Source organism: Bufo gargarizans, unplaced genomic scaffold (genome assembly GCF_014858855.1).
Source record: "Bufo gargarizans isolate SCDJY-AF-19 unplaced genomic scaffold, ASM1485885v1 fragScaff_scaffold_625_pilon, whole genome shotgun sequence".
NCBI lineage: Eukaryota > Metazoa > Chordata > Amphibia > Anura > Bufonidae > Bufo > Bufo gargarizans.
Genome location: NW_025334151.1, coordinates 115,341 through 179,332, shown reverse-complemented (window position 1 = coordinate 179,332; position 63,992 = coordinate 115,341). Strand labels below are relative to the sequence as shown.

The 63,992-nt window shown below is 45.2% G+C and overlaps 1 protein-coding gene and 4 long non-coding RNA genes across 11 annotated transcripts; all 5 read right to left on the bottom strand.

The window, feature by feature from the left end:
• Window positions 1-3,511: 3,511 nt before the first annotated feature.
• On the bottom strand, window positions 3,512-5,182 carry LOC122922689. 2 transcript variants are annotated; one of them, XR_006387177.1, is made up of 4 exons: window positions 4,579-5,182; window positions 4,097-4,464; window positions 3,750-4,024; window positions 3,512-3,642 (listed from the first exon to the last, which is right to left on the bottom strand). It is a non-coding gene; the product is annotated as an uncharacterized LOC122922689 (long non-coding RNA). The 2 variants fall into 2 exon arrangements; XR_006387178.1 differs by having other exon boundaries at window positions 3,750-4,012.
• A 3,174-nt stretch (window positions 5,183-8,356) lies between these two features.
• On the bottom strand, window positions 8,357-10,091 carry LOC122922691. The gene is made up of 3 exons (XR_006387180.1): window positions 9,528-10,091; window positions 8,698-9,415; window positions 8,357-8,581 (listed from the first exon to the last, which is right to left on the bottom strand). It is a non-coding gene; the product is annotated as an uncharacterized LOC122922691 (long non-coding RNA).
• Window positions 10,092-11,609: 1,518 nt separating this feature from the next.
• Window positions 11,610-15,632, bottom strand: LOC122922688. 6 transcript variants are annotated; one of them, XR_006387174.1, is made up of 7 exons: window positions 15,318-15,632; window positions 14,482-15,200; window positions 13,649-14,353; window positions 12,818-13,535; window positions 12,352-12,709; window positions 12,005-12,279; window positions 11,610-11,896 (listed from the first exon to the last, which is right to left on the bottom strand). It is a non-coding gene; the product is annotated as an uncharacterized LOC122922688 (long non-coding RNA). The 6 variants fall into 6 exon arrangements; XR_006387176.1 differs by having other exon boundaries at window positions 12,005-12,267; XR_006387173.1 differs by having other exon boundaries at window positions 12,005-12,709; window positions 13,649-13,923; window positions 13,996-14,353.
• Window positions 15,633-15,667: 35 nt separating this feature from the next.
• Window positions 15,668-19,496, bottom strand: LOC122922690. Its single transcript, XR_006387179.1, has 4 exons — window positions 17,782-19,496; window positions 16,961-17,675; window positions 16,143-16,861; window positions 15,668-16,035 (listed from the first exon to the last, which is right to left on the bottom strand). It is a non-coding gene; the product is annotated as an uncharacterized LOC122922690 (long non-coding RNA).
• Window positions 19,497-54,713: 35,217 nt separating this feature from the next.
• Window positions 54,714-58,100, bottom strand: LOC122922687. Its single transcript, XM_044273385.1, has 10 exons — window positions 57,960-58,100; window positions 57,617-57,821; window positions 57,404-57,532; window positions 56,790-56,923; window positions 56,284-56,441; window positions 55,977-56,159; window positions 55,808-55,885; window positions 55,374-55,700; window positions 55,176-55,282; window positions 54,714-55,052 (listed from the first exon to the last, which is right to left on the bottom strand). The coding sequence occupies exons 1-6, from the start codon at window positions 58,025-58,027 to the stop codon at window positions 56,134-56,136; spliced, it is 720 nt and encodes a 239-aa protein (XP_044129320.1). The 5' UTR covers window positions 58,028-58,100; the 3' UTR covers window positions 54,714-55,052; window positions 55,176-55,282; window positions 55,374-55,700; window positions 55,808-55,885; window positions 55,977-56,133.
• Window positions 58,101-63,992: the final 5,892 nt, after the last annotated feature.

Here is a 63,992-nt window from a genome sequence, read left to right as displayed (position 1 = left end):
CATCGCGGTCCCACACCGCTGCTGCAAAAATGTGTCTTGAAATAAAAAATTGTTACGTCGTAGGACAATAGAAAGTAAAGACAGAAAAAAATCCTTTTCTACCTCTGTGTATGTGCTGTCCCCTAATAGTCCTTGGGTGGCCTCCAGGCCCTTTTCATGAGTTATACTGGTGTATAAGCTACATACATCCAGAGTAGCTAGGATACAATCCTGTGACAGCTCAATCTCCCGTATTGTCTCTAAAAAATGTTGTGTATCCCTAAGATATGAAGGGGCCTTTTTTGTGAGAGGAGTCAACACTTTGTCAAGAAATATTGCAGGGGGAGAAAGGACTGAGTCCGTAGCTGCAACTATTGTGCGTCCCGGAGATTGTTCCAGGGATTTATGCACCTTGGGGAGTGTATAAAATACGGGTGTCACAGGATGTTGGTTGACTAAAAATTCGGCTAGCTTTTTATCAATGACATATTTTTTCAAGTTCTCATCAACCAAGGCCTGTAATTCCCGCTTAATTACCCAGACCGGATCCCCCTGCAATATTTCATAGACATTCTGATCAGACAATTGTCCCAAAATTTCTCTAACATAGTAATCCCTGTCTAATATGACAAGGGCTCCCCCTTTATCCGCGGGTTTGAAGATCAGGGAGTCATCATCTATCAAATGATTGACTACCTGTCTCTCCTCGGCGGATAAATTGTGATGTACATAATAATCTCCCTTTTTGTAATTTGCAATTAACATGGAAATATCACGCTGTACAAGCTGTATGTATGTTTCACTGGGGTGATATATTTTCGGAGGCATGTATTGGCTTTTCAGCCGCAAACCAAATTGTTGCAAGTTCAACATCGATGGTACACTCTCAGTTGAAACATTATCATGCAAAGTTACATTTGAAAAATGGCTTTTAAGCCGTATGCTACGGAAGAAGCGATTTAAATCCATGTCCAGTCCAAATGTGTCCAGACTAGCCGTCGGACTGAAGGATAGTCCCTTTTCAAGGAGTCTAATTTGTAGTGGAGAAAGATTCTTGGAGGATAGATTTAATAGTAAGGTGTGCTGGGTACCTGTGACCGAGTTAGACGTGGAGCTTCGGCGTCCCCGATGATGGCGTCGGCCTGCCCGCCTGGTGTTGGCCTTCTTGGGCATCTGCGTGCTCCTAAAAAACTTGTGCGTTGACCAGTTGTAGAGTTGCTTTCAGAATCGGAGGACGCTGTGCCTACTTTGCGGCCAGGTCGTCGTGGTTGAGATGTAGCAGTGCCGGATTTGTCCTGCCATCTGTATACTTGATTTCTTTGGTAATCCTCTATGTCCTGAATATACTTTGATCTTTTTGTGGTTTGTATTGAACTTTGTAGTTCGGTGCATTGCTTGTTAATTTTCTCTTTCAATATATCAAAGTCCTCCTTTTTTAGGCAGTCTTTTAAATGGGACTCGGTGGTGGAAATACTCTCTTGGCATTCCGCAATTGCTTTAGTCAGGTGTTCAATTGTTAATATTATAATGTCAAGTGAACATTTGTTTAAAATATTGGCAAAGCGGGTACAATATTCAATGCTCTCTCGAAAGAAAGTTGGTCGCAGGTTCACTCGCAGTCCCCGTGGAATACGCTTGGAATGGTGATACTCAGCTAGAGTCGTTGCGTGTAATTGGAAAGAGGTTCTCTTCAGATCACGGCTTCTCAGCTCACCTGGGGGTATTCTCAGGAACTCTGCCGATGAATCGATTCGTGCCACTATTGCGCGGGCTTCATCATCATCGTAGCTGTAGGTACTCATCTGTGCGCTCAAATGCACGTGCACGTACCAAAAAATCTGAAGTATTGATTGAAAACAAATGGACGGCACTGTGCTTCTTTTAGGATCCAGGTGCGCGGTCAGCAGGTCAAATCCCCATATAATTGTAATAGAAAGACCAGCACTTCGTAGTTTCTTTGCTGAAAGGTAACTTCTTTATTCGTCACCCATTTGTGACGCGCGTTTCGGCACCAGTGTGTGCCTTTATCAAATAACAGGTGATGGTAGCTTAATTCCACACATACAATACACCATTTAAATACATTTTAAATAACCCGCCCCCTAATCATGTGGGTGGTCATGTGATTCTAATTGAAGGCATCCGCCCCCAGTCACATGTCCAGTCTCATGATTGTGACATCATGTTGCTACGTAACCCAGTACAAACAAAGCTCAATCTACCAAAGGATAGAGTACGGCAGAGTATGTATCTAAACTTATATATTCCCAGGCAGTTGAGCAGTCAGTGATCCATTATAGAACCAGATACAGACATTTTCACAATGTATATATTAAATCATCATGCGTTCCACATATTGATTCAAATGAAGCTGTTCAATGAATATTCCTTGTTTAGGCCTTTAGGGGCAAGAGTCTCTCCCCCTGTGTGTCGGGGGAGAAATTATTTATTTATATTGTTGATTTAATTCTGTTATTTTTTATTTATTTTTTTCAACAGGTCCGGGCAGGGGACTGGTCTCTGTCTCCTGCCTGTCGTCCGGCCGTTTGAGGACGGCGTGAGAAGGAGGAGTTCCCTAGCTATGATATCCTGTAAGCGGGTGAGAGGTGCGCACGGGACCAGATTCGTGGTGCCCGTCCTCCTCCCTATGTCCTCCTCCGCTGCCGTTTCCCCCCTTACCCCCTGTACCTGTACGCTTCCGTTCCGCTGCTGGAATTGCGAGCTGAGACTGCCGGTGAGTTTGGACGCGCAACCAGAAGTGCGTCACTGTGCACTTCCGGTCCGCGACGGCCAGGTTACTCTTTTTCCACGAACTGTGGTACTATTCTTGCGGGGCGGGGGGGCGCAGTAGGAGCCCCCTGAACTATAAATTGTAAATTTTTTTTTTTTAGACTGTAGGATAGTTCTATATATCTATATACATAGGGAGCCTGGGTCCGGCCCCTTCCAGTCTTATATCGCTGATATCGATATAGGAAAACAGACAGCCCCTTTTAACAAAAGTACAGCAAGGCAATTCAACGAGATACCATTCCACATAGAGTGTCCAGCCAGTCCAAATGGGCTGCTTCGCCGTAAGTGCGTCTCCTCACTCCGTAGTCAAAAAATAGTTCAGTCCCTGGAGAAAGATCATTCATAGCCTCGAAGAGAATCACTGGGACTCTTCCTTAAGGCGTGCATTTTACCAGCGGCTTCAGGTTGGCTCTCTTCCACAAGTGGTTAATTAGCCTTCCGAACGTGGAAGATAAATTGGGGTTGCAGTCGCATGGAGCCTTCGTATCATTCACACACATTTTTTTTTCTTGGTGCCTAAAGAAGTAGATGTAGCACTTCCCGTCGGTGATGGAGCGCTGCACCTCCTATCCTTCTTTCCCATCCATCAAGACTCCATGATAGTCGCAGACAAACTCTCCTTTTTTAAAGACTTGAGTGGTCTTTAAGGCGAATCCCCCCTTTCGCTTGATCCTCGACGGCGACTAGCCCTTCCCAGTCCTGAGAGGCCACCTTTGCCTCAAAGTTCGGAAAGCGTCCTGTGCTTTCTTCACGACTGCGGAGGTTTCCAAGCCTTTAGAACATCCCAAGCTTTGGGGAGGTTGCTTGTCCAGCTCTGTCGCTCCATGTAGATGTCAACCATCTCTTCCGTGGGAAGGCTCCTGAAGTGTTCTAGGAGAAATCATTAAAAAAAAAAAAAAAAAAGGGATGTTAAAGCAGCCGTTAAAACATACATGCCAAATGACAATCTCATTTTAAGCGGCAGAAAATTTACTTACCGACGGCGTCACTTATACGCATCTGGTACTGTCTCCTTCGTCATCTGTCCTGACAGTACTAAGCATGGCGCTGACTGATGTCTTTACAAGTCGTCAGTGATGGAAGTGGGTGGTCCAGTCTCACTGGACACCATCTCAGCAGCCTCTTGAAGGATTCTTCCCTGACGTCCGCCACGACTTCTTCAGGATCTTCTACTTCACTTCGCTCTCCCTCCTGTTGCTCTTCTTCTGATATTTCGTCTGCTTCACTCCTTTGCCTCTTTCTTGATGAAGGTCTGTGAAGTTAAAGAGATATGCAGATTTTTTTTTGTGGGTACAGTGGGTGAACCTTCGTAGCATTCACACACATTTTTTTTTCTTCGTGCCTAAAGAAGTAGATGTAGCACTTCCCGTCGGTGATGGAGCGCTGCACCTATCCTTCTTTCCCATCCATCAAGACTCCATGATAGTCGCAGACAAACTCTCCTTTTTTAAAGACTTGAGTGGTCTTTAAGGCGAATCCCCCCTTTCGCTTGATCCTCGACAGCGACTAGCCCTTCCCAGTCCTGAGAGGCCACCTTTGCCTCAAAGTTCGGAAAGCGTCCGTGCTTTCTTCACGACTGCGGAGGTTTCCAAGCCGTTAGAACATCCCAAGCTTTGGGGAGGTTGCTTGTCCAGCTCTGTCGCTCCATGTAGATGTCAACCATCTCTTCCGTGGGAAGGCTCCTGAAGTGTTCTAGGAGAAATCATAAAAAAAAAAAAAAAAAAAAAAAAAAGGGATGTTAAAGCAGCCGTTAAAACATACATGCCAAATGACAATTTCATTTTAAGCGGCAGAAAATTAACTTACCGACGGCCTCACTTATACGCATCTGGTACTGTCTCCTTCGCCATCTGTCCTGACAGTACTAAGCATGGCGCTGACTGATGTCTTTACAAGTCGTCAGTGATGGAAGTGGGTGGTCCAGTCTCACTGGACACCATCTCAGCAGCCTCTTGAAGGATTCTTCCCTGACGTCCGCCACGACTTCTTCAGGATCTTCTACTTCACTTCGCTCTCCCTCCTGTTGCTCTTCTTCTGATATTTCGTCTGCTTCACTCCTTTGCCTCTTTCTTGATGAAGGTCTGTGAAGTTAAAGAGATATGCAGATTTTTTTTGTGGGTACAGTGGGTGAGCCTTCGTAGCATTCGCACACATTTTTTTTTCTTGGTGCCTAAAGAAGTAGATGTAGCACTTCCCGTCGGTGATGGAGCGCTGCACCTCCTATCCTTCTTTCCCATCCATCAAGACTCCATGATAGTCGCAGACAAACTCTCCTTTTTTAAAGACTTGAGTGGTCTTTAAGGCGAATCCCCCCTTTCGCTTGATCCTCGACGGCGACTAGCCCTTCCCAGTCCTGAGAGGCCACCTTTGCCTCAAAGTTCGGAAAGCGTCCGTGCTTTCTTCACGACTGCGGAGGTTTTCCAAGCCTTTAGAACATCCCAAGCTTTGGGGAGGTTGCTTGTCCAGCTCTGTCGCTCCATGTAGATGTCAACCATCTCTTCCGTGGGAAGGCTCCTGAAGTGTTCTAGGAGAAATCATAAAAAAAAAAAGGGATGTTAAAGCAGCCGTTAAAACATACATGCCAAATGACAATCTCATTTTAAGCGGCAGAAAATTAACTTACCGACGGCGTCACTTATACGCATCTGGTACTGTCTCCTTCGCCATCTGTCCTGACAGTACTAAGCATGGCGCTGACTGATGTCTTTACAAGTCGTCAGTGATGGAAGTGGGTGGTCCAGTCTCACTGGACACCATCTCAGCAGCCTCTTGAAGGATTCTTCCCTGACGTCCGCCACGACTTTTTCAGGATCTTCTACTTCACTTCGCTCTCCCTCCTGTTGCTCTTCTTCTGATATTTCGTCTGCTTCACTCCTTTGCCTCTTTCTTGATGAAGGTCTGTGAAGTTAAAGAGATATGCAGACTTTTTTTTTGTGGGTACAGTAGGGTGAGCCTTCGTAGCATTCACACACATTTTTTTTTCTTGGTGCCTAAAGAAGTAGATGTAGCACTTCCCGTCGGTGATGGAGCGCTGCACCTCCTATCCTTCTTTCCCATCCATCAAGACTCCATGATAGTCGCAGACAAACTCTCCTTTTTTAAAGACTTGAGTGGTCTTTAAGGCGAATTCCCCTTTCGCTTGGTCCTCGATGGCGACTAGCCCTTCCCAGTCCTGAGAGGCCACCATTGCCTCAAAGTTCGGAAAGCGTCCGTGCTTTCTTCACGACTGCGGAGGTTTCCAAGCCTTTAGAACATCCCAAGCTTTGGGGAGGTTGCTTGTCCAGCTCTGTCGCTCCATGTAGATGTCAACCATCTCTTCCGTGGGAAGGCTCCTGAAGTGTTCTAGGAGAAATCATAAAAAAAAAAAAAAAAAAAAGGGATGTTAAAGCAGCCGTTAAAACATACATGCCAAATGACAATCTCATTTTAAGCGGCAGAAAATTAACTTACCGACGGCCGTCACTTATACGCATCTGGTACTGTCTCCTTTGCCATCTGTCCTGACAGTACTAAGCATGGCGCTGACTGATGTCTTTACAAGTCGTCAGTGATGGAAGTGGGTGGTCCAGTCTCACTGGACACCATCTCAGCAGCCTCTTGAAGGATTCTTCCCTGACGTCCGCCACGACTTCTTCAGGATCTTCTACTTCACTTCGCTCTCCCTCCTGTTGCTCTTCTTCTGATATTTCGTCTGCTTCACTCCTTTGCCTCTTTCTTGATGAAGGTCTGTGAAGTTAAAGAGATATGCAGATTTTTTTTTGTGGGTACAGTGGGTGAGCCTTCGTAGCATTCACACACATTTTTTTTTCTTGGTGCCTAAAGAAGTAGATGTAGCACTTCCCGTCGGTGATGGAGCGCTGCACCTCCTATCCTTCTTTCCCATCCATCAAGACTCCATGATAGTCGCAGACAAACTCTCCTTTTTTAAAGACTTGAGTGGTCTTTAAGGCGAATCCCCCCTTTCGCTTGATCCTCGACGGCGACTAGCCCTTCCCAGTCCTGAGAGGCCACCTTTGCCTCAAAGTTCGGAAAGCGTCCGTGCTTTCTTCACGACTGCGGAGGTTTCCAAGCCTTTAGAACATCCCAAGCTTTGGGGAGGTTGCTTGTCCAGCTCTGTCGCTCCATGTAGATGTCAACCATCTCTTCCGTGGGAAGGCTCCTGAAGTGTTCTAGGAGAAATCATAAAAAAAAAAAGGGATGTTAAAGCAGCCGTTAAAACATACATGCCAAATGACAATCTCATTTTAAGCGGCAGAAAATTAACTTACCGACGGCGTCACTTATACGCATCTGGTACTGTCTCCTTCGCCATCTGTCCTGACAGTACTAAGCATGGCGCTGACTGATGTCTTTACAAGTCGTCAGTGATGGAAGTGGGTGGTCCAGTCTCACTGGACACCATCTCAGCAGCCTCTTGAAGGATTCTTCCCTGACGTCCGCCACGACTTTTTCAGGATCTTCTACTTCACTTCGCTCTCCCTCCTGTTGCTCTTCTTCTGATATTTCGTCTGCTTCACTCCTTTGCCTCTTTCTTGATGAAGGTCTGTGAAGTTAAAGAGATATGCAGACTTTTTTTTTGTGGGTACAGTAGGGTGAGCCTTCGTAGCATTCACACACATTTTTTTTTCTTGGTGCCTAAAGAAGTAGATGTAGCACTTCCCGTCGGTGATGGAGCGCTGCACCTCCTATCCTTCTTTCCCATCCATCAAGACTCCATGATAGTCGCAGACAAACTCTCCTTTTTTAAAGACTTGAGTGGTCTTTAAGGCGAATTCCCCTTTCGCTTGGTCCTCGATGGCGACTAGCCCTTCCCAGTCCTGAGAGGCCACCATTGCCTCAAAGTTCGGAAAGCGTCCGTGCTTTCTTCACGACTGCGGAGGTTTCCAAGCCTTTAGAACATCCCAAGCTTTGGGGAGGTTGCTTGTCCAGCTCTGTCGCTCCATGTAGATGTCAACCATCTCTTCCGTGGGAAGGCTCCTGAAGTGTTCTAGGAGAAATCATAAAAAAAAAAAAAAAAAGGGATGTTAAAGCAGCCGTTAAAACATACATGCCAAATGACAATCTCATTTTAAGCGGCAGAAAATTAACTTACCGACGGCGTCACTTATACGCATCTGGTACTGTCTCCTTCGCCATCTGTCCTGACAGTACTAAGCATGGCGCTGACTGATGTCTTTACAAGTCGTCAGTGATGGAAGTGGGTGGTCCAGTCTCACTGGACACCATCTCAGCAGCCTCTTGAAGGATTCTTCCCTGACGTCCGCCACGACTTCTTCAGGATCTTCTACTTCACTTCGCTCTCCCTCCTGTTGCTCTTCTTCTGATATTTCGTCTGCTTCACTCCTTTGCCTCTTTCTTGATGAAGGTCTGTGAAGTTAAAGAGATATGCAGATTTTTTTTTGTGGGTACAGTGGGTGAGCCTTCGTAGCATTCACACACATTTTTTTTTCTTGGTGCCTAAAGAAGTAGATGTAGCACTTCCCGTCGGTGATGGAGCGCTGCACCTCCTATCCTTCTTTCCCATCCATCAAGACTCCATGATAGTCGCAGACAAACTCTCCTTTTTAAAGACTTGAGTGGTCTTTAAGGCGAATCCCCCCTTTCGCTTGATCCTCGACGGCGACTAGCCCTTCCCAGTCCTGAGAGGCCACCTTTGCCTCAAAGTTCGGAAAGCGTCCGTGCTTTCTTCACGACTGCGGAGGTTTCCAAGCCTTTAGAACATCCCAAGCTTTGGGGAGGTTGCTTGTCCAGCTCTGTCGCTCCATGTAGATGTCAACCATCTCTTCCGTGGGAAGGCTCCTGAAGTGTTCTAGGAGAAATCATAAAAAAAAAAAAAAAAAAAAAAAAAAAAGGGATGTTAAAGCAGCCGTTAAAACATACATGCCAAATGACAATCTCATTTTAAGCGGCAGAAAATTAACTTACCGACGGCGTCACTTATACGCATCTGGTACTGTCTCCTTTGCCATCTGTCCTGACAGTACTAAGCATGGCGCTGATTGATGTCTTTACAAGTCGTCAGTGATGGAAGTGGGTGGTCCAGTCTCACTGGACACCATCTCAGCAGCCTCTTGAAGGATTCTTCCCTGACGTCCGCCACGACTTCTTCAGGATCTTCTACTTCACTTCGCTCTCCCTCCTGTTGCTCTTCTTCTGATATTTCGTCTGCTTCACTCCTTTGCCTCTTTCTTGATGAAGGTCTGTGAAGTTAAAGAGATATGCAGATTTTTTTTGTGGGTACAGTGGGTGAGCCTTCGTAGCATTCACACACATTTTTTATTTCTTGGTGCCTAAAGAAGTAGATGTAGCACTTCCCGTCGGTGATGGAGCGCTGCACCTCCTATCCTTCTTTCCCATCCATCAAGACTCCATGATAGTCGCAGACAAACTCTCCTTTTTTAAAGACTTGAGTGGTCTTTAAGGCGAATCCCCCCTTTCGCTTGATCCTCGACGGCGACTAGCCCTTCCCAGTCCTGAGAGGCCACCTTTGCCTCAAAGTTCGGAAAGCGTCCGTGCTTTCTTCACGACTGCGGAGGTTTCCAAGCCTTTAGAACATCCCAAGCTTTGGGGAGGTTGCTTGTCCAGCTCTGTCGCTCCATGTAGATGTCAACCATCTCTTCCGTGGGAAGGCTCCTGAAGTGTTCTAGGAGAAATCATAAAAAAAAAAAAAAAAAAAAAAAAGGGATGTTAAAGCAGCCGTTAAAACATACATGCCAAATGACAATCTCATTTTAAGCGGCAGAAAATTAACTTACCGACGGCGTCACTTATAGGCATCTGGTACTGTCTCCTTTGCCATCTGTCCTGACAGTACTAAGCATGGCGCTGATTGATGTCTTTACTAGTCGTCAGTGATGGAAGTGGGTGGTCCAGTCTCACTGGACACCATCTCAGCAGCCTCTTGAAGGATTCTTCCCTGACGTCCGCCACGACTTCTTCAGGATCTTCTACTTCACTTCGCTCTCCCTCCTGTTGCTCTTCTTCTGATATTTCGTCTGCTTCACTCCTTTGCCTCTTTCTTGATGAAGGTCTGTGAAGTTAAAGAGATATGCAGATTTTTTTTTGTGGGTACAGTGGGTGAGCCTTCGTAGCATTCACACACATTTTTTTTTCTTCGTGCCTAAAGAAGTAGATGTAGCACTTCCCGTCGGTGATGGAGCGCTGCACCTATCCTTCTTTCCCATCCATCAAGACTCCATGATAGTCGCAGACAAACTCTCCTTTTTTAAAGACTTGAGTGGTCTTTAAGGCGAATCCCCCCTTTCGCTTGATCCTCGACGGCGACTAGCCCTTCCCAGTCCTGAGAGGCCACCTTTGCCTCAAAGTTCGGAAAGCGTCCGTGCTTTCTTCACGACTGCGGAGGTTTTCCAAGCCTTTAGAACATCCCAAGCTTTGGGGAGGTTGCTTGTCCAGCTCTGTCGCTCCATGTAGATGTCAACCATCTCTTCCGTGGGAAGGCTCCTGAAGTGTTCTAGGAGAAATCATAAAAAAAAAAAGGGATGTTAAAGCAGCCGTTAAAACATACATGCCAAATGACAATCTCATTTTAAGCGGCAGAAAATTAACTTACCGACGGCGTCACTTATACGCATCTGGTACTGTCTCCTTCGCCATCTGTCCTGACAGTACTAAGCATGGCGCTGACTGATGTCTTTACAAGTCGTCAGTGATGGAAGTGGGTGGTCCAGTCTCACTGGACACCATCTCAGCAGCCTCTTGAAGGATTCTTCCCTGACGTCCGCCACGACTTTTTCAGGATCTTCTACTTCACTTCGCTCTCCCTCCTGTTGCTCTTCTTCTGATATTTCGTCTGCTTCACTCCTTTGCCTCTTTCTTGATGAAGGTCTGTGAAGTTAAAGAGATATGCAGACTTTTTTTTTTGTGGGTACAGTAGGGTGAGCCTTCGTAGCATTCACACACATTTTTTTTTCTTGGTGCCTAAAGAAGTAGATGTAGCACTTCCCGTCGGTGATGGAGCGCTGCACCTCCTATCCTTCTTTCCCATCCATCAAGACTCCATGATAGTCGCAGACAAACTCTCCTTTTTTAAAGACTTGAGTGGTCTTTAAGGCGAATTCCCCCTTTCGCTTGGTCCTCGATGGCGACTAGCCCTTCCCAGTCCTGAGAGGCCACCTTTGCCTCAAAGTTCGGAAAGCGTCCGTGCTTTCTTCACGACTGCGGAGGTTTCCAAGCCTTTAGAACATCCCAAGCTTTGGGGAGGTTGCTTGTCCAGCTCTGTCGCTCCATGTAGATGTCAACCATCTCTTCCGTGGGAAGGCTCCTGAAGTGTTCTAGGAGAAATCATTAAAAAAAAAAAAAAAAAAAAAAAAAAAAGGGATGTTAAAGCAGCCGTTAAAACATACATGCCAAATGACAATCTCATTTTAAGCGGCAGAAAATTAACTTACCGACGGCGTCACTTATACGCATCTGGTACTGTCTCCTTCGTCATCTGTCCTGACAGTACTAAGCATGGCGCTGACTGATGTCTTTACAAGTCGTCAGTGATGGAAGTGGGTGGTCCAGTCTCACTGGACACCATCTCAGCAGCCTCTTGAAGGATTCTTCCCTGACGTCCGCCACGACTTCTTCAGGATCTTCTACTTCACTTCGCTCTCCCTCCTGTTGCTCTTCTTCTGATATTTCGTCTGCTTCACTCCTTTGCCTCTTTCTTGATGAAGGTCTGTGAAGTTAAAGAGATATGCAGATTTTTTTTTGTGGGTACAGTGGGTGAGCCTTCGTAGCATTCACACACATTTTTTTTTCTTCGTGCCTAAAGAAGTAGATGTAGCACTTCCCGTCGGTGATGGAGCGCTGCACCCTATCCTTCTTTCCCATCCATCAAGACTCCATGATAGTCGCAGACAAACTCTCCTTTTTTAAAGACTTGAGTGGTCTTTAAGGCGAATCCCCCCTTTCGCTTGATCCTCGACAGCGACTAGCCCTTCCCAGTCCTGAGAGGCCACCTTTGCCTCAAAGTTCGGAAAGCGTCCGTGCTTTCTTCACGACTGCGGAGGTTTCCAAGCCTTTAGAACATCCCAAGCTTTGGGGAGGTTGCTTGTCCAGCTCTGTCGCTCCATGTAGATGTCAACCATCTCTTCCGTGGGAAGGCTCCTGAAGTGTTCTAGGAGAAATCATAAAAAAAAAAAAAAAAAAAAGGGATGTTAAAGCAGCCGTTAAAACATACATGCCAAATGACAATCTCATTTTAAGCGGCAGAAAATTAACTTACCGACGGCGTCACTTATAGGCATCTGGTACTGTCTCCTTTGCCATCTGTCCTGACAGTACTAAGCATGGCGCTGATTGATGTCTTTACTAGTCGTCAGTGATGGAAGTGGGTGGTCCAGTCTCACTGGACACCATCTCAGCAGCCTCTTGAAGGATTCTTCCCTGACGTCCGCCACGACTTCTTCAGGATCTTCTACTTCACTTCGCTCTCCCTCCTGTTGCTCTTCTTCTGATATTTCGTCTGCTTCACTCCTTTGCCTCTTTCTTGATGAAGGTCTGTGAAGTTAAAGAGATATGCAGATTTTTTTTTGTGGGTACAGTGGGTGAGCCTTCGTAGCATTCACACACATTTTTTTTTCTTCGTGCCTAAAGAAGTAGATGTAGCACTTCCCGTCGGTGATGGAGCGCTGCACCTATCCTTCTTTCCCATCCATCAAGACTCCATGATAGTCGCAGACAAACTCTCCTTTTTTAAAGACTTGAGTGGTCTTTAAGGCGAATCCCCCCTTTCGCTTGATCCTCGACGGCGACTAGCCCTTCCCAGTCCTGAGAGGCCACCTTTGCCTCAAAGTTCGGAAAGCGTCCGTGCTTTCTTCACGACTGCGGAGGTTTTCAAGCCTTTAGAACATCCCAAGCTTTGGGGAGGTTGCTTGTCCAGCTCTGTCGCTCCATGTAGATGTCAACCATCTCTTCCGTGGGAAGGCTCCTGAAGTGTTTTAGGAGAAATCATTAAAAAAAAAGGGATGTTAAAGCAGCCGTTAAAACATACATGCCAAATGACAATCTCATTTTAAGCGGCAGAAAATTAACTTACCGACGGCGTCACTTATACGCATCTGGTACTGTCTCCTTCGCCATCTGTCCTGACAGTACTAAGCATGGCGCTGACTGATGTCTTTACAAGTCGTCAGTGATGGAAGTGGGTGGTCCAGTCTCACTGGACACCATCTCAGCAGCCTCTTGAAGGATTCTTCCCTGACGTCCGCCACGACTTTTTCAGGATCTTCTACTTCACTTCGCTCTCCCTCCTGTTGCTCTTCTTCTGATATTTCGTCTGCTTCACTCCTTTGCCTCTTTCTTGATGAAGGTCTGTGAAGTTAAAGAGATATGCAGACTTTTTTTTTGTGGGTACAGTAGGTGAGCCTTCGTAGCATTCACACACATTTTTTTTTCTTGGTGCCTAAAGAAGTAGATGTAGCACTTCCCGTCGGTGATGGAGCGCTGCACCTCCTATCCTTCTTTCCCATCCATCAAGACTCCATGATAGTCGCAGACAAACTCTCCTTTTTTAAAGACTTGAGTGGTCTTTAAGGCGAATTCCCCTTTCGCTTGGTCCTCGATGGCGACTAGCCCTTCCCAGTCCTGAGAGGCCACCTTTGCCTCAAAGTTCGGAAAGCGTCTGTGCTTTCTTCACGACTGCGGAGGTTTCCAAGCCTTTAGAACATCCCAAGCTTTGGGGAGGTTGCTTGTCCAGCTCTGTCGCTCCATGTAGATGTCAACCATCTCTTCCGTGGGAAGGCTCCTGAAGTGTTCTAGGAGAAATCATTAAAAAAAAAAAAAAAAAAAAAAAAGGGATGTTAAAGCAGCCGTTAAAACATACATGCCAAATGACAATCTCATTTTAAGCGGCAGAAAATTAACTTACCGACGGCGTCACTTATACGCATCTGGTACTGTCTCCTTCGTCATCTGTCCTGACAGTACTAAGCATGGCGCTGACTGATGTCTTTACAAGTCGTCAGTGATGGAAGTGGGTGGTCCAGTCTCACTGGACACCATCTCAGCAGCCTCTTGAAGGATTCTTCCCTGACGTCCGCCACGACTTCTTCAGGATCTTCTACTTCACTTCGCTCTCCCTCCTGTTGCTCTTCTTCTGATATTTCGTCTGCTTCACTCCTTTGCCTCTTTCTTGATGAAGGTCTGTGAAGTTAAAGAGATATGCAGATTTTTTTTTGTGGGTACAGTGGGTGAGCCTTCGTAGCATTCACACACATTTTTTTTTCTTCGTGCCTAAAGAAGTAGATGTAGCACTTCCCGTCGGTGATGGAGCGCTGCACCTATCCTTCTTTCCCATCCATCAAGACTCCATGATAGTCGCAGACAAACTCTCCTTTTTTAAAGACTTGAGTGGTCTTTAAGGCGAATCCCCCCTTTCGCTTGATCCTCGACAGCGACTAGCCCTTCCCAGTCCTGAGAGGCCACCTTTGCCTCAAAGTTCGGAAAGCGTCCGTGCTTTCTTCACGACTGCGGAGGTTTCCAAGCCTTTAGAACATCCCAAGCTTTGGGGAGGTTGCTTGTCCAGCTCTGTCGCTCCATGTAGATGTCAACCATCTCTTCCGTGGGAAGGCTCCTGAAGTGTTCTAGGAGAAATCATAAAAAAAAAAAAAAAAAAAAAAAAAAAAAAGGGATGTTAAAGCAGCCGTTAAAACATACATGCCAAATGACAATCTCATTTTAAGCGGCAGAAAATTAACTTACCGACGGCGTCACTTATACGCATCTGGTACTGTCTCCTTCGCCATCTGTCCTGACAGTACTAAGCATGGCGCTGACTGATGTCTTTACAAGTCGTCAGTGATGGAAGTGGGTGGTCCAGTCTCACTGGACACCATCTCAGCAGCCTCTTGAAGGATTCTTCCCTGACGTCCGCCACGACTTTTTCAGGATCTTCTACTTCACTTCGCTCTCCCTCCTGTTGCTCTTCTTCTGATATTTCGTCTGCTTCACTCCTTTGCCTCTTTCTTGATGAAGGTCTGTGAAGTTAAAGAGATATGCAGACTTTTTTTTTTGTGGGTACAGTAGGTGAGCCTTCGTAGCATTCACACACATTTTTTTTTCTTGGTGCCTAAAGAAGTAGATGTAGCACTTCCCGTCGGTGATGGAGCGCTGCACCTCCTATCCTTCTTTCCCATCCATCAAGACTCCATGATAGTCGCAGACAAACTCTCCTTTTTTAAAGACTTGAGTGGTCTTTAAGGCGAATTCCCCTTTCGCTTGGTCCTCGATGGCGACTAGCCCTTCCCAGTCCTGAGAGGCCACCATTGCCTCAAAGTTCGGAAAGCGTCCGTGCTTTCTTCACGACTGTGGAGGTTTCCAAGCCTTTAGAACATCCCAAGCTTTGGGGAGGTTGCTTGTCCAGCTCTGTTGCTCCATGTAGATGTCAAACATCTCTTCCGTGGGAAGGCTCCTGAAGTGTTCTAGGAGAAATCATAAAAAAAAAAAAAAAAAAAAAAAAAAAAAGGGATGTTAAAGCAGCCGTTAAAACATACATGCCAAATGACAATTTCATTTTAAGCGGCAGAAAATTAACTTACCGACGGCCTCACTTATACGCATCTGGTACTGTCTCCTTCGCCATCTGTCCTGACAGTACTAAGCATGGCGCTGACTGATGTCTTTACAAGTCGTCAGTGATGGAAGTGGGTGGTCCAGTCTCACTGGACACCATCTCAGCAGCCTCTTGAAGGATTCTTCCCTGACGTCCGCCACGACTTCTTCAGGATCTTCTACTTCACTTCGCTCTCCCTCCTGTTGCTCTTCTTCTGATATTTCGTCTGCTTCACTCCTTTGCCTCTTTCTTGATGAAGGTCTGTGAAGTTAAAGAGATATGCAGATTTTTTTTTGTGGGTACAGTGAGTGAGCCTTCGTAGCATTCGCACACATTTTTTTTTCTTGGTGCCTAAAGAAGTAGATGTAGCACTTCCCGTCGGTGATGGAGCGCTGCACCTCCTATCCTTCTTTCCCATCCATCAAGACTCCATGATAGTCGCAGACAAACTCTCCTTTTTTAAAGACTTGAGTGGTCTTTAAGGCGAATCCCCCCTTTCGCTTGATCCTCGACGGCGACTAGCCCTTCCCAGTCCTGAGAGGCCACCTTTGCCTCAAAGTTCGGAAAGCGTCCGTGCTTTCTTCACGACTGCGGAGGTTTCCAAGCCTTTAGAACATCCCAAGCTTTGGGGAGGTTGCTTGTCCAGCTCTGTCGCTCCATGTAGATGTCAACCATCTCTTCCGTGGGAAGGCTCCTGAAGTGTTCTAGGAGAAATCATAAAAAAAAAAAAAAAAAAAGGGATGTTAAAGCAGCCGTTAAAACATACATGCCAAATGACAATCTCATTTTAAGCGGCAGAAAATTAACTTACCGACGGCGTCACTTATAGGCATCTGGTACTGTCTCCTTTGCCATCTGTCCTGACAGTACTAAGCATGGCGCTGATTGATGTCTTTACAAGTCGTCAGTGATGGAAGTGGGTGGTCCAGTCTCACTGGACACCATCTCAGCAGCCTCTTGAAGGATTCTTCCCTGACGTCCGCCACGACTTCTTCAGGATCTTCTACTTCACTTCGCTCTCCCTCCTGTTGCTCTTCTTCTGATATTTCGTCTGCTTCACTCCTTTGCATCTTTTTTTGATGAAGGTCTGTGAAGTTAAAGAGATATGCAGATTTTTTTTGTGGGTACAGTGGGTGAGCCTTCGTAGCATTCACACACATTTTTTATTTCTTGGTGCCTAAAGAAGTAGATGTAGCACTTCCCGTCGGTGATGGAGCGCTGCACCTCCTATCCTTCTTTCCCATCCATCAAGACTCCATGATAGTCGCAGACAAACTCTCCTTTTTTAAAGACTTGAGTGGTCTTTAAGGCGAATCCCCCCTTTCGCTTGATCCTCGACGGCGACTAGCCCTTCCCAGTCCTGAGAGGCCACCTTTGCCTCAAAGTTCGGAAAGCGTCCGTGCTTTCTTCACGACTGCGGAGGTTTCCAAGCCTTTAGAACATCCCAAGCTTTGGGGAGGTTGCTTGTCCAGCTCTGTCGCTCCATGTAGATGTCAACCTTCTCTTCCGTGGGAAGGCTCCTGAAGTGTTCTAGGAGAAATCATAAAAAAAAAAAGGGATGTTAAAGCAGCCGTTAAAACATACATGCCAAATGACAATCTAATTTTAAGCCTCAGAAAATTAACTTACCGACGGCGTCACTTATAGGCATCTGGTACTGTCTCCTTCGCCATCTGTCCTGACAGTACTAAGCATGGCGCTGATTGATGTCTTTACAAGTCGTCAGTGATGGAAGTGGGTGGTCCAGTCTCACTGGACACCATCTCAGCAGCCTCTTGAAGGATTCTTCCCTGACGTCCGCCACGACTTCTTCAGGATCTTCTACTTCACTTCGCTCTCCCTCCTGTTGCTCTTCTTCTGATATTTCGTCTGCTTCACTCCTTTGCCTCTTTCTTGATGAAGGTCTGTGAAGTTAAAGAGATATGCAGATTTTTTTTTGTGGGTACAGTGGGTGAGCCTTCGTAGCATTCACACACATTTTTTTTTCTTCGTGCCTAAAGAAGTAGATGTAGCACTTCCCGTCGGTGATGGAGCGCTGCACCTATCCTTCTTTCCCATCCATCAAGACTCCATGATAGTCGCAGACAAACTCTCCTTTTTTAAAGACTTGAGTGGTCTTTAAGGCGAATCCCCCCTTTCGCTTGATCCTCGACAGCGACTAGCCCTTCCCAGTCCTGAGAGGCCACCTTTGCCTCAAAGTTCGGAAAGCGTCCGTGCTTTCTTCACGACTGCGGAGGTTTCCAAGCCTTTAGAACATCCCAAGCTTTGGGGAGGTTGCTTGTCCAGCTCTGTCGCTCCATGTAGATGTCAACCTTCTCTTCCGTGGGAAGGCTCCTGAAGTGTTCTAGGAGAAATCATAAAAAAAAAAAAAAAAAAGGGATGTTAAAGCAGCCGTTAAAACATACATGCCAAATGACAATCTCATTTTAAGCGGCAGAAAATTAACTTACCGACGGCGTCACTTATAGGCATCTGGTACCGTCTCCTGCGCCATCTGTCCTGACAGTACTAAGCATGGCGCTGATTGATGTCTTTACAAGTCGTCAGTGATGGAAGTGGGTGGTCCAGTCTCACTGGACACCATCTCAGCAGCCTCTTGAAGGATTCTTCCCTGACGTCCGCCACGACTTCTTCAGGATCTTCTACTTCACTTCGCTCTCCCTCCTGTTGCTCTTCTGATATTTCGTCTGCTTCACTCCTTTGCCTCTTTCTTGATGAAGGTCTCTGAAATTAAAAAGATATGCAGATCTTTTTGTGGGTACAGTGGGTGAGAACTGAGTAAACAACCATAAAAACGTAATATAATTGAGGATAAAAATCAACTCTTACCCCGGTGTATTGCTGTCCAAATTATGCAAAATACAACCTGCCTTCATTAGGATCTCCCAGGTGCAGATACTGTTTCAAAGCATCTTTGTCGTCGACGCTGAGATTCTGGAGTGCCCACCTCTCGACGGCCTCTATTGCATCTTTGTTTGTGAATGGTTCCTGCTGAAAAACATACTTTTCTTGAAACCTCTGCAGGTCCTTGCTCGGATTGGTTATCGGTTTTCCCGTTGTGGAAAGGAAAAAACAATTCTCAGCGCTTGACTCCGCTTTCAGCAATGTGTGTCGTATGCACCGGAAGTAAATATCGAATAGCTGTAAATGTAGAGCGGAATGTGTTAATCATGTGCTTGACATGACTGCAGATAGGTCGAGCAACCAAAACGCCCCTCTATCCTCCTGCCAATTGAAACCTTCTTACCCAATAAACACACATGACGCCACTGAGTTGGGTGGTGATCGGCCACAGCTTTCTTTATTCGTTACCGAACATAACAAAACCACGAGCTTTAGAACTGCTCCAAAACCGTTATATGGAGCGGTATGCCGGCCGCTGCCCTCGCAGCGGGCAAGTCCGCCCTTTACACTTCACACCGGGTATTCCGATTGCCTCCAAACCGCCATGGAGGAGCCCACTCACCTACACTGGGCTCCGACCACCACCCAACAAAAACATGGCTTGTTCAACCCCGTCCTGAAGCCATGAGAGGAAGATATCCAACCAACGTCGGAGAGGTGGACACCATCGGCCCTCAACAATGCACGGTTGTCGCCCTCCAGCTGCCGGTGGCGAACGGCTACACCGCCCCGGGATCTAATAAACCTGGAAATACAGGAATTAATGGTTCTACGACATTTCTCCATTGCGTCTGGGTCCCGAGCTTCTTGCCAAACCACTCGGGGGATGATCTCCGACCAAACAAGGACCAGTTCAGGGAAAAAAGAAAAACGTTCCATATCGGAACGCATTAAGGTCATGAGCTCCGCGAGTCGTAAGGAGCAGAGATCATTTCCCCCGGCATGGACAACCAGAATCACTAGGCCGGAGATGGACCGGCTGATTCCCACAACCTCCGAGAGAACCTGAGGCCAGCGAAGGCCCCTAATACCCCGCCAGAAAACATCGACCTCACGAAAGCCCAAGGTCCGGCCTCCCTGTCTGCATTCAGCTCTTTGTGCCGCCCAAAAGACATAAGAGTGACCGAGGATCCTTACGGCCGGCCAGGGAATCCCTGAAAAGACAGCATATAAATATAAAACATGGAATTAAGAAACAGAACACCATGGAACAACCAATTGCACCTCCCGCGAACAGTGACATACAGTTATGTAGATTAAATATGTCTATATAAATCCCATCTCATTATTATAAATTACTCTTTTTTTGGGGGGGTGGGGGGGGTTTGGAATATGCCCACCTGAACCCTGCATTAGCTGCTCAGATCAATGGCAACAGGTCGGGGCGAATATAACTGGCAAAACAAAGGGAACGCCATCGACCAATTCGCATAACATCAGCCTCAGAAAGGCCGGCCCTAGCCGCCTCCGTGGCCGCACCTATATGGAACGAATGCGTACCAAAGTCGCGTGGGTTACAACCTACAGACACTAGACAGCGCTGAAAAAGTAAATAAAACTGGTACCTGGTGAGCGGGGAGCAATCCTGGTGCACCGGGAAATTATCGCCTCCGAGCCTAACCGCTAGGTAGGAGGTCACCAAATGAACTGGGCAAACGGGACCCGGTATGGGGTGAAGAGGGATCCAAGCCCCGTGACCATACGTGTCAGTTTTGGAACGGCAAATTTTTACCCTAACTTACCCCTTGCCAAACGCCACATCCCGAAAAAGGAGTCCTCCGGGCTTATGGCGAGAAGGAGGTACCAGCTCGCAGATGTGAAGGGCAGCGAAAAAGGCTAGGCCGAACGCGACAGATAACAGGAGGGCCTCGAAAGGGTAACCACAAGTTACCGAACACTCCGACACCAACCTGACGAGTAGCGAGTATGAAATAGGGCGGCGACATTCACGCCGGATGGATTCTTTACGCCAACCCCGCAACGCCTGTGTGACTAAAAAATGCTTGGTGACATCGAGCCACCCAAGCAGGCGAAAATAAAAGGCCACGCCGGAGAGGCGCTGCTGTGCGACCACCGCTGAGGAACCCAGTGAACGCAAGCGCAGTAAGAATTCAACCATGATCTCCAGTTTCACGTCATCAGGAGTTACATCCCGTGATCCGGCTAATCTAAGCCACTCCCCCCATGCCTTACCATGAGCTCTCCACGTCGCCGGGGTCACTGAAGAGGAAATCAAGGACATCAACTCCCATCCACCTGCAGCCAAAGGTGTGTTGGGCACTGCACCCCATCCTGCTCCGCTCTGGAATTCCTGCCAATTAAAATGAGAGAGAGAATCAGCAATAAGGTTACATGCAACGGGAACATGACGGGCCCTGAAAAAGATGTTCAATTCCAGGCAACGCAACACCAAATGGTGGAGAAGGCTCAGAACCGGAAGGGACGAGGAAGATAAACTGTTAATGCAGTGAACCACACTCAAGTTATCCGCCCAGAAACAAATATGACGGTTTGCAAACTATAAACCCCAACTTTCGACGGCTACCACGATAGGGAATAATTCAAGCAAAGTTACGTTCCTGCAAAGGCAAGACGCTGCCCAAGGCTCAGGCCACCGCGAGGCACACCACGAATTATTAAAAATGGCACCAAAACCACAGGAACCTGAAGCGTCAGTAAACAAAGAGAGCTCTGAGTTGGTCAATACAGGGAACAAAAAACACGTGTGGCCATTGTAAGATGCTAAAAATTGGCGCCATACAAGCAAATCAGACTTCATGGATTTAGTTACACGGACATGAGGGCATGGTGACTTCAAACCCCGGGTGGCAAGCGACAGGCGGCGAGAAAAAACCCTGCCCATAGGCATGACCCTGCAGGCGAACACTAATAAACCCAACAGAGACTGTAGCTGCCGCAGAGTGACCTTAGTCGCCGACAGGAAATCTTCTATCAGGGAAAGCAATTTATCTAACTTATCCCTGGGGAGTCTGAAAACCATGTCAACCGTGTTCATTTCAATACCCAGGAAAGACAGACAAGTTCTAGGACCCTCGGTCTTATCCGGGGAGAGAGGAACACCAAAACGTCTCATAAGCTGGAGAAAGGTATTTAGGAGATGAAAGCAAGAATCATCAGAATCAGGGGCCACAAACAAAAAATCGTCCAAACAGTGAATAATGGACCGTGAACCAGTTTCGTACCTAACTACCCATTCTAAAAAGGTGCTGAACATCTCAAAATAATGACAAGAAATAGAACAACCCATGGGCAAACAAGTATCACAAAAATAAAAACCGTCAACATAACAGCCCAATAGGTGATAACAGTCCGGATGAACCGGAAGCAAGCGGAAGGCGGACTCTATGTCCGATTTCGCCAATAGGGCCTCCCGACCAGCCTGCCTGACTAAAGCAACAGCCCTGTCAAAGGAAACATAGGACACCGAGGAATCCTCCTCGGGGATGGCATCATTTACAGAGGATCCCTTGGGGTGGGATGAATTAAACGGAGAGGTAATGAATTAAACGGAATTTACCCGCGTCTTTCTTTGAAACCACCCCCAGAGGTGACACCCGAAGATTAGGGAAAGGAGGGGACAGAAAGGGGCCCTCAATTCTGCCTAAAGAGACCTCCTTAGATATTTTTTCCCAAAGGGCCGCGGGATGTTCCTGGGCAGACTGCAAGTTACGAGAAAAAAAAAACTGAAGCCTGCTCAAGACAAAAGGTATAAAAAACCCGTACGTAAAACCAGAACGCAATTGTGCTGCGTCAGGCTTATTGGGGTACAGATCTAGCCAGGGGGACATCTCGGAGACGGTCACTGGGGTCTTTCGGGTCACTAGGGTGGGCGGATTTCTGGAGCCTAGCGGGTTGTCGAGGGCAACGAATGGCTGCGTGGGAGGCACCACAGGAGGAGCATTCATGCTTAAACCTGCAGAGGCCTGCGAATCAGCAATGGCCCTCATTAAACAACCAGCAGGTTCCTGGACGGCGAACGGCCACCGATCCCGCGGTTGAGGAACCAGGACCGGCAGCCGCTCCGGGAAAGGGCCTCTGAGCTAACATCAGGCAAAGCCAGACATCAGTGGCCTTAACTCCCCACCCCATTTCGGGTTGTAGAGCTAAACGGCGACGAAACTCCTCGTCGTATCTCCACCACGCCGAACCACCGTGTGCCTTATAAGCGCTATATATTGCATCCTGGTAAATAAATAGCTCCGAACAACGCTCAGGATATCGTTGATCCATCACACAACCTAACACTGAAAAGGCCTGTAGCCAATTATTCATGGTTTTTGCGACCCGTGGGCGCCGCTCGTACGTCTTGTCAGTAGGACGTCGCTCTTTATCCACGGATTGTTGGTCAATGGTGACTAGGGACCAAATATCCACGTACTGATTTGCCCATATCTTCTCCCTGATCTCCTCCGCCAAGTGAGCCCCTAGTGGGCTAACCCCGCAAAAGAAAGAGTCCTTGTGTAATGACGCTAAAACTTGGGGGGGGGGGGGTTTGCGACAGAGGAGGAGGGGGAGGGGGTGTGAGACAGATTGCTATTTACCTAGCACAGCCTTAAGGGCTGAAACAACCTCAGAACTCTGAGTTGAAGACGGACCCTTAAGGCACAGGAGGAAAAACCGCAGCACTCGTAGAAGGATCTGGAACCGAAGATGGACCAATCGGAGGAGGAACCAGGCTAGGGGTCCTGGAAGTAGAGACAGGCTCCCGCCTCTTGCGAATTGTGTGTGTCACTGAGCCAGACTCCCCAGATTCACTCGTCGAAACATCCGCAGATGACGGTGAGCGCCACCTTGAGGATCTGGAGCGCCGTCTTCTCCCGGAATCCCTGTGATGTGTCGGGACTGGCGCCTACCAGAAGCATGGCGGGACCGATGCCTGTACTCCACAGGTGAGGAGGAAGGCGAACGGCGTCAACGTCTCCGGGTGGGTACAGTGGAAGGAGGAGGAGGTGCAGGGAAAGCAGAAGGCTGCAGTATAGGGGCAGAGGGGGTAGCAGCCACGGGAGTACTCATAAGCGCACCCCCAGCCTCAACTTGAGAAAGTAGGAGGGAGGGGGGGTAACCCCTCCTACCTCTGCGGCAGGAATGTGCAGCTGCGATACCGCGCCACCATTATCTACTGGTGGCAGGGGCTCAACAATAGTGGAGAAAGGGTGGAGGAGTGGGAGGCTGCTCCGACAGAGACGAGGAGCTTGCCTGCGCTCCCATGGTCGCGGCTGCCTCATGTATGAGCGCGCAAACCCGGTGGGAGGAAGTGCCAGCCGACGGGACAGGAAGGGGCGGGGCCTGCAAAGAAGAGCGCACGGAACGTTCTCTCCCCCTTACAGGACCACCAGCAACATTGGAACCTGCGCCCTGGAGGTGAGGGGGAACCGACCGCAGTGGGGGGCTATGGCCTAAGCGGGCGTGGGGCGGGTCCGGCGAGCAGACCGCCGACCTCGCACTGGCACAGAGGAATCGGGAGCCGCAGCAGGCAGGTACAGGGAAGGAGCCGGAGGGTGAGGGGAGGGAAGGGACAAACCGTCCAAAACTGCTGTCAACCATCCTTCTCCCTCAGCAGAAAAACGCGCCAGTAGCGCCTCCCTAAGGGCCTCATCTGCGGGCATCTTGGCAAGGAGAGTGCTAAGCAGGAGACGTTCCGACAGCCAAGAGACCGGCCGGAAGGAAGGAGGGGAAATATATAGCCCCCCCCCCCCCCCCCCCGAGGGAGGAGCTTCAGTGCCACGGCCAAGGGATTCTGGGAAAAGCTTAACCCACAAATCCCTGGAGACAAGGAGGATAGAAAGGGGGGGGAGTTAAAACGATACCCCCAACATATGGGGGCCACCTGCAGTCCCACAGCACCAACCCTAGGTGGACTGGTGCTGTACATATTTATTGGGTGGAAAAAAGAAAAAGAGAGAGAACATACAAAGAAACAGGTATGTTGTTTCAGGAGAGGGTTAACACTCCCTCCTCCTCTTCAGTTAGCACGATGACACAGTCCGACATTTTTACTATTGTCACCATGTTGCCAGAATATTCGCAGCGGTCCCTCTCCAGCCATTCCTTCACCTGTAAGAGAACGATAAAATATAAAATTACATTAGATGAGGCGTCTCTGGTTGTCTGTCAGTAGGCAGTGATTGGAATAGCAAGTCGGTTAGTCAGAATTGTAACAAGAGCCATGTTTTGGACGGCAGATGGTTTCCGTAGGTGCCTGATCATAACCAATGCCTCCAGGTAATAACAGGCCAGCAGCTTTTCCTTTTCATCCAGCACTTGGCCTGCATTTGCCCGTGAGAAGAGATGTCTTCACACTTGGAGCACCTTGCGGCACTCCTCGGTAGAAGGCTGATGCCTGTGTTTGTTAAAACAAGAGTTATGTTAAGGCATGAACATGTATACCAAACTGTTCACTAACTAAACTTAATAGGACTTACAGCCGCTTCCTTTTTTTCGCAGCCTTTTCGTTGATTTCCATTGTCAGCTTCTTCAGAATTCTAAGAAAGACCTCGGAAGCCTCTCTGTTGTTCTGATCGATCTCATCCGTAAAGTCGGCAGACACCACGTACTTGGCAAAGTTACCTATATGAATGATATAGTTTTTTACCGTTCCGCGCGATACTTTTAAACTTAACAGAGTGCTGACAAACTGTTTAGTCTTATCAACGTTTTGTAGAAAGTCAAGGTTGATCTTCTCCGGATCCATAAAATGCAGGAATCTGGAAACATTCTCCATCTGAAAATAAACAGGCAGTGTCAACCCATGAATGCAATTATTACATTAATAAAAGAAAGAAAAATTAGGGGTGGGGGAGTTACCATCTGCTTAATGATCCTTCAGGTAAAGCCGATAGTTGTCAAACAATGAACATTCCAGGTGGTGCTTCTTGTGTAGGCCGGCTTCTGAGAATCTCTTACGCAGCAGCGGTGCTTGGCTCCCCCTATGACAAAAAGAAAGTCCACTGTCAGTGTGAGTACTACCAAAGGTTCTATAGTCAAAGCAAAAATAGGTTTATGAGTAGTTTTAACTTACGGTACTGCATCACTGGTTTCACCCTCTAGATGTTCATCTTCGTTTGAAAGTAGCCTAGTGACAGAATTAAACTAAATATATTTATATACACACACACACACACACACACACACACATTTATATATATGCTGGTTACTCTATGCATTGTGCTTGTATATGTGACAGCTGTCTGAAAATTGCGTCGAGTTCCAGTACCAGAGAGGAAACCGCAGCAATCTACGTTTTTCTTTGTGTCATGGGACGCGGAGCAAAACGGAGCTGGCGTGACACGCGATGCAGGACAGATGCGTTTTCTCAGACACGATAGAAAACGGATCCATACACCATTGACTTTCAATGGTGTTCTAGATGGTTGTATTATCATTAACGGAAGCTTTTTTGCAGATCCCTGCCGGGTCAGGCAAAAACACAAGTGTGATGGTAGCCTAAGACAGTTATCAATCCACAGAACGCTGTTTCTTGGAGATTGACCCTCGGCAGTGTGGAGTAGGATTATTTTTTGTTTAAGCTTAAAAAGCTAATTAATATTACTGGTTTCTTTATAATTGTACATTGCGCCTGCGCATAAACCATTAACTCATATCTGTCAGGACTACAACTCAGGATTTCTACACGCGTGGAGGACAACTTGCAGACGAGCTACACGTGCACCGCAAGGAAAAGTTGGTTTTTACCATGAGATGAGCAAATAATAGAAGTCTATGGGCCGCAAAACAGATCAGTCCCGTTTCTGTTATGCAGAGGAGTCCTCTCCTTCATAACGGAGACTGTTTCGGGTCCATATTGCAGCCCCTAGACTATAAAGGCATTCCGTCATAGAATTGTGTTATGGTCCGGAATCCATAACGCAATTCTGCTTTTACCACCAAACAAAGCGTGAGCAAATCTCATAACATGAAATTTGCTTATCTGTAATTATAAGCATAGCATATGGTGTCTATATAATTATTTAATCTGCCTGTGAACCAAGCAGCATTATGTATATTAGCTTTCAGAGCAGTTCACGAAGGGCCAAAGCGATAGTACAAATAGTGATATGGTTGTTACATGCTAGCACAAAGCTCTTGAACAGGGCTCGGGTGGTGGATTTATCCAACTGATGTAAAGTAAAGCTGCCGTGGTTACCCATAGCAACCAATCAGAGCTCCTTTGAAAAAAGAAAGGTGGAATCTGATTGGTTCCTATGGGCATCTAAGAGCCAGTTCTGCTATACACTAATTGTCCTCCAGCCCCACACTTTTTCCCTATCGTCCTAACCAGCAGCACAAGTGGGGTATTTGCTCCTGTGAAGCTGGTCAGGACAGGCGGAATTTTTGTTGAATAAAATTCTGCATCATCAATAATTAATTATTTAATTAATCCCCCTCTTATACAGTCCGTCCCCAACAGGACCAGTTGCTTTTTTTCTGTCCTGTGGGTTTGGTCAGGCAGGCATGACTCTCCCTCTAGAAGTATTGATTGAAAACAAATGGACGGCACTTCTTTTAGGATCCAGGTGCGCGGTCAGCAGGTCAAATCCCCATATAATTGTAATAGAAAGACCAGCACTCCGTAGTTTCTTTGCTGAAAGGTAACTTCTTTTTTTTTCGTCACCCATTTGTGACGCGCGTTTCGGCACCAGTGTGTGCCTTTATCAAATAACAGGTGATGGTAGCTCAATTCCACACATACAATACACCATTTAAATACATTTTAAATAACCCGCCCCCTAATCATGTGGGTGGTCATGTGATTCTAATTGAAGGCATCCGCCCCCAGTCACATGATTGTGACATCATGTGTCTACGTAACCCAGTACAAACAAAGCTCAATCTACCAAAGGATAGAGTACGGCAGAGTATGTATCTAAACTTATATATTCCCAGGCATTTGAGCAGTCAGTGATCCATTATAGAACCAGATACAGACATTTTCACAATGTATATATTAAATCATCATGCGTTCCACATATTGATTCAAATGAAGCTGTTCAATGAATATTCCTTGTTTAGGCCTTTAGGGGAAGCGTCTCGAGCCGGTGGATCCAATATGCTTCACGTTGGTGGAGCATCTGGATCCGATTTCCTCCACGTCGAGGCAGGGTCACTTCCTCTGTAATTTAAAAACGCAATTGTGAGATGCAGTGTTTTTTTTTTCTTGAAGTGCTGAGGAATAGGTAACAAAGTACTTTCTTTCCTTATCGTAGATTTGTGTTTCCCCACTCAATCTTTTATACGCATTGTCGTCTCTCCAACATAGCACAGCCCACATGGACATTTTAGTAAATAGATTACAAAACTACTGTCACATGTAAAGTGACCCCGAATTGGAATTTGTTGTCCTGTATGTGGGTGTGATATGTTGGAGCCTTTAATGACGTTTGAACAGTGGACACAGTTCAGACAGGGAAAGGTTCCCTTCCTGACTGTAGAGAGAGTGAGCTGTCGCAGGGATGTCCTGTCACTACCTATATCTGCCCGGATTATCATGTCTCTGATATTTTTATTGCGTTTGTAACACATCATCGGTAATTCCCTAAATCCTTGAATTGTAGGGTAAGATCTTTGTAAAATATTCCAGTGTTTGTTAACAACTGCCTTTACACGATCCATCCAGGGATGGTATTTTACCATTAGTGGTATTCTCTGTCCTTTCTCTGTCTTTTTTTGTGATGCTATAGGACTTTCTATCTTATTCCTCTGTTCACGTAACAATTGAGAGGGATAACCTCTATCCAGAAATTTTTGTGTCATTTCTTGCATCCTAAGATCACGTGTGTCTGAATCCGATACAATTTTAGCCACTCTTTTAAATTGCGAATACGGCAGTGATTTTTTTACTGAAGGGTGATTACTGTGGAATGATAACAGGCTATTTCTATCAGTTTCTTTGACATATAAGTCAGTTGTGATCCTGTTATTGATTCCCCTGATCACCCATGTATCAAGGAAGGAGACACGTTGTGAATCTTGATGCAAGGTGAATTTCAATTCCGGTCTTATGTTGTTGATGTAGTCCATAAAGGACATGAGGGTCTCAGTGCCGCATCAAGGCTTTCATTAAATTCTGTAGGTAAGGGGTCAGATCTTTTGGCATAATTTCCTCTGAGATCCCCCGGAATTTGCCGCACTGAAAGCCTTGATCCCAGAACTCTCTCCATATGATCTGACTATGGACAGAGTGCACAGGGTGATGAGACCAAAGCACCTTTCTAACTCTGCACCTAGAGATGTTTTGGTGCGGGTGCATTTTTTTCATATTAAAGCTGCATTATTGGCGACATCTAGGAAATCAGACATTTTACCCTCTCCGTATGATCATATTAAGATTTTTGCAGACTTGTCTATTACCACCTTGCAACAACGTCGCTTGCTCAGTCCATTTACTTTAGCTTTAAGATCTAAAAATATTTCCTATAGATGGGGGTTCCCGACTAAGGTTTTGATTTATCATTTGGGGGCTGCCCATGTGATAACTTCCTTAGAATCCGGGAGCAATTGCTAGATGCTTGGAATATAAAGATGGAAATCCCGGTCCAAAGCTCATCTACCCCGCTAGATTCTGGTTGGCAAGCAGTTACTCAGGGCAAGGGGTCCCGCCATAGGTGAATAGTATGACCGTCAGTGGAATAGAGTTCTCTATTGCAGTGCTGAGCAGCGCCTCTCGGCCAAGAGCCGAAGTATATGCCCTATAGAATGGTCATCGGTATTAAATGCCGATTTAATGTTTGTCAAAAAAGATTTCTGTATTTATTATTTTTTTGGGTTTTATGTAGATTTATTTGGTATATATGTTTTGTTCAACAGTGCATCAATAGAGAATTTTGTCAATTGGTATTAATTGTGTGGGGGGCTGCTGAGGGGGAAGTATGCTCTATATTTAAGAGTAGCTTCTCCAGAATATGGACCCTTATTTTTTTCCCTTTTATATGGTTCTTAAAATCATAGAAGTGAATACGAAGGGCCTTAATAGCCCATTTAAGAGGTCCATGCTCAGGAGGGAAGCAAAAAATCTGAAAGGGGATATTATTTGCGCAACTGAAACGCACCTGCTGAGAGACGATGCTAATAGGCTCAATAATCCCCATTTTCCTTATGTTTTTCATTCCCACTATGTCAAAAAACAGAGAGGGGTCATGGTGGCAATCAGGGACTCGGTTGCGTTTCAGTTGCTCAAATCTATAATAGACCAGAACGGTCAATATATTATCATTATTGCATCTATAAATAACCTGATATATACTATGGTCTTTGTATATGCTCCTAATAGGCATCAGGTGCATTTTTTAAAGAAACTGATAAATAAAGTGAATTCTGTTAGGAGGGGTTTGGTCCTCTGGGGGGGAGACTTTAACTCTATTTTGGATCCAATTTTGGATTCTTCATCTGGAGTTGCGTCTTACTCCCGGAGCCTCAACTCCCTCCTACTGAAAGAGGATCTTTATGATGTTTGGAGGTTTCACCACGATGGAGAAAGAGATTATTCTTTTTTTTCAAACGCCCATCAAACCTATTCCAGGATTGATTTTTTTTTAGTGGATCGACATCTGTTATGTAAAGCTACGCAATCCACAATAGGAACGATTACATGGTCTGACCATGCCCCTGTTACTCTATCGATTGAGGAAACCATAAACAGACCTCCTTATGCTCCCTGGCGTAATAATATCTCCTTATTGGAACAATCTAGATATAAAAAATTCTTGCAGAAAGGTCTAAAAGAATTTTTTCATATTAATGATGGATCGGTGTCCAGCCCCCTTTCCCTCTGGAACGCCCACAAGGCATTCATCCGAGGGTTGTTCATCCAGATTGGCTCTAGAGCAAAGAAAGACAGAGAGGAGCGGACGAATAGCTTTATTACAGAGATCAAGTCTCTAGAGTCTAATAATAAAACAGATCCCTCTTCCACTATAACAACCCAAATACAAAATCTTCGTCTTCAACTAAAAGCGCATCTCCTTTATAAATATGAAAGGGATCTAAAAAAGACCCGTGCAAAATATTATGCACAAGATAACAAATCGGGGAAACTGCTTGCTCGTAGATTGAAAGAGAGAACTACTAGGACTAAGATTCCGTTTATTAGGTCAAAATCGGCAGATAAAAAGATCATAGATCCTCAAGGAATAGCAAACTCTTTTCAAAAATTCTATAGAACTCTATATAATCTGGAATCACCATTAGATAGATCTCCTCCAACAGCAGAAGACATAGATCAGTTCCTGAGTACCCTTGATCTCCCACATCTTACTGAGGCTCAATTAATGGAATTGAATTCCCCAGTGACAGAACAAGAAGTTCTTGATGCCATTGTAAAATTACCTAACAACAAAGCCCCAGGACCAGACGGGCTATCAAGTGAGTACTATAAGGTATTTCAAAAAGAACTCTCTCCCTATTTATGTCAATTCTGTGTGGAAATAGCGAGAACTAGCCAGCCTCCAAAGGAGACTTTGGAGGCAATTATAGTCACTATACCGAAAACCGACCCCCCTCCAGATGATGTGGGGAGCTATCGCCCGATCTCGCTGTTAAATACAGATGTAAAAATATATGCAAAAATTTTAGCGGGACGGATAGCTCCTCACATCACAACTCTCACTCATGTAGACCAAGTGGGATTTGTAAGAGGTAGGCAAATACAGGATAATATTAGGCGGACATTAAATATCATGGACTATGTCCAGAGGCTGAAAATTCCTGCTCTTTTGGTCACACTAGATGCCGAGAAGGCGTTCGACCGTATTAATTGGCGGTTCGCCTTCTCGGTATTGTCAAGGATGGGATTTTCTGGAGCTATCCTGGCGGCTATCAGAGCACTCTACACTCAACCTAACGCTAGAGTGTGGGTTATGGGGGCGCTCTCAGACCCCTTCAATATATCTAATGGTACCCGCCAGGGTTGCCCCTTATCCCCCTTGATTTTCATTTTGAGCATAGAGCCGTTAGCCCAAGCCCTACGCCAATCCCCGAATATAGAGGGAATAAACATAGGAGAGACCGAACATAAAGTCAGCTTATATGCTGATGATATCATTTTGACTCTCTCAAATCCCCAGAAGTCTCTAACAGCTTCCATAAATATTATATCCAGATTTGGAGACCTCTCTTTTTATAAATTAAACCCTGCAAAATCACAAGCTCTTCCAATAAATATCCCTGCTATTCAGAGGAGGATACTAAAAGATAGCTTTGGGCGGGACTGGCAAGATACCCAGATTAACTACCTGGGAATAAAGCTAACAGACTAATTTAAGAAGCTATATGCAGCAAATTATCTTCCTCTTTTGGAGACCTTAGAGAAGGATCTAGATAAATTAGGTAGGTTTGAGATCTCTTGGGTAGGTCGCATTGCATCTTTTCAGATGTTTACTCTCCCTAAACTATTGTATATATTTAAGGCATTGCCCATTACCCCTCCAACTAGCTTTTTCAGGAAGTGTAGTCAGATAATTAATGCTCTGGTTTGGAAAAAACATAAACCTAGGATAGCTACTACAATAATGCAGAGAGCTAAAAATCGAGGTGGGCTGGGCCTCCCAAATATTTATGACTATTTTTTAGCTACACAGATATCCCAGTTAAGAGAATGGTGGATGGATAATTATAATAAACAGTGGGTACATATTGAGGCAATCTTATCTCCAGGCAACAGCCTTAAAATGTTCCTATTGGCTGCTCTCCACCCGTCATTCAACCGCCCACTGCTTCCAACATTAGTATCTATGTCATTGGATAATTGGTCTCAATACCACAAACGATGTTTATGCGAACCTGGACCATTTCCACCCTGTACTCCTATAACGGTACTCAATCATCTTATCCCAAACCTTTCGATTTCCTCCTGGGTGTTGAAAGGATTGGATCTTCTACCTAAACTTTTTGTTTCAGAGACCCTATGTTCCTTTGAATATCTTTGTGGACAGTATCTGATTCCATATACAGACTTTTATAAATACCTATGTATTAGACACCTTCTCTCTGCCAATGCTCCTCTAAATCTTATGGCTAATTGGGAAGTTTTTAAAACTTGGTCACTTCCCCCCCCCCACAGGGCACACGATTGCGGCCTGTATATATGATTCTTGGAGACAAGGGATCCTTTGTTAAGACAACACCACTGCTTACTTGGGAGAGAGAACTGCGGATGGTTTTCTCTGATGAGCAGTGGTCTATGGCTTTTTCCTTTATCTCCAAGAATACTCGATGCGCCTCACACTACGAATCCTTGATGAAAACCATACTAAGGTGGTATTATACCCCTGATCGTCTAAGCCATCTCTTCCCTGGCTCCTCATCTTTATGCTGGAGGGGATGTGGACAGAGAGGTACATTATACCATGTCCTGTGGTCCTGTCCCAGGCTACAGGATATATGGAATAGTATATTTTCTATTGCCTCAGATCTGTCGGGTCTCCGTCTCCTACCCTCCCCCTCAATGGCCCTTCTATGGATTGATTTGACCAAGATGCCCTGTGATTCAAGAGTGGTACTTGGTCATCTCTTCCTCTCAACCAAACTGGCTATAGTAAAAAATTGGAAATCTCAAATAGTCCCTAGTTGGAGAGAGGTTATCCGGAAACTAAATTCAACCTATATACATGAGATGGTGGTGGCGGGATTTGGAGACTCAGCAGTGAGGTTTGAGAGGGAATGGAGCAATTGGAGATCTTCTCCTCTTGCAGCACCATATCCTAATTAAGATGATCATAAGATATAATGCTGACCAGTAACAAGTTGATATTAGAATAAGATCTTTATTTATTATCTTTTAAATGATTGCACTGTACTTTTTTAGTTTTTTTTTGTTTTTTATGTGTTTTTAATTAAGTTTATTGTATTTTTCCTTTTCTATTTTTGTATTTTGCTTACTTTATATCTATTTCGGTACTGGCTTTGGTTAAGTCGATGCTTCCAAGTGGCTATGAAAAGCCTTAACTGTGTAGCCGTTTTTTTTTTTCCATTTGCTTGATTTATAACTATGTATGTCTTTAAAATCAATAAAAAATTATTAATCAAAAAAATATCGTCGCTGAAACGTTTCCAAAATATACTGTGGTTTTGATATAGCTCATTTGGGTAGATGTACTCTCTCTCAAAATGTGCCATATAACAATTTGCATATGGCGGTGCGGCATTGGACCCCATCGCGGTCCCACACCGCTGCTGCAAAAATGTGTCTTGAAATAAAAAATAGTAACGTCGTAGGACAATAGAAAGTAAAGACAGAAAAAAATCCTTTTCTACCTCTTTGTATGTGCTGTCCCCTAATAGTCCTTGGGTGGCCTCCAGGCCCTTTTTTTTATGAGTTATACTGGTGTATAAGCTACATACATCCAGAGTAGCTAGGATACAATCCTGTGACAGCTCAATCTCCCGTATTGTCTCTAAAAAATGTTGTGTATCCCTAAGATATGAAGGGGCCTTTTTTGTGAGAGGAGTCAACACTTTGTCAAGAAATTGCAGGGGGAGAAAGGACTGAGTCCGTAGCTGCAACTATTGGGCGTCCCGGAGGTTGTTCCAGGGATTTATGCACCTTGGGGAGTGTATAAAATACGGGTGTCACAGGATGTTGGTTGATTAAAAATTCGGCTAGCTTTTTATCAATGACATATTTTTTCAAGTTCTCATCAACCAAGGCCTGTAATTCCCGCTTAATTGCCCAGACCGGATCCCCCTGCAATATTTCATAGACATTCTGATCAGACAATTGTCCCAAAATTTCTCTAACATAGTAATCCCTGTCTAATATGACAAGGGCTTCCCCTTTATCCGCAGGTTTGAAGATCAGGGAGTCATCATCTATCAAATGATTGACTACCTGTCTCTCCTCGGCGGATAAATTGTGATGTACATAATAATCTCCCTTTTTGTAATTTGCAATTAACATGGAAATATCACTATGTCATATGTTTATAGTAGGTGTCTATTAGTTAGACCCACTATAAAGTATTCTCAGTGGTCTGAAGTATCTGTATGCTGTTAACTGAGTTTGCCTTTTTATATTTAATATAAGATTTAACTTTTATTCTTTTTATTTAAAATAAATATGAGACAGCTGAGTTTAGTGAAACTGCTGCGCTATTTGATTAGAGACAAGAGGGACCAAGTATATAGTACAGGTTAGAGGTATTATGCCTATCTTAATGGTCAGTTGTATATAGAGGACGAGCCTAGTGAATTTTACTAGAATTCCCTATATCTCCACCCTACTTGACCTAATCTAGTCAGGGTGATAACCTAAATGGCTGTAGTCGGGGCACTCGTCTTTAAAAAGACGACCCCCAGCCTCAGGAACCTCGGACCTCTGCTGTTGATTCCCTTTCCTCTCATCCGACGCGTTTCGCCCGATTTGGCTCCTCAGGGACTAAGGAAGATAGTCAGGTGTTGCAGGCAGTGGCTCTCACCCGGCTTGATCATGCGGCAGTGGCGGCGTTGTGAAGCTGTGTCTCTCTTTTTGTGCGCCTCGCTCCTCCCCTCTATGGATTGAACCAATCATCTGGTCAGGTTCGGACGCACTGTTGACACTCCCCCTTATGAATATTCACCGGTCTGCTTCCTCACAGAGACATGCGCAGACTTGAGCCGCGTCTTGCGTCAGGCTGCCCGGCTATGCTCCGCTCTAGTCAGGAGGTGACTTAGCGTGTGGGAGTGGTTAGTAGTCATGGGGATCTCAGGCCGCGTCCCCGGCCGGCTTACTATTTCGCAAGATTTTCCTATCTCCTGGAAAACTGTGGGTAGTTCGATTAGATTAATAAAGAAAACGGCCAGGACTACTGTAGATGGGCACAGATTAGATGGTCCTGTATTATTTACCATGTTATGTTATATTATTAGCTATCTTGATAGCCATCATTTTAGGTATTGTCTACAAGGTTATGTTATTTTGATAGCCATCAGTTTAGTATTATCTGCCATCTTATTTTATATTAATAGCTATATTAGTAGCCATCAGTTTGGTATAAGCATTCTTGTAAATCCATACAGTATATATACTGGTTTCTAGTATATTTATAACATAATACATTGTTATGTATAGATATATGGGTCCTAAATAGTTATATTTTGATGCTCATATGTGTTATAGGGACCTTGTGAGAATATTTATAGGAAGGGTTTGTAGGAGAGATATTCATTCAGGCCGTTTGGTGTGACTGACTTGAGTCTGTAAATCCATGAGGCGGCTGTCTCAGAGAATAGGGATGGGCTACTAATTCCAAAGAAAAAAAGAATTGATTATATGACCTCCTCTAAAAACACACGTATTATAGGGACCTTTGATAATGCCCATCAACAAGTAAGGCAGATACTTACAAAATACTGGGACATATTAAAAACTGATCCTGACCTTGAAGAGATTATAGGTCCATATCCAGCAATAACATATAGGAAGGGTAGAAGTCTGAAAGACAGACTAGTCAATAGTCATTACCTACCCCCCAGTAGTCCTGGGAATTGGTTATCTAGGAAACCTACAGGCACATTTAAATGTGGCAGATGTCTGGCGTGTAGCCAGATAAAGAAAACAAAAACGTTCACGTGCTCACATACAGGGAAAGAATATACCAACCGTGACTACGTGAATTGTTTAACCACGGGGGTGGTATACCTCGCACAGTGCTCCTGTCCGCTAGATTATGTAGGAAAGACTAAAAGAGAATTCAGGAGACGTATTAGAGATCATTACAACGATGTACAAAACAAAAAGGATACATCAGTGGTTCGACACATTAACCAATGCCATGGTGGCAATACGGCATGCCTTCAGTTTATAGGTATCCAACATGTCCCTAAACCCAAGAGAGGAGGTGACTGGGATAAACTAATTCTGAAGGCAGAGGCCAGATGGATTTACAGACTCAAGTCAGTCACACCAAACGGCCTGAATGAATATCTCTCCTACAAACCCTTCCTATAAATATTCTCACAAGGTCCCTATAACACATATGAGCATTATGAGCATTATGTTATAAATATACTAGAAACCAGTATATATATACTGTATGAATTTACAAGAATGCTTATACCAAACTGATGGCTACTAATATAGCTATTAATATAAAATAAGATGGCAGATAATACTAAACTGATGGCTATCAAAGTAACATAACCTTGTAGACAATACCTAAAATGATGGCTATCAAGATAGCTAATAATATAACATAACATGGTAAATAATACAGGACCATCTAATCTGTGCCCATCTACAGTAGTCCTGGCCGTTTTCTTTATTAATCTAATTGAACTACCCACAGGTTTCCAGGAGATAGGAAAATCTTGCGAAATAGTAAGCCGGCCGGGGACGCGGCCTGAGATCCCCATGACTACTAACCACTCCCACACGCTACGTCACCTCCTGACTAGAGCGGAGCATAGCCGGGCAGCCTGACGCAAGACGCGGCTCAAGTCTGCGCATGTCTCTGTGAGGAAGCAGACCGGTGAATATTCATAAGGGGGAGTGTCAACAGTGCGTCCGAACCTGACCAGATGATTGGTTCAATCCATAGAGGGGAGGAGCGAGGCGCACAAAAAGAGAGACACAGCTTCACAACGCCGCCACTGCCGCATGATCAAGCCGGGTGAGAGCCACTGCCTGCAACACCTGACTATCTTCCTTAGTCCCTGAGGAGCCAAATCGGGCGAAACGCGTCGGATGAGAGGAAAGGGAATCAACAGCAGAGGTCCGAGGTTCCTGAGGCTGGGGGTCGTCTTTTTAAAGACGAGTGCCCCGACTACAGCCATTTAGGTTATCACCCTGACTAGATTAGGTCAAGTAGGGTGGAGATATAGGGAATTCTAGTAAAATTCACTAGGCTCGTCCTCTATATACAACTGACCATTAAGATAGGCATAATACCTCTAACCTGTACTATATACTTGGTCCCTCTTGTCTCTAATCAAATAGCGCAGCAGTTTCACTAAACTCAGCTGTCTCATATTTATTTTAAATAAAAAGAATAAAAGTTAAATCTTATATTAAATATAAAAAGGCAAACTCAGTTAACAGCATTCAGTAACATGGAAATATCACGCTGTACAAGCTGTATGTATGTTTCACTGGGGTGATATATTTTCGGAGGCATGTATTGGCTTTTCAGCCGCAAACCAAATTGTTGCAAGTTCAACATCGATGGTACACTCTCAGTTGAAACATTATCATGCAAAGTTACATTTGAAAAATGGCTTTTAAGCCGTATGCTACGGAAGAAACGATTTAAATCCATGTCCAGTCCAAATGTGTCCAGACTAGCCGTCGGACTGAAGGATAGTCGCTTTTCAAGGAGTCCAATTTGGAGTGGAGAAAGTTTCTTGGAGGATAGATTTATTAGTAAGGTGTGCTGGGTACCTGTGACCGAGTTAGACGTGGAGCCTTGGCGTCCCCGATAATGGCGTCGGCCTGCCCGCCTGGTGTTGGCCTTCTTGGGCGTCTGCGTGCTCCTAAAAAACTTGTGCTTTGACCAGTTGTAGAGTCGCTTCCAGAATCGGAGGACGCTGTGCCTGCTCTGTGGCCAGGTCGTCGTGGTTGAGATGTAGCAGTGCCGGATTTGTCCTGCCATCTGTATACTTGATTTCTTTGGTAATCCTCCATGTCCCAAATATACTTTGATCTTTTTGTGGTTTGTATTGAACTTTGTAGTTCAGTGCATTGTTTGTTAATTTTCTCTTTCAATATATCAAAGTCCTCCTTTTTTAGGTAGTCTTTTAAATGGGACTCAGTGGTGGAAATACTCTCTTGGCATTCCGCAATTGCTTTAGTCAGGTGTTCAATTGTTAATATTATAATGTCAAGTGAACATTTGTTTAAAATATTGGCAAAGCGGGTACAATATTCAATGCTCTCTCGAAAGAAAGTTGGTCGCAGGTTCACTCGCAGTCCCCGTGGAATACGCTTGGAACGGTGATACTCAGCTAGAGTCGTTGCGTGTAATTGTAAAGAGACCAAATGTTTGGAGGTTCTCTTCAGATCACGGCTTCTCAGCTCACCTGGGGGTATTCTTAGGAACTCTGCCGATGAATCGATTTGTGCCACTATTGCGCGGGCTTCATCATCTGTCACGGACGGTGTACAGGAAACAAGACAAAGCAACATGCATATATGACTGAGTGGATCCAAAGCTAAGGAACCAAAAGGGAGACCCCTGCACAAGACCTGAGACTATCCCTGGCTGCTCTGCCTATGCAAAGATCCGAAAGGTGGAGGTTTGCATATCCACGTACCTCGACTATATACCCCTGAACACCCTACAATAGTGAGGGGACACGACCACCGGCTCCCTACTCCAGACACGGAGGGAGTCAGGGTCACCTGGGATCCAGCAAACAGAAAATAACAGATAAATGTTCAGCACTTAACTTTGTAGCAGACAGGAAACCAAGATCAGCATGCACACACACTCCAAGAGGAAGTATAAGCCGCCCAGCAATGCACCATGGGGAGGGATTTAAAGGGAAGCAATCAGTCTAACTCCATGACAGCTGAGAGAGGCTAACGAGATGAGGAACTGAACAGTACAACAAAGAGAACTCAAGGAGGAGGTTCTGAAAGGCCTCTGTCGGAGCTTCTCAGCTGTCTGGTTGTGACATCATCATCGTAGCTGTAGGTACTCATCTGTGCGCTCAAATGTTTGTACCAAAAAAAAACAGAAGTATTGATTGAAAACAAATGGACGGCACTGTGCTTCTTTTAGGATCCAGGTGCGCGGTCAGCAGGTCAAATCCCCATATAATTGTAATAGAAAGACCAGCACTCCGTAGTTTCTTTGCTGAAAGGTAACTTCTTTATTAGTCACCCATTTGTGACGCGCGTTTCGGCACCAGTGTGTGCCTTTATCAAATAACAGGTGATGGTAGCTCAATTCCACACATACAATATACCATTTAAATACATATTAAATAACCCGCCCCCCTGAGCACTTCTGATTTATTTATTTAAGCAGACCTAAAGCACCGCTGATTTATTTATTTGGGGGGACCCTGAGCACCATTGATTTATTTATTTGGGGGACCCTGAGCACCATTGATTTATTTATTTGGGGGAAACCTGATGCACCACTGATTTATTTATTTGGGGATACCCTGAGCACCGCTGATTTATTTATTTGGGGGAGACCTGAAGCCCCGCTGATTTATTTATTTGGGGGACCCTGAGCACATCTGATTTATTTATTTGAGGGGTACCCAACATTTTGTCTTTGTGAATTACTCTGCTTTAATTATGTTCAATTTGTAGCAATAAAAATACATCCTGCATATCAGATATTTACATTACAATTCATAACAGTAGCAAAATTAGTTATGACATAGCAAGGAAAAAAATTTAATGGTTGGGGGTCACCACAACATGAGGAACTGTATTAAGGGGTCACGGCTTTAGAAAGGTGGAGAACCACTGACGTACTCGGACTTGGTCACGCTGGACTCGGAGACGAGAGACGAGCCGCAATGGTGGATCCAGAATCTATCGGTCTGGAATGGCAAGGCCTTATTAGGTCCACTGCCGGACTTGGTAATAGAATCCGACGCCAGCCTGCACGGATGGGGTGCGCACTGCAATGGGATATCCACCGGAGGCCCTTGGTCCCCCGAGGAGTCCCGCCTCCATATCAATGGCCTGGAATTACTGGCAGGGTCATTGGCGATTCGCAGTTTCACCAATTGCACGGTCACAACCTGTATCAGACTGCGGATGGACAACATCTCCGCGGTTCAATACATCAACGGGATGGGCGGAACACGTTCTTCGGTTCTGACATACCTGGCGCAGGACTTTTGGGAGTTTTGCCTCGCCAGGGGTATCGTGGTGATAGCGGAGCATCTTCCCGGACTCCGCAATGTGGTGGCAGACTGGAATTCACGTTAATATTCGGATTCCAGCGACTGGAAGTTAGACGAGAAGGTGTTCCTAGCTTTGTCATCTCGTTGGGGTCCTCCGTCGGTGGATTTATTTGCGAACCGTTTGAACGCCCAGACCTCCAGGTTCTTCAGCTGGCGGCCGGATCCGCTGGCGGAGGCGGTTGACGCGTTTCTTCAGCAGTGGGGGGTGGGGAACGCTGATGTAAGCATTCCCTCCATTTGCTTTGATTCCCCGGGTTCTCCTTCAAGTTCAACGCCAAAGGGCGGAACTGGGATTGGTCATACCTCTGTGGCGGTCTCAGCCTTGGTTCCCGCTAGTAGTGGACCCTCCACTCCTCCTTCCGGATCTCCCCGGTCTTTTGCGGAACCCGTTGGGGGAGTCCCACCCCCTCATTCGAGCAGGTTTACTTTGCCTTCTCGCTCTCAGGATCTCGGGTGTTCCAGCTCGCTGTCTGGAGTTTCGGACACAACTGTTTTCCTATTGGAAAACGCATGGGCTCCAGGAACCAGACGGGCTTATCGAGCTGCCTGGGACACTTGGGCTCGCTGGTGCGGAGAGCGGGATCAGGATCCCCTTCGAGCTCCTGTAATGTCGGTTTTGTCGTGTTTGTCCTCCTTATATGATTCAGGTAAGGCCTATCGTACAATTAACCTTTACAGATCGGCCATATCTTCTCGGCACAAGGATTTTGAGGGTTGTCCTGCGGGGCAACATCCTCTGGTGTGTCGCTTGTTAAAGGGCTCTCGTCTGTCTCGTCCTCCCAGACCTCGTTTCTCTGCGACTTGGGATGTGGGGTTGGTTTTGAACTTTCTGGTTTCTTGGTCTTCTAATGACCAGTTGTCTCTACGCCAGTTATCAGCTAAGTTGGTTAAGCTTTTATGCCTCATTTCTTGTAAGCGGGTTTCCGACATCCGGGCTCTGGACTACGATGCGCGGTCATTTACTCCGGAGGGGGTTTTATTTAACATTGCCAGACGCACTAAAACGAACATCCGCTCAGTTTCTTACCCTGCTTTCCGGCAGTCCCCGCAACTGTGTCCGGTTGCATGCCTTCAAGAGTACGAATCTCGTACCGCTTCCTTACGTGTCTCTACATTTCCTAATCTGTTTATCTCTTTTAGGACACCCTATGCTCCCGTCTCAAGTGTGACTCTTTCTCGCTGGGTTAAGGAGATTATGAGTCAGGCGGGTATTGACACCAATATCTTTACGGCTCATTCTGTCCGCAGTGCTTCCGCTACCTCTATGTCGGTCTGGGGGACGTTATGAGTTTAGCGGATTGGTTTAGGGTTTCCACTTTTCATGAATTTTACTTTCGTCCCGAGTCGCATGCTTTTAATTCTGTCATTTCTCAGCTTTAAACTTGCAATAGGCGCCTCCGTGTCTTGTGATAAAATTTCATGCTTTTCCTATTCCATGACGTAAAGTCATGATTTTACGAAAGACACGGAGGCGAGTATTGCCCTCCCTTCCCATCCTGTTTGGTTTTATCTTGATTGAATCTGTTGCAATTGCCTTTATTTATGCCTTTGTGTCTGTACTATTATGTTTTGATTCGAATGTATGAATCTATTTTTTTCATGCCATGGTCTTGTGGTTCTACCTCGTGTTTGTTTTTTCGTCCTACAGGTTGAAAGGTCGCTTTCTCAGCAGTTTTGGTTCAGTGTACACTGTTGGCATTTGCGATTCCAGTGAAGGCCGCTTTCCCTGTCGGTTGACGAGTTGGTTCTAGGGTTCAGGAGTGTTGGTTTAGTTCAGAAAGGTCCAGTTTCCGGAGAAGTCTGCAGTTGGAGTAGCTGCTCAAAGAAAGAGTATGATCCCAGAGTGTGGAGCCATTATATACTAGGATGGTGGGGAGGAGTCAGTTACTATGGTTTTCTTTTGTGATTGACATGTTCATTTCTTTGCTGCTATGGTAACAGTAAAGAGAGTTAAAGCAATACTCGCCTCCGCGTCTTTTTTTAAAATCATGACTTTACGTCATGGAATAGGAAAATCATGAAATTGGTTCCTATGGGCATCTAAGAGCCAGTTCTGCTATACACTAATTGTCCTCCAGCCCCACACTTTTTCCCTTTCGTCCTAACCAGCAGCACAAGTAGGGTATTTGCCCCTGTGAAGCTGGTCAGGACAGGCGGAATTTTTGTTGAATAAAATTCTGCATCATCAATAATTAGTTAATTAATCCCCCCCCCTTATATAGTCCGTCCCAAACAGGACCAGTTGCTTTTTTTTCTACCCCTACCCCTGTGTGTCGGGGGAGAAATTATCTATTTCTATTGATTTAATTTTGTGATTTTTATTTTATTTTTTCAACAGGTCCGGGCAGGGGACTGGTCTCTTTCTCCTGCCTGTCATCCGGCCGTTTGAGGACAGCGTGAGAAGGAGGAGTTCCCTAGCTATGATAGCCTGTAAGCGGATGAGAGGTGCGCACGGGACCAGATTTGTGGTGCCCGTCCTCCTCCCCATGTCCTCCTCCGCTGCCGTTTCCCCCCTTACCTCCTGTACCTGTTCGCCTCTGTTCCACTGCTGGAATTGCGAGCTGAGGCTGCCGGTGAGTTCGGACGCACGACTGGAAGAGCCCCCTGAACTATAAATTGAACATTTTTTTTTTTTTTTTAGACTATAGGATAGGATAGTTCTATATACATAGGGAGTCTGGGGGTTGTTGGAGGAGAAGCTATCACTCTTTCCTCCCCCCTACCTCCCCTTCCTGCTATATAAGGCCAGGTTGCTGGCTGGGTCAGTGTTGCACTCAGTCTCTGTGTGCAGCTGACCTTGACTTTGGCTGATCCTGTGATCCTTACTCTGATCAGAAGTTCCTCAAGGCTGTGTTCAGGTTTTCAATATGGCGTCTCCTTCTCACAGTAAGATTGACGTCTGGTGCAGACCCTTTTGATTTGGAGCAATTTTAATAGTGCTTTTTTTCTTTCTTAGGAAAGTCTGCTCACAAGCAAAAACATTTGACTTGTTCCAGTTGTGGCACCCCGTTGCCAGACTCATCGATGTCCAGGCTGTCGTCCCAGGCAGACCAATCCTGAGCCTACTATCGTGGAGATGTTCTCGTGGATGAAGGAGTTCATGGATACCTCCATTGCGGAGATCAAGGGGGCGGTCTCTAATAAAAGATCTAGGCAGCCTCTCCAGGGCCTGTTCCGATGTCCGAGGATGTGGTCTCGCTCGGAGAGGATTCCTCCTCTGAGGAGGAAGAGTCGTTTTTTTTCCTTTCCAGCTGAGAAGACCCAAAGATTACTGCGCTCCATCAGGTCAAGGGGCCAGGATGTTGAGCATGGGGAAGCTCCACACTCCACCGCTAGGGGGCCAAGGGCCTTCAAAGTGGATGAATCGCTTAAAAAATGAATGGCGACAGAATGGAAACATCCGGAGAAAGGTCCGGTTTTAACCAAAAGATTTAAACTTATGTTCCCCCTACAGGACGGGGACTCTCTGGATTGGGTCCCACCACCTAAGGTGGATATGGCAATAGCCAAACTTTCCAGGAGAACCTTGGTGCCGTCGGATGATGGGAGTAATCTGAAGGATCCCCTTGACAGGCGCGCTGAATGTTTGCTTAGGCGCAACTACTCTGCGGCATCCGCCTCTGCCTCTGTGACCATAGCTTGTACCGAAGTGTCTGACTTCGTTCGTGCCCGCATGCTTAAGATCCAGTCGGATATAGATTCGGGAGACGCCAGAGATGATATTCTGGACCAGTTCAAGACTCTACTGTTGGGCATAGATTTCTTGGCAGATGCATCTCAGCAGCAATTAAAGCTAGCTGCTAAATCGATGGCTCTGTCTGCAGCCAGCAGACGTCCTCTATGGCTGAAGCCCTGGGTAGCGGACAATATCTCCAAGTTCAACCTGTGCACTCTTCCTTATGAGCCTGGCAGGTTGTTTGTCTCAGAGATTGATCGCTTGATGGAAAATCTAGCGGACAAGAAGGGGAAATCACTTCCTCAGCAATCCTTTCAAGGATGTGGAAGAGGCAGAGGAACAAGATTCCAGGGAAGAGAGGAGCCAGAGACGCTCCGAAGGCTATAAGAGGGGCAGAGGTCGCGGTCGCGGGAACCGCAGGGCTGATCAATGTCTCTCGGCAGCCCACCACCTCCCCGTCCCCACCCCCCACGATAGATCTGAAGGATGCTTACCTTCATGTTCCTATCTATCCGGCCCACAGGAAATATCTCAGAGTTGATGTTTTCATAAAAGCGGTAGTGAAGCACTACCAGTTTGCTGTGTTGCCTTTCGGCATCTCCTCTGCGCCGCACACCTTCACAAAGTTTGTGGCTCCTGTGGTCGCCCACTTAAGACTTCTAGGTTCAGAAGTCGTCCCTTATTTAGACGATTGGCTTTTAAAAGCCGCGTCCGCAGACGTCTTACAAGTCTAGCTTCAACAAGCTCTCCACACTCTGCAGATCCTGGGATGGCTCATAAATTGGGACAAGTCAGAGTTGGTCCCCTCTACCACAAGGCGGTTTCTGGGGTTTGTGATATAGATTCAAAACAAATGACCCTATATCTGTCTCCTCAGAGGAGAGACAGAGTAATAAAGGCTGCAGAGTTCCTCCTATCCACCAGATGGGTGTCTATTCGGGTTCTCATTAGGATGTTAGGCCACATGTCAGCGTCTGCAGAGGCAGTGCCTTGGGCCTTGTGGCATCTTCACCCACTACAAGAAGAGGTCTTAGCGGTTTGGAGTCGCAAACCCAGGGACCTAGATCAGACTCACTCCCTGTCTGTAAAAGTCCGTTCTTCCCTCAGGTGGTGGAAGAACCTTGTGGATGGAAAGCCTTTGTCCCAACCTCATTGGCTGATTTTGACCACGGACGCCTCCCTTCTAGGCTGGGGAGCCCATCTGGGACACAATACAGTTCAGAATACCTGGAATCCTCAGGAGAGTCTCCTCTCGTCCAGTCTGAGGGAGTTGAAGGCGGTCAGGTTAGTTTCTCTCCTCTCATCCAGGCTGTGAGAGTACGGACCGACAACACAACTGTGGTTGCTCATCTAAACAGACAGGGAGGAACGAGATCCCGGACCCTCCTGAGGGAGGTGGGATTAATTCTATCTTGGGCAGAGAGCAATCTATCTCATCTAGTGGCAGTCCACATCAGAGGGGATCTCAACATAGTAGCAGATCGTCTAAGTCGGGGCCTTCCGGTATTGGGAGAGTGGTCCCTGAACGACAACATCTTCTCCAGGATAGTCCAACGCTGGGGGACTCCCGAGATCGATTTGATGGCAACTCGTTTGAACGCCAAAGTAGGCAGGTTCTGCTCCCTGTACAAAGAGGACAATCCGGTAGCGATAGATGCTCTGTCCATAACATGGAGTTTCAGCCTGGCTTATGTGTTCCCTCCAATTTCCATGATATCAAGGGTATTGATGAAGATCAAGCTAGACCAGACCTCAGTGATAGCCATCATTCCATTCTGGCCGAAGAGGTCTTGGTTCACCCAGCTCATGCAGATGAGCCAGGGCAATTATTGGAGACTTCCCCTAATACAGAACCTAGTGTACCAAGACACAGGTCCTTGTCTAGATCTGAGGAGGCTCAGTCTGACAGCCTGGAGACTGACCGGTCCCTTCTAGAAGCTAGAAGACTTTCGGTGGAGGTCCTGAGAACAATCTATCACTCCAGGGCGGATTCTACGAACCAGAAATACTCCTGCATATTCAAGATATTTATGTGGTGGTGCACGGATAGAGAGGTAGTTGCCTCAGATCCTCCTCTCTCTGATATCCTTCAGTTCCTGCAGGATGGCCTAGACAGGGGTCTAAACCCATCTACACTGAGAGCTCATGTTGCCACCCTGTTGGCATGCCTTGGTAAACCAATTTCTCAGGACCCCCTAATCAAGAGGTTCCTTAAAGGTGCTCAGAGGCTTAGACCCAGCATCCAGAGACCAATCCCTGAGTGGGAGCTACCAGTGGTCTTAAGGTGGTTGTGCTCTCCCCCCTTCGAGCCTTTAGAACAGGTAGACTTAAAGTACCTATCCCTCAAAGTTACTTTTCTTTTGGCCATAACCTCAGCCAAGAGGGTTGGGAAGCTCCAGGTCCTGGGTGCAGCGGAACCATATTTAAAATTTCTGCAGGACAAGGTCCTGTTAAGATTTCTGCCTACCTTTCTACCAAAGGTTCCTTTGTTTGAAAATGCCAATAAGACGATAACACTACCTGTGTTTTCTCCTGCCTCTAACACTCCTGAGGAGGAGAGACTACTTACCTTGGACATCCCAAGGGTCCCCAGAATATATTTAAAAAGAACTGAAGAATTCAGGAGATCAGAAAATCTGCTGATTGCTTATGCAGGGAACAACAGAGGACTCAAGGTTTCCAAGCCTACCTTGAGTAGATGGATTAAGGAGGCTATTAAGCTGGCTTTTATGACCCAGGACTTACCACCGCCATCTTTCTTATCTGCCCATTCTACTAGGGCAGTTTCTACGTCATCTACGTCAAATTAATCCCTTTAGAGCAGATCTGTGCTGCCGCCTCGTGGAGTACGCAAAATACCTTTATTTCCCATTATCGCCTAGACAGTAGGCGTGCAGAGGGAACAGCCTTTGGACGGTCTGTGCTAAATGCTGCTCTACCATAAGTCAGATTCCTAACTCCTGTGGGATAGTTCAACTAGTCTGTAGGAAGTCCTTTAGCCCTCCCAAAATTTGTGTGAGGTTCTTGCCACTTCCCCACGTGTGCTGCTGGTTAGGACGAAAGGGAAGCGTCAATTTTGACGTAAATTTGTTTTCCCTTAGTCCTAACAGCAGCACACAAATATCCTTCCCTCTATGCTGTTATGATTACTTGTTAAAAAAGCAACTGGTCCTGTTGGGTCCTGTTGGTTAACTAATTAATTATTGATGATGCAGAATTTTATTCAACAAAAATTCCGCCTGTCCTGGGCAGCTTTACAGGGGCAAATACCCCACTTGTGCTGCTGTTAGGACTAAGGGAAAACAAAATTGACGCGTCCCTTCTTTCTACTCGCCTACTTAATTTTGGAAATAACTGTTGTTTTATGCCAAGGAGCCTCTATGAGGAATAGGGTTGCTTCCCCTAATCCTAGTGGCTCGGTCCTCTCTCCTCTGGCCACACCCTCACCGAGCTAGGAGACAGGACCAGGCAGGATGGTGTAAACACTGGCTTAGGGCCCTCCGTGAGCGGGCCATATGTCCCGGAGCGGCATTGATCGTGCACACGGGAGTACACAGCACCATAGATTACAATGATGCTGTACACGTTGGGCCACCCGCAGGACTATTGTCCCGCATTCGTAAGATCACATGAGTGAGGGACAATAGGCCCACCGGTGCCCTGACGTACACAGCATCATTGGAATCTACGATGTTGTGCACTCCCGTGCGCACATTTAATGCTGCGCCAGGGCATATGACCCGCCCATGGACAGTATGTCTTGGAAGGAAAACGGTCATGTGCAAGGGCCCTTAACATCAGGAGGGCGCAGTCAGAGTAAGGAAAAACAAGCCTCTAGGACAGAGGTCATCAACCTCCAGCACTCCAGGTGTTGGGAAACTACATCTCCCAGCATGCATACTTGCTTGGCTGCTCTCTGAACTCACACACACGTGGAAAGAGCACGCTGGGAGTTGTAGTTGCACAGCAGCTGGAGTGCTGAAGGTTGCTGATCCATGCTGTAGTGGTGTCAATAACAGACCCAGTTGGTCGCAGAGGTCCATTTGCATAGAATAAAACATATACAGATGGAGCAGGGTTAGCACTAAAGCTCATAACTCAAATTTCTTAACTGATCGCATTATCTAGAGACAAAAGACATTGAAAATCAATTGAAGGCGTTTGCTTAGATTAGATAACACATCTCAGAAAACAGAAGTGTTACCTCTACTCCATTGTTTATATTTTACAGAAATTAAGGTACATTAAAGAGGACCTTTCACTAGTTTAAAAACTAACTATATCAGTGGGCAGAGTGGCCCCCAGGGGTCCCCCTGCCCAGTATAGGCTCCGGTGTCTGCATCTCCCTCTGTTGTACTGGACGGAGTTTGTATTAGGGTTGTCCCTTGCTGCAGAGCTGGCCAATCGCAGCGCACAGCTCATAGCCTGGGACTCCCAGACATACTAGTAAGTGCAGGGGGACCCCTGGGCGCCGCTCTTCCCACTGATATAGTTCGTTTTTAGTTTTTTTAATTAGTGAAAGGTCCTCTTTAAGGCAGCCAACTAAATAACCATGTACCCCAATAACAGAAGCCCTTAACGAACCCTTGCATGCAGCAGAACCGTATGTGCGCATGTAGCAGAACCGTATGTGTCTTTAGAGTAAAAAACAATGAATACATTTAAATAAAGGCAAGTAACAGGGGTCAGCGACCGCCGGCACTACAGGTGTTGGGAAACTTCATCTCCCAGCATGCACACTTGATTATCTGCTCTCTAAACTCCCACACAGGTGGAAAGAGCACGCTGGGAGTTGTAGTTACACAGCAGCTGGAGTGCTGAAGGTTGCTTATCCCTTACCTATAATCATGTTCTTAGCCAGACCTGACAGGAATGTTTAACTTACGGCCCTCCATCTGTTGCAAAACTACAACTCCCAGCATGCCAGTACAGCCTACAGCAGAGATGCCCAACTTTTGGGTCTCCAGCTGTTGTAAAACTATAACTCCCACCATGCCCTGCTGTAGGCTGACAGCAGTAGGCTGTCCGGGCATTCTGGGAGTTGTAGTTTTGCAACAGATGGAAGGCCGCAGGTTGAGCATCCCTGGCCTACGGGTATTAAGGCATGCTGGGAGTTGTAGTTTTGCAACAGCTGGAGGGCCGCAGGTTGAGCATCCCTGCAAGCAAGGGAAACGGGTGTACTCTTACCGGTCAGATGGTAGAGCTGTAAGTGTGCAACCGTGACGCTGCAAAAAATCAGCAAAGAAGTCCTGTGGGTCCGAAAAGTCGCTATTCCGATAATTTAGAGCTTAGTAGGAAACAATGCTCACGTTCTCAACCATCTTCATCATCAAATTCTCCTTTGCCTCCATCATAGGTTGGTTGATGTCTTCAGCACTTTTCATGCACACTCGGCGGAGATGGAGCGACAGCTTGTGCGCATTTCTACCTTGTGAGAGGCCATCTCTGGTGGCTCAGCTAGCAAAGACAGGCGATAACAGCGCTTCCTCTAGCTCTGCAAAAGTGGTCTGCGGGCCAAACAGCTGGATCCTTTGTATCTGATAGTGTCCAGCAATATTGACCCCTTTAAAACATAACTTTTACTTATACATATTATTTAAAATAATACCACAGTGGTGGTTCACCAGTGAGACATTGTGAAACAGACAAACAATGAAAAAAGATGAAAGACTTTGTATCTGATAGTCACCTGGAGTGTTATTGGTCCACAGAATAGAAGATTATCACCTGTGTGTAACCCCACCATGGCACCTGGCTGTCTGGGACCAACCCTTATGCTATTAAGGGATCGTCCATGAACCTGTCACCTGACCAATGGTGTGCCTCCTGGAAGGCTATTGGTCCACAGCTCACAACATTCAGACTGTGTGTAACCCCACCATGGCACCTGGCTGTCTGGGACCAACCCTTATGGTATTGAGAGATCGTCCATGAGCCTGTCACCTGACCAATGGTGTGCCTCCTGGAAGGCTATTGGTCCACAGCTCACAACATTCAGACTGTGTGCAACCCCACCATGGCACCTGGCTGTCTGAGACCAACCCTTATGGTATTGAGGGATCCTCCATGAGCCTGCGACCTGACCAATGGTGTGCCTCCTGGAAGGCTATTGGTCCACAGCTCACAACATTGAGACTCTGTGTAACCCCACCATGGCACCCGGCTGTCTGGGATCAACCCTTATGGTATTGAGGGATCGTCCATGAGCCTGTCACCTGACCAATGGTGTGCCTCCTGGAAGGCTATTGGTCCACAGCTCACAACATTCAGACTCTGTGTAACCCCACCATGGCACCCGGCTGTCTGGGACCAACCCTTTTGGTATTGAGGGATCGTCCATGAGCCTGTCACCTGACCAATGGTGTGCCTCCTGGAAGGCTATTGGTCCACAGCTCACAACATTCAGACTGTGTGTAACCCCACCATGGCACCCGGCTGTCTGGGACCAACCCTTATGGTATTGAGGGATCGTCCATGAACAGTTTCAGACTTTATTTACACTTAGGCTACTTTCACACCTGCGTTTAGGTGCGGATCCGTCTGCTTCTGCACAGACGGATCCGCACCCATAATGCAGATGCTGGTATCCGTTCAGAACGGATCAGTCTGCATTACTCTGTCAAAAAAAAGGCCTCATGCACATCTGTTTTTTGGGGAGGATCCGTTTTTATCCACAGATCCCTTGTAATAAATGCCTAACCTTGTCCGCAAATGTGAAAAAAGTAGGACATGCACTACTTTTTTTGCTAAAGGGAAACATGGGCAACGGTCGCGGAACACAAACGGATGAACTATCAGCATTTTTTTGCTGACCCATTAAAATGAATGGGCCCCCATCCTATCCGCAGAAAAAAAAACGGAACGGAGGCCGAGAAAAACAACTGTCGTGTGCATGCGGCCTAAGTGTAGGTCAAACGGATCCGTCCTGACTTACATTGAAAGTCAATGGGGGACGGATCCGTTTAAATTTGCACCACATTGTGTCAACGTAAACGTATCCGTCCCCATTGACTTGCATTGTAAGTCAGGACGGATCTGTTTGGCTCCGCACCGCCGCTGCAAGCAGTGTTTTGGTGTCCACCTCCAGAGCGGAATGGAGGTGGAACGGAGCCAAACTGATGCGCTCTGGACGGATCCTTATCCATTCAGGATGTATTGGGGCTAAACTGATCCGTTTTGGGCCACTTGTGAGAGCCTTGAGACGGATCCCAGAAACGGCGGTGTGAAAGTCACCTTAGTGCAATGCAATTACAAGGACCAAGATACATCTCTCTCTAATATAACCTGCAGTTACATGGTATGAAGGTTATAAAGTCTGTATTGTACCAACAGACTAAGTGCACATTCACACAAACGTAGTGTTTATCGGAGCCTCAAATTGCAGATCCGCAAAACATGGCTGCCAGGCGTGTGCGTTGCGCAATTTGCAGACTGCACATGTCCATTGCCATAATAGAATATGCATATTCCTGTCTATTAGAAAATATAAGGTACAATTCCTGTTCAGATATTTTACCCTCTAGCGCTGCAAAATCCAGGACACAAGTGAGTAGAAATAGTCCACACAATGAAATAGGAAAAAAGGATTGCGGTGCAGGAGAGTATGCTTAATAATTAAAGTCCAAAAATTATTTGTGTTCTATTGTCTATGAAAATCTTCAGTTAAATAGGTTCATCCAAATACATCGAACACAGCTGCGGTGTGGAAATCTGAAATAAAATCGAAACCGCACTATGGTGTAGTAACTTCTCAAAAGGAGTGTCCCCTGAAAACAGGTTATACTCACAAGACTCAGATGATATTAGGCGTAGACAGCAGGCTCAGCGCTGTCATCCAACCAGGAACTGCACACCTTGGATGTCGTTCACTACACCACACGGACGAACAGGGTGCTTAGCCGCTGATGTGAAATCTTGCACAAGCAGGATCCCAAAAATTGAGCACCACTTTGGCAGGATATCACCGAACTCCACACTCTTCAAGGTCTCGGAGAAAAGATGTCAACTAATAGTGAAGTACGTACCACAGTGTTGAATAAAAAGGATTTATTATACTCACAAAGAACGCAAGTTTTGGAGCAAGTTAAAACAAGTACACAGTGCCCGACCCGGGTTTCGCCATGATGCTTCGTCTGGGGCGTGTATTCCTAAGTGGATACAGCTGTAAATAAAGGATCCAGGGATCCTCCCCTGTAAAAGGATCCAGGGATCCTCCCCTGTTGGGCGTCATGAGACTTTTCAAATAGCAGTTTCTTCTAAAATATACATACACACACATACATACTATCCTCCCCCGCACGCAGACGGGCTAGAAAAGTAAATAAATAGTTACTAAAATAAGATCTAAAACCTAGTATAATCGTGTTTGAGACCTACATCTCCCTATCATAGACAACGCGGACCTATTGTTCAAACATCATTAAAAGGATTTTAAACTATGCAGGCATTCACATCACATTCAATATTAAGTCCCTGGGGCTGAATGGTGTTTAATAAAAACATCCACTCCACCTCCCTTTTATTTAATATTGAAATAAAATCCCCTCCCCGTATAGGGGTGCGGACCAACTCAATACCAGTAAAGAGGAGCCCCCTGGGATTTTTTGGTGGTGAATTTTGAAATGAAGGGAGACGCTGTGGGTCTCCAATCCTTTTTTGATGTTGCAAATATGTTCTTGCACTCGGGTCTTCAAACTACGTGTGGTTCTCCCCACATATTGGAGGCCACACGGGCACTCCAACAGATAAATGACATCCACATTGTTACATGACAGATTACCTTTTATTTTAAAATTAGTACCTGCTCTTTTTTTAGATGCTACAGAGTCCACAAACATTTTTCGATCTTTAAAGATGCGGTTTTTGCAAGGAATGTGAACTTGCTCTTGTGTGCAATTTACTGTTTTTTATTGGTAGCAAAGCTAGCACTATGCACTAACCTATTTGTAAGGTTACTAGCTCTTTTAAAAACTAAAGGGGGTTTCTCTGGCAGATCCTTACTCAAAACAGGATCATTTTTGAGTATGTGCCAATTTTTATTGATCATCTGTTTGATATGGCCCGCTTGGTTGTTGTATTGTGTTATGAACATATATCTAGAATCTTTCTTTTTTTCTTCACTTTTTTTGTCTACTAGAATTGGGGTGATGTACCGCTTGTCTTCTATTTCTCTTATACAGTGATCAAAAAGATCTTCTTGGTATCCCTTTTCAAGAAATCTAGTTTTTATCATCTGTCCCTGTTCCCTATAATCTTCTAGTTTAGTGCAATTCTTAGAAATTCTTTGAAACTGGCTTTTAGGAATATTCCTTAGCCAGGAAGGGTGGTGGCAGCTATTTAATTCAATGTAGGTATTAACATCTACAGTCTTAAAAAAAGTTTTAGTTTTAAGCCTATTGTCTTCTATAAAGATGACTAAATCTAAAAAATCGACAGAGGTGTCACTAATATGACTGGTAAACTTGAGGTTAAAATGATTCTTATTAATGTCCGTTATGAAGGACTCGAGTCCCTCTTTTTAGCCTGACCAGATGAGGAGGCAGTCATCGATGTATCTGCGCCAAATTAAAAGTCGTCCCCTTCCAAGGTCTTTATTGAGGATCGTATCTATCCTCCCTCTTTCCCACATGGTCATGAACAGATTTGCAAGGCTGGGGGCGAATTTCGCCCCCATCGCCATGCCGGAGTGCTGGAGATAGAACTGATCACTATATAAGAAGTAATTGTGGGTGAGGCAGAAAGTTACGCAGTCCAAAACGAAGTTCTTTTGTGCTGTCCCCATCTGGGCATCGCTATCCAGAGCTTCTCTAACTCCTCTTATACCTAGTTCTTGTGGTATGCAGGTATATAAGGAGGAGACATCGACTGTGGCCAGCCAGATGGTACCTTGTGATAATCCCATTTCTTCAATCAGACTAATGACACTGGCAGAATTTTTTAGGTAGGAGGGGGCCATTGTTACATGTTTTTGCAAAAAATAGTCAATATATTCCGAGACTCTACTGTTCAGGGAATCTATCCCCGAAACAATAGGTCTCCCAGGAGGATGTACAGGATCTTTGTGCATTTTGGGTAAGAAATATATGACCGGTGTGACTGGATTTTTGATGGAAAGATAGTCAAACTCTTTTTTGTTTAAAACATCACTCTGTAAACCCCTCTTCAGTATGATATCAAGTTCTTTTTTATAAATATTTAGTGGGTTGTTTTTAGGTACCAAGTAGGTGTCCTTATCAGACAATAGTCTATTCATTTCTGACGTATATTGTTCCACATCCATTACACCCCCCCCCCCCCCCCTTTGTCGGCAGGTTTTATGACAATTTGGTCATTTTTTTCTAGTTTTTTTAAAGCCTCCTTTTCTTTATAGGATAGATTATGTTTTGTTTGTTTGTTGTTAATATTCTCCAGACCATTCAAAAGACTCTTTTTGAAGGCATCTATGCACTCATTGTTTTTATTCTTAGAGCAAAACTTAGATTTGTTACGGAGGTCAGTATGTGCGACCCCCACTATTTTTTCACTATTAGTTACCTGCGGGGGCTGGATGTTAAGATGGTATTTTGCTATATTAAATTTTCTGATGTACCTATGGAGGTCTAGGAATAGGCCAAATTTATTGATCCCATTGCTGGGAGCAAATTTCAACCCTTTTTGCAGAATGATTTTTTCTTCTTCTGAAAGAGGATATCTACTTAAGTTAAATATTCCAAAGGGACACAATAGGAATATTTAACTAATGCTATTGGATGAAAAAGCCATGTGGGCATGAATGAGAAAACTGGATATACACGAGACACTAGTGAACATAGATAGCACATACCTGCCCACAGTTGGTTTGTTTAATATTAAAAAGTCTCTGTCCTCCAGGAAGGGTACCACATTTTTCAAGGAGCCAAGAGACATAATCTCTTGGTAGTCAATGGCAGTCCCTTTAGACTCAATGCTCATGAGTGCTTCCTTGGCCAAGGCCAACTTAGATTTTATCTCCTGGGTGCTTTAAAGCTTCAGGCTTTTCCTCCTCAAGTGGGTAGAGAGCTTTCTCTGTGTCGTGTAGCAGACGGGGCATGTTAAAGGTGTTCGATTTAACCTAATAAAAAGAAGGACTATGTTAGGAGACTATATGCATTGAATAAATTGATTGGTAAAATGGATGTTCACTCCCAATGAATGTTCTAAATAGGACTCAAAACCCTTCAGCATGGGATGATCCAACGAATGGCAATATATAGTCCTGCAGCCTTCGTCCTTTTTCTCACGTCAACCGACCATTTTGTCTGTAGTACTCTAGATTTGTAAAGTAAAGCACATTGAGTCAGACTAAAGATACTTTACACCATTGCTAAGGACCATTGCAATTTAGACGCTGGTCTTATTACCTTGGCCCTGCCGTTAGATTGATTAACTTACCACAAAAGGGCTCTATCAGGACAATATATGCTTTTGTGTCCTTTTCTTGACCGGTTTCTCGGGAAGCGGGCTTCATCGGCAAGCTTTGACTATTCTCTTGATTAATCCTAAAATGAGGTGTACACAAAATGACTGAGATTTGGACTTCACCAAAAGAGTAGCAAACAGCTACATTATTATAGAATTCAAAGTGCATACCTTGGCACAGAAGGCTTATTATATATCTGGAACCCAAGGCTTGTCAGAAGTCCAATGACATTGACAATTCACCGGCCTTTGCAAAACAGCTCAGAAAAACTGGTTGTAGTCTAAGGTGAGACCTTCTTTAGCTACATTGGCCAGTTGACTTTTGGCTTTAAACAGTTCAGACTTTATTTCATCATCACTGTTTAACTTCATGCATTAGCTGCGCAGATATGTACCCTGCTTGGTGTCTGGCTTGAAGAAGATGGGGAACGTCATATAGGTTCAGTGGTACTAATTTAAGAAATAAATAATATACAGCTAGTGGCTCTTCAGGACTTTCTATGGGAAAAAAAAACAACAGACAAGATATAACACATTAATGTTAAAACATGATATGAAAACATATTCAATCTGTGATTTTGTTAATAAATGTGGTCAGCCATTACTTGGAGGAGATCCCTTCTCCCATATGCCTCTGCCTCATTGCCCTGGTTGTAAAATTTCTTGACGCTGGTACTTTGTCTCTGGAATAAATTAGTGACTATTAATATACAACCTGGTAATACATGCATTAGTTAGCAAAGGACAATTAAGTTACGTGTAGGGTATTTTCACCTTTTAGTCCAGATATTGTCATCTGCGTCACTTAAGGAGTCACTGGTAGTATTGTGGGAACTATCCGATTGGTCACCATTACTGCTTTTATCGCCACAGTTGTCCTGCTCCTGAGAGTTTTTGGCACCCTGGATTTCTTTTTGCCCTACCTCCTCAGTTACTTGTGACAATGTTTGCCCAGTTCTTTTGGAGAGAGATAGAAAGTGTGCAATATTAAAAGTGGCCAATTGTGCAATATTACAAAGTATGTATTATTTCCCCTCAGAAAATAAATTACTGGGTCAGAACTCATCACTGCCCTCAGTACCGGCTTGTGTGACCAGTTCACAGGCGTGGCATAGGTCTGTCAGCGTCTTTTCCCTGAAGCTCCTCTCAGCTGTTATATTACTGAGGGACAAATATTTGGTAGTCCAGCTCTCACAGACCCTCCTGACAACTTGGCTGGAAATTTCGGGAACAAGATACCTGTAAAGTAAAATAGACAAAAATAATAAATGTACAGCACTAAAGTTTGAATTTGAAGGAGTTATCCGACCCTTTATATTGACCCCCTAACGACTAGGTTCCTCATATGGATTCTACTTACCCTGCTCCCGTGCGTTGCTTCTGATCCACGCACAACCGTTGCTGGATATCCATATCACGCGGATCAATCGGCGGCCATGCGGGGATCAGAAGCGGCGCGGGTGCTGGGGAGCTGGATAAGTATAAACCATATGAGGGGCCATGGCAATGGGGGGAGGGGGGGTTGGGTGTCATTATAGGGGTTGGATAATCCCTTTGAGAATTATATGTGACAATTGTGAGACTTACTTTCTGTGGTAACGATTAATATCATTGGACACGTTGTGAATCTTCCTTCCTTGGGTTGATAAGAAAAATATGTCCCTCGGTGTCTCTCTATTAATCAGAGTTGGCCTAACTTTTGCAAAGTATACTTTAAACCACTGGAAGGAAAATAAATTAGCGAGAAGACAGAAAAGCCACATTTTAACTTAAAAAATTAAGTGTACTTTCACACTAGCGTTATTCTTTTCCGGCATAGAGTTCCGTCAAAAGGTCTCTATGCCGGAAAAGAACTGCTCAGGCATATCCCAATGCATTCTGAATGGATAGAAATCTGTTTAGTTTGCATCAGTATGCCTTTAGTTCAGTCATTGTCAGGCGTTTTGGCCGGACATAATACCGCATTGACTTGCATTAGTGCCGAATCCGGCATTTCAAAACAACTGAAGGATGGATCCGTCCATCTGCATGACAAGCGGAGAAACAGATCCGTTGTTGCAATGCATTTGTAGACGGATCCGCACCCGGGTCCGTCTACAATTGCGGTCAGTTGTCACACTGATCGGCGGACCCGGCACGCAGCTCCGAAGACGGACGCTAGTGTAAAAGTACCCTAAGAAGGAGAGAAAAGGAAATCTTACCATTTCTTTCTCCCCAGTTAGCACAAACGAAGCAACTTGTTGTGTAGCGGTCTTGTGATTTCGAACACCAATGATAGACCTTGCAGTGCCTTTATAGGTGTGGTGGACCCTATCTTTCCACTTAGAAACCTATGGGTTAAGAGGGAGAAATTTTGCAGTTTTCTTAATTGGTAAGTGATGCAAAAATATCTATCTAAGGAGAACTTTACTTACAGACATATTTGCCACTACACCTGGCCTTTGTAGATGTTTGAGGACAAGCAGGGCCTCAAGATAATAAATGATTTCAAGTTTTGAAGGCGTTTTTATGAATCGTTCTTGGGCAGCCTTGATTGCGTTTAAGAAGCAAGGTTTAGCTACATCCAGGAGCTTCCTACATTCAGTAGGCGTCTTCATATTATTCTTCAGTGTAAGGTACCTAAAATAAGACAAAGATTGTTCATGTGTGTCTAAAAATTCACAACCTTAATGTTAGGAAGGTATTAATAGTTGTTAAGTACATTTGAAGTGAAAAGCAGAAAAAGGTATATATTTATTTAAAGGAATACTAGCTCACCTTTTTCTGACAACTTCTTTCGAAATTACTTTGGACAATCTCTTCTGTATATCTTCGGCGACGGTCATGAAGAATTCGCAGGACTTATACAGCTATGGCGTTTTGTCAGAGAGATTGGTTGCTCTCATATTGTATCTCTTGAATCTATATACGTTCTTCAGGTAGTTGAAAATAGTCTGGTTGGCAAGCTTCTGGTCACGTAGCTTGTTGAAGAAAACGTTGACTTTTTCTATGCCTCTCACAAATTCCAGGCTGACCTTGTGTGGGTTCATGGAATAAAGGAATCTCAACACGTTTTCCGCCTCCTGAGTATAGTTTGTTACTCCCAAAGAATCTTTTAAATAGGTGGCAAAACCCTTCAGCATGGGATGATCCAATGAATGGCGACCGTATAGTCCTGCAGCCTTCATCCTTTTTCTCACGTCGACCGACCATTTTGTCTGTAGTACTCTAGATTTGTAAAGTAAAGCACATCCAGTCAGAGTGTGAAAGGCTAGACGGGCTGCTCTCTTACCCACCCAGACAATACCCCATTTGCTCGCCACTCAAGAAAAGTGTCGTAAGATGGAAAAGAGTCACAGATTTTGACGCAAACAACTGCTGAGACCAAAACTGTGATATATGCAACAAAAATTGGCATTTATATATATTTATTTATTCTTTCAATAAATGACCCCCTATGTGTATACACTAACCTCTGTGTCTATTTATCAAGGCTGATCGTACTTATATGGTCTTCTCTATCCTCCTCTTCTGTCTCCAATCGTAACTGGAAGTCTTTGTCACTATATTCTATGATATCTTCTTCATGTTCTCTTGTTTCTTCTCCTCCATCCTGGCCTTCGTGGGCTGTTATCTCTTCAGCAGGTTCTTCCACTGGAACAGAGACCATTTCTTGTTCGTTCTCCTCTATTGCTGGATTGTCCAAAACATCCTCTTCAACTTCAAATACCAATGGCTCATGTTAAATTGTTAAAATCGATAAAGAGTTGGATGGTCTCTCATATTGGATTGTGCTAATGGATGAAAAAGCCATGTGGGCATGAATGAGAAAACTGGATATACACGAGACACTAGTGAACATAGATAGCACATACCTGCCCACAGTTGGTTTGTTTAATATTAAAAAGTCTCTGTTCTCCAGGAAGGGTACCACATTTTTCAAGGAGCCAAGAGACATAATCTCTTGGTAGTCAATGGCAGTCCCTTTAGACGCAATGCTCAATGCTCATGAGTGCTTCCTTGGCCAAGGCCAACTTAGATTTTATCTCCTGGGTGCTTTTAAGCTTCAAGCATTTCCTCCTCAAGTGGGTAGAGAGCTTTCTCTGTGTCGTATAGCAGACGGGGCATATTAAAGGTGTTCGATTTAACCTAATAAAAAGAAGGACTATGTTAGGAGACTATATGCTTTAAAGAAATTGACTGGTAAAATGGATGTTCACTCCCAATGAATGTTCTAAATAGGACTCAAAACCCTTCAACATGGGATGATCCAACGAATTGCAATATATAGTCCTGCAGCCTTCGTCCTTTTTCTCACGTTGACCGACCATTTTGTCTGTAGTACTCTAGATTTGTAAAGTAAAGCACATCCAGTCAGAGTGTGAAAGGCCAGATGGGTTGCTCTCTTACCCACCCAGACAGTGCCCCATTTGCTCGCCACTCAAGCAAAGTGTCGCAAGATGGAAAAGAGTCACAGATTTTGACGCAAACAACTGCTGAGACAAAAACTGTGATATATGTAACGCAAGATGGCATATATATATATATATATTTATTTATTTATTATTATTTTTTTTAAATAAATGACCCCCTATGTGTAGACACTAACCTCGGTGTCTTTTTATCAAGGCTGATCATACTTATATGGTCTTCTCTATCCTCCTCTTGATTCCTTTAAATAAATATACCTTATTATTGTTTTCACATGTACTACTAATGTACCTAACAAGTATTAGAACCTTACTAACATTAAAATTGTGAACTTTCAGAAACCTCTTGAAACACTACACCTACTGTTTTATGTATATATATATATATAGGTATTACAAAAACAAGGCAGCACTCCAGAATAAGGTAAAACGACCCGCTTTATTTCCCCAGTGCAACGTTTCAACTGCTCATTGCAGTCTTTCTCAAGCATAACATTTGGTGTCTCAGCATCTTCATTTATACCCACAATGCTTAGTGGGTCAATTAACAAAGTGATTTAACAATAATACAATCAACAATATAAAAGCAGTGAATTAAACAAAAAATTTTCATAATCCTTTGTGAATTTCATTTGTACTCCTGTATACAACACATAATCTTTACATCCATCGTGATATTTTATGGGCAATTGGTCAAATCGCATAATAGACCAGCTGTGTCCAATACATAAAGTGCCTCGTGCAAAAATGATAGTGATCACCTGTAAGTGCTCATTACGCGGTCAATGGCCGCATGGTTTAAAATATGTACTTACAAAGTGGAGTGTCGTAATGGCAGGCATCTCGGCGTCCCTGGGGCCTCACCGCGCATGCTCGGTATCCTGGATACCGGTGTGCACAGAGGGAAGACGCAACCGGAAGTGACGTCAATCCCGATGCGCACACCAGCATCCAGGTACCTCCCCCAAAGCACGACGAGGCTGCAGGGCGGCGCCTCACAGTTCGGCCTCCCGATCACCGTGTGGTCACGTGAATCGTTGCCTGGCAACTGGGAAGCGCTTACCCTCAACAACACGCCGGCTCCAGGGTCAGTCAGAGCACGGTAGCGAGACCTGTAATGGGAACAGGACATTGTGAGAATGATCGGATCATAGACATTATAATAAACTAGAGAAGAGTAAATAAGTCAGGATATCAAATCGCGAATATCGGAGAAACGTAGTCCTGATAGGACATAACACATCTTATGGAGAAAGGGGGGGTGGCACATAGGGATGCACCACATAAGTGATCATCCCCATACACCTAAAGGCTCATGGTGCACAAAGTGTTGTGAACACCCCATGTCCCCACGTTCCTCTTCTACCCTCCTTGCATCTCCTATACCCTTAGCTTCCTCCATTCACGACTCATCCGTTTTTTCAATGTGAAACTATGATTCAAGTTTTCAAGTATGGATCCCATTCTCTTGTTCTAGACCTAAACCGCCGAGGCAACTGCCAACATTCTCCTCCACCATGAAAATAACTTGAGAAGTAGAAATATCCTTTTAGGATCCCAATAGTCCGAAAAAGAAAAATAGAGTTAGATAGAATACATTAATTGATTAAGACACCAACGGTGATCACATATCCAATTTGGTAAACAAAACAAAACCCCGCAGGGAGGTACAAGAGGACCCAATATTCTATATAATATTCCACTTAAAGTCCACATTTAGACCTTTAGGTTTGAGTGACTGAAGGCGATGTATCCACCGCAATTCCCATTGTTTAAGGGTCACTGTGCGGTCGCCGCCTCGTCTACCCCTTTGAACCTGGTCTATAATCATGCATTTAAGGTCTTTCTCAGTATGGCCATACTCCACAAAGTGCTTAGGGACTGGTAGGTCCAATCTTTTACGCCTTATCGAAAATCGCTGGTTATTTAATCACGTTTTCATGTCACATGTGGTCTCCCCTACATAGAGGAGACCACATGGACATTTCAACACGTAAATAACAAACGTGCTGTCACACGTTAGATAATGGCGGATGTCATATTGTACACCAGTTTCTGGATGTGTAAACACACTACCCCTGATCATATATGTACAGTTCACACATGTGAGGCACGGGAAACAACCCGTCCTCTTTGCACCAAGAAATGTTTGTACCTTCTTTTTGATGGGGACATCGGCCCTCTCCAGTCTGTCTCTCAGATTGGTTGGCCGTCGATATGACAGAAGGGGAGGTCTCGTTAGTATCTCTATCTTGGGAAAATTACTCTGCAAGATAGGCCAGTGTTTTTTTAAAATACTGACTATATCTTTACTTTGTTCTGAGTAAGTGCTTACAGAAGGGATCTGCTTAGGTTTTGGTCTCCTTTCCTCCTCCTGCGGTTGTTGAATTCTCTTCAGATGTCTCGCTAGGTTTTTTTGCGGGTACCCCCTCTGCCTAAACTTATTGACCATTTGTCCATATCTGGCGGTTAGGTTTTTTGGATCCTGCACGATTCTCCTCACGCGCAGTAGTTGGCTGCGCGGCAGGGAATCAATACAGGGTCTAGGATGACAGCTTTCATACCGTAGTAACGTATTGCAGTCTGTGGATTTGGTGAAGATATCTGTTGATAGTCTATCACCAACAATAGACACCATTGTATCGAGGAACTGGAGTGTGTTAATGTGAATACAATCTCACTGTCCATGTTATTCAAATAGCAGTGAAAATGTTCCAGGGATTCTACGTCCCCTCGCCAAATGAGGAAGATGTCGTCTATGTATCGCCACCACCCCAGTACCTGACTGAAGTGGTGGGACACATAGACAAGATCCTCCTCGAGTGACGCCATAAATACATTTGCATACGTGGGGGCCACATTGGACCCCATTGCGGTCCCACGTAGTTGCAGAAAAAACTGCTCCCCAAACATAAAATAATTCTGTCTAAGGACCAGATTCAAAAGTTGGATGATAAATTCACAACACACTCCTGAATAGTCACTATGTTCCAAACATCTCCTGACCGCATTAACTCCCCTTTCGTGATTTATAGAGGTATAGAGACTGGTGACATCAAAAGATGCCACCAGACATCCATCGGGTAATCTTACTGAGGAGATTTTTTCCAAAAAATCCTCAGTGTCCCTAATATAGGACTTTGTATTAATGGCATAATTGCGAAGTATGCGGTCCAAGAAGATTAAAACATGTGAACAGATCGAGTCTATGCCCGATACAATGGGTCTTCCAGGGGGGTTTGTTAGGGACTTATGTATTTTTGTCAATACGTAAATCAACGGTGTACGTGGATTTTCAATGAGCAAAAAATTATATACACCGTCATCAATGATCCCATGATCACGTGCCAGGTCCAAAACATTTTTGACTTTTTTAATATATTCAAATTTTGGATCCCCTGGCAGTTCCCTGTACACATTCTGATCATTAAGCTGTCTTCTAATTTCATCCATATACCAGGACGTGTCCATGACAACAACCGCACCGCCCTTATCGGCCAGTTTTATGGTGAGGCTGTTGTCATGGCATAACTCGTCCAAAGATCTTATGTCAGCTGAGGTCATATTAGGATGTTGCAGAGGTGTATCAAGGACCCTAGATTTCAGTCCACTGATATCCAATGTCACAGCCTTGATGAATGTTTCAACCGTATGATGGTTGATCTGTGGCATGAAGTCACTCTTGGGTAACAGATTAACCCGTCCCAGAGTGAGTTCAGATCCACCAATCGTCGATCCATGGTCAGCTGGGGGTGGATGTTCAGAAAACCAAATTTGTAATTTGATACTTCTGAATAGACGCTGCATATCCACCTCAAGCTGAAACCAATCGACCTTTGTGGAAGGGCAAAATGACAAACCTTTTGACAATAAGGCAATCTGTGCATCAGATAGTGTGACCGAAGACATATTTACCACAGTTGGTTTGGAAATTGGAGACTCTTCCACCCCTACTGTTTGCCCCCTTTGCGGCGTGTCGTTTGCTTCTGCGGTCTCTGATTTTTGAAGTTTTTGAAATTTTCTCCATTTGTGATGCTTCCTCCCTCCTCGTCTGGTTCTTTTGGTATGGGTCCCTGGTCTAAAAAAGGCATTGATGAGGTTGATGCAGTATCCACTATGGGAACCGTTGTAATATTGTTTTGTTGTTGTTGCAGCTGGTATTGGTTGGGTTGTTGTTTCCTCATTGTAGAGCGATATTGTGGCATCTGCCTCCTTTGTATATCTTCCTGCCAGGTGTATATTCTTCCTCTGGCATAATCCTCAGAATCACGGAGCCATTTCTTTCTTTTAATGCTTTCTTGGTCTTTTACAAATCTGTCCAAATATTGGGTACAATTTTGGTCATACTGATTCCATTCCTCTGTATTAAGTAGTGATTGTA

Excerpts from the sequence above, each read along its gene's own strand:
- LOC122922687 (XM_044273385.1), bottom strand. The coding sequence starts at position 58,027 with ATGACCGTCGCCGAAGATATACAGAAGAGATTGTCCAAAGTAATTTCG. Across the intron at positions 56,924-57,403 it reads TAACTGGGGAGAAAGAAATG|TGGTTTAAAGTATACTTTGC; the intron begins GTAAGATTTCCT and ends TTTTCCTTCCAG. Across the intron at positions 56,160-56,283 it reads TGAACTGGTCACACAAGCCG|AACTGGGCAAACATTGTCAC; the intron begins GTACTGAGGGCA and ends TCTCTCCAAAAG.